The sequence below is a fragment of the Agelaius phoeniceus genome, chromosome 6, assembly GCF_051311805.1.
Source record: "Agelaius phoeniceus isolate bAgePho1 chromosome 6, bAgePho1.hap1, whole genome shotgun sequence".
Classification (NCBI taxonomy): Eukaryota; Metazoa; Chordata; class Aves; order Passeriformes; family Icteridae; genus Agelaius; species Agelaius phoeniceus.
The window spans coordinates 17,414,411-17,480,227 of NC_135270.1; the positions used below are offsets into that span (position 1 = coordinate 17,414,411).

The 65,817-nt window shown below is 53.6% G+C and overlaps 1 protein-coding gene across 5 annotated transcripts; it reads left to right on the plus strand.

Moving 5' to 3' along the window:
* Positions 1–3,159: 3,159 nt before the first annotated feature.
* Positions 3,160–49,758, plus strand: DUSP8 (dual specificity phosphatase 8). 5 transcript variants are annotated; one of them, XM_054635549.2, is made up of 7 exons: positions 3,160–3,363; positions 17,407–17,800; positions 24,308–24,446; positions 40,941–41,107; positions 42,224–42,383; positions 42,571–42,694; positions 43,081–49,758. In XM_054635549.2, the coding sequence occupies exons 2-7, from the start codon at positions 17,570–17,572 to the stop codon at positions 44,171–44,173; spliced, it is 1,914 nt and encodes a 637-aa protein (XP_054491524.1). In that variant the 5' UTR covers positions 3,160–3,363; positions 17,407–17,569; the 3' UTR covers positions 44,174–49,758. The 5 variants fall into 5 exon arrangements, with proteins under 5 accessions (XP_054491524.1, XP_077036044.1, XP_077036042.1 ...); XM_077179929.1 differs by lacking the exon at positions 3,160–3,363 and adding an exon at positions 3,458–3,531; XM_077179927.1 differs by lacking the exon at positions 3,160–3,363 and adding an exon at positions 3,715–3,824.
* The last annotated feature ends 16,059 nt before the right edge of the window (positions 49,759–65,817 follow it).

Below are 65,817 nucleotides of genomic sequence, written 5' to 3' on the forward strand. Positions count from 1 at the left end.
GAACAAGGGATACAAAGCCTGACAAGCCCCTTCCTCCAGCACCACATTGTGCCCCACTCCAGGATGACACAGCAAGGGTGACAGGCAAGCACGTGGTGGAACCCACCAAGGCTGGAAGAAGCAGAGCCATGCCAGCCCCAGGGCTGACTCTGGCCTCAGCTATCAGCACAGTTTTGAGGTGCCAATACCCCCTGCAATGGGAAAACAGTGTCTTGTGCCACAGCCAGCCCTGCTGAGCGAGGGTGATGGGATGCTGGCCCAGCCAGTGGTGCAAGCAACTGCATCTAAATAACTAGGATAGGTTAAAAAAATATTATTTGGCCATTTAAAGAAATTGCAAATTGACAAAAGTCTCTCTTTTTTGATGGATATGAAAGTTGGTTTGGCAGCAATTCCTTTTTCCTAGTTTTAGTTTCCTTCATGATCAGGTTCCAATTTTAATCCCTGCAGGATGCATGCAGAAGGCTCTGCTGCACTCTTCTGCACTTGGCCTGCCATGGCAATTAGGGGGCCTGGAAAACGTTTTAGCAAGAACTATTACGTGTACAAGCATAACTTACATTTGAAACACGTAGCTGGGATGCAATCCATCTTTGGATGTGCCTGAAATCTGGGAGAGAGGAAAAACCCGAGTGGGGTGAATTATTTTTTAAGTGCTTTACCTGAAACAGAGTGCTTTCCTTTCTCCATAAGCACCTTGCTGTGTAATTTTTGCTCAGCTCGAGATGGCTGTGACAGAGAGGGGGGTGTGATGGCCCTGGGGCTGAGACAATAGATTCACATCTGGTAGATGGAGCTTAGAGACGAGCCTGCTTTGTTCTGCCTGCCTGACCATTACAGCATTGCCCTGGCTCTCCCAGCTTAATTTCCCCTGGGGAAAACAGGGGTAATAGGGATGACCCGAGCCATCCAGAGCCGACCAGGTGTGCTCGCAGCGCTGCCCTCGCTCGGGCTGGCTGCCCACTTCCATGCAGCCATGGGTCCGCACCCAAACGCCAGAATATCAGGTTGAGCAGGACTGGGATCCAAATAGGGTTAGCTCCCAGCTTTGGGAGGCAGGTAGGTTTTGCAAGCCTCACTTAACGCCTGCTCCTGGCCCCTGTGATCCCGGGAGCAGTTTAGCAGCAGTGAATCATTTGTTTTGGTTTCTCCCCACCAGGCGCTTGGCGGCAGCGCCTCTCGCAGAAGCAGTGGGCGTGGGAGAGATGCAGGCTCGTGGGCTGGAGCCACTCCCGTGGCCGTGAGAACCCGTGTCCCACTGGTCCCCAGCCCCGCTGGAGCTGCTCCTCCTGTTTGCTGCCGGTGGGGATTTTGTGTGGGGCAAATCTCCTGTGTCCGCATCAGCCAGGGATGCAGCAGGGGCATCCATGGATTAGCTGAGGAGAGGTTGCCAGGGATGAAGGCTCAAGAGGGAGCTCAGCTTGGTCCCTTGCTGGAATGTACAGTTCAAGGGTGTCCCTCAGGACACTCCATCCTCTGCCTCATCCTCATCACCTCCCCATCCCTTGCCTGCTCCAAACTCGACATACTTCTTACATCTGCTTCCCACTCTCCTCCCCTGTGCCATACCACTGGACAGACAGGGAACAATCTTCCTGACAGCTCATCTGGGATGCTCATCTGTGATGTGCCAGGTCCAGTATTGGAAACATTGATTTTAACTGGAGCTTGGAAAAAAACTGTTTAAATCCTCTTCCTTCAGCAGGTTTTGTGAGCTCATGGCTCTCTGCCTAGATAACAGCTTTTATGAGGAAGCTTTGGGATTTTCAGACTCATTCCTTTCCCCCTCTTTCTTCCTGCTTTGCTCCAGAAAAGGGGTGTTGAGTAGGGGAGGAAACAGTCTGAAGCTGAGGTAAGAGAAGGTTTCCCCAGGTTTTCTCTGGTTTTCCCCATCTGGGTGCTTTGCATGGCCACAAGGAGGGATCTGGTCAGGAAAACCAGCAGGAAAGGCTTCGTTCCAGCCATGCCGGTCATGCTGCTGCTCCAGCTCCCACCAGGACCAAGTGTTCCCATGCCACTAAAGAAGTGAGTGCCTGTGCTACCCCAGCATCTTACCACTGATTATGATAACTGGGCTGAAACCCATGAGTTTAGGTAGAATATCCCTCATTTTGTAAAAGTTTCCCTGCTGACAGCTCTGGGTGAGCTGATTTTCTGTGCTTAGGAGAAGGACATGAACTCAGCATTGCTTATGCAATGGGGAGAGTGAGACTTTTTAGCATCCCCGGGTTTTATACCTCTGGTGCTTTATGAGAAATGACATTTCTGGGAAAGATTTTGCCGCCAGTTACTGTGGGAGCTCGACGTTCCTGAGCAAGCTGCCGGCCGCGTGTCTGGAGACATGAGAGTTAATTTTAAAACATCCGGCATCCGTATCGGCAGGGAGGAAGGTTCCCTTCATTTCCTAAGCACCAGCAAAACCTAAGCTTCTAAACCCTAATCCCTCTCTAAGCTGGAGCTGCCAGGCCAGGGCCAAGGGCAGAGAAAAGCCCCTGCCGTGTAACCAGGCCAGTTCTTTGGCGAACCCGCAGCAGGATGGGGAGCCCTAAACTCCAGGATGGAGATGGAGCCCATTCCATCCATCCAGAAGGCAACCCGTGGGTCAGACTCCTCCTGTTTTTTGAGCCAGCTTTTTAGTCACACTTCACCATGCCACCCTCCAAGACCGCACTGTCCCTACGCCTGTCCTTCTGCAGCTTGGGCACCCCAGAGAGAATGAGTCCCGTGGGGCGCCCCGCAGGTCCCCGCTGCTCCAGCTCAGCAGGCAGGGCTGACAGGCGGCAGGGGTGGCCCCAGCTGCGGGACAGCTCTCGGCTCAGCCTCGCAGCGCCAGGCAGCCCGGGAACCATCCCTGACCCAAAACCACAGGGCAGCGCGTTCTCTGCCCGGAGCGGCGCGGCTCGGGGGTGTCCCAGGCTGGCGGGTCACCCCGCTTAGTGCCCGGCCGCCCGGGCCGCTCTGCCGCGGCCCCCGAGCCCGCAGCGGCGCCGGCCCTGGGGCGCAGCGCCCGCTCCCTGCGCGCCGCTCCGCGCCCGCGGGGCTGACGTCACCCTGCCCTGCGCCGCCCGCGCTGATTGGCTGCGGGTGACGTCAACGCTGTCTCTTTTTTTTTCCTTCTTCTTTTTTTTTTTTTTTTTTTCCCCTTTCCCCCGTCGTCCCCCCCCCGCTCGCTCCCGAGGCATGACCTCATCGCCGGCGCATTCCCGGCGGCGCGCGGAGCGGCGCGGAGCAGCGCGGAGCAGCGCGGAGCGGGCCCCCCCCGCCCGCCCCTCAGGGCATGCGGGCCCTGCGGCGCCGGCAGCGGCCGCGCCAGCGGACAGCCCGCGGAGCGGAGCGGGGCGGCCGCCGAGCCCGCCGCGCCGGGTCAGTGCGCGTCCCGCCGCGTCCGCGCCGTGTCCGTGCGGGACGGGGCCGTGCGCCCCGGGGGAGGCGGGGAGGGGGCGCGGGGGGCGGTGCGGGGCGCCCTCACAGTGTGGGGAGCGGAGCCGGCATCGCGCCCTGAGGCGGCGGACAGCGCGACAGCATGTGCCGGTATATGTGCGTGTGTGTGCGTGTGTGTGCGCACTAGGAACAGCGCTCCGCGGCCGTGAGCGCTGGAACGGCTCCGGTGCGAGGCAGAATGATGCGTGTGAAGTGCCGGGGCTGGGGAGGGAGCAGCCCCACGGCGGGGATTGGGGAAAGAAGCGGGGGCTGGGGGCGGGGGGGGTGGGCTGGCGCTCCGCGGCCGCGCATGTCGGGGATGCTGCGCTTGTTTTCGGGCGGGGGGGCGGTGGAAATCCCACCCTGCCTTGGCGGTGTGCGCTTGCCGGGCGGCCGTGGTGCAGGTGAGGAGGGGGCTTGGGAAGCTCCGGGGAATCGCCGCTGTCCTGCCGGGCCGGGGGTCGCGGGTGCAGGGGTTTTCTGGCGGGGCTCAGGGCTGGTGTTTGGGGAAGCGGTGTTAACAGCGCTGTGGTTTTTCTGATGATGAAAGAGGTTGGAGTGTCGCCCTGTGTCCTTGGCGTTTAAACGAAGCCGGCATGTGTTCAGCAGCGGGGGTTTTCATGCAAGACTTCGTTGCTGCGGCTCCAAAGGCGCTGCTCGCGATTAATGAGTTAAGCTGCTCGTTTAAAAAAATCCTCTCCATCTCCCCTAATGTGCCTGGACCGATTGATCACCCCCCCACACACCCTCAATCATTATATAGTGGTAAATGTTGCTTTCTGTGCTGAGCGTTGTTTGTTTTTAAAGATTCCTGTTTATTTCCCTTATTGATAAATAAGTTCCTTCTCCTTCCTGCTCCCCCCTCCCTTTTCTCCTCCCCCAGAATTAAATTCCTGAGCAACAGCAAAAGCTGATGTCAGTGCTTCAGCTTGCATTGGGGGAGCTCTGTGCACAGGTCAGTAATTTGCGGTTTCGTTGGAAGGAAGAACGCGGTGCAGTGCTGTTCTGATAGGGATATTTGGATTTTTCTAGGCATGGATGCGTTTATCCCTCGTATTGCGGTAGTTATCCACAGCTCCCTGGTGGGAGCTGGGTGCTGCATAAGCATATGTAGGAGAGACCATCCCTGTCCCAAGCAGCTGGCGATGACGAATGCATTGGGAATGGTTGCCAGAGGTTCCATCTCCCTGTGATTTGGGGACTAAGGCAGACCCCTCTCCCGCAGGAAAGGGTGAGGATATCCGAGCAGGTAGCGCTGAGGATTGCACCTGGCAGTGCAGGGGCCATGATAACCTTGAGAGCAGCTTGCCCGTGGAGCGGTGTTTGACATTGGCTTGCATTGTCTCATCCCCCTGCGCTGAGGCAAAGGCTGGGTGCACGGCTGCCTGCGCCCAAAGGCGGCTGTGGAGAGCTTTGTTTTCGGGAGGAATCGGTGCTTTTGGGTCTGGCCTTGCCTCCGTGTGCCTCTGCTCGCGCTGTCGGAGGGCGGCTGTGCCGGGAGGACTCTCTTTGCATAAGAGGTTTGTTGGGGTTTGGGTCTGCATGGCGGTTCCTGCACTCGCTTTGATTTTGCTTGTAACAGCTCCCGAAACAAAATAAGCTGTAGCACCAAGAAAATCCTCCTGGCCATAGCGTATTTGGGATTTTAAAACACCCTCAAGGACTTTGCAGGTGTCTCGTCCCAAATTTTGCATGGCACAGCCATAGTGGCAGAGCCTGGATGTGCAGGATTGTCTAAATGGCTGGGAGAAGAGTAGACAGGCGAGAGTGTGAGCAGCCCAGGGATGCCCATATGCCTCTTTGCAATGGCAGCACACAGAAATTCCTGCCCTTGGTCTATTGGCAACACAATTGAGAGGCTCAAACCTGAGGCTGGAAGGTTTCCAAGCAGAGATGTCAGCAGCTCACACCAAAAGTCTTCTAACCCAACAGACTGTCCTCCTGTGGCTTTCAGTTGTCCTTGCTTAGACATAAGGTAAGGAGAACCTGGATCTAGCATTGTTCTTTAAAGTCTATCCTCAGCTAAGCTTGGGAGAGCTGAGCAAAGTGGCCAGAGTCCTAAGGAGCGTTCACTGGGGACTCTGCATGGAGATTATTCTTGCAAATACTGCACCATGTTTGTCTGCAGTGTGTTTTTGCTGGCTGCCAGGTACCTCACTGAGAAAGCCACTGAACCTTTGGAGAGCTTATATTCACCTAATATTAAATGCAACGTCACTTTTACTACAAAAACACCCCTGAGGGCTGGGTAGGACTAAGCAGTAGTGTCTGTCCCATGCTGCCAAATTGGATCTTAAGAGGTGGGAGAAAACTCTCTTCTCTCCTGTGCAACCCTGTCCTCCCCTAGGAAATCTCCACAGGCTGGAAACCCCCCAAAAGGCTGGAAACCCATTGTGCCTCTGGATTTGTGAAGTGACTTCTCTTGACATGAGTATGAGTGAGTCCCCATTCCATCCCTACCCCTTACCTCTGCACCAGCTGCTGTAATTTGCATGGGGGATGACGGTTTTTCCTCTTTGGATTTGCTTCCTTGCATTTAAACAAGGCTTTTCTTGGGGATCAGAGGTTAATTTCTGTGGTGCACAGCTCAGCTCCCAAAGCCCTGGCCACAGTCAGGTGCAGAGCATGTTCACACTATCAAGAATGGGAGGAGGAAAAGGAGGTGCTCCAGCATTTGGCAGCCCTGATTTATGGTGCAGGCTCATAGGACACTGCCATCATACTGAAACTGTGCCAGCAAACTGAATCTGGTAGAGAAGGAGGTGATGAAGAGAAGGAGCTTGTGGCTGCTGACCCCTCTCTCCCAGGAGGACAGCCAGGGAGAGTCTGTAGCCTGTTTTACCCTCTGCCATGTGTTTAATGTCAGTGTTAAGGGGGAGGTGGTTGCAGAAATTCCCAGGTGCTCACGGTCTCTGGGTCTCCCTGCACTCTTTTCCTTGCTGCTATGCAGAGAAACTCCTGCAGCCAGAGCGGCAATGCAGTCATACTGTGGGGAAAGCTTTGACACTCCTCTGCATCCCCATGCCCTCTGGGTTTTAAAACCTGTTTTTCAAGCCTTACATTTCTTCTCTGAAGATACACCTGTCCCGACTGATGCCAGTGGGAAGGAGCACCTGACGTAATTGGAAGGGAGATGAGTGGCCTGGGAGCATTCATCAGATAAGAAGCTAAACAAGCTCTGTGCTCAAGATTTTCTCAAGCTTGCTCAGGAAACCTGGGTGTACTTCTGTGTGCAGGATTATAAGACAGCCAGGGGAGTGTGAGGGAGGGTAAAAACTGACTGTGCCAGGATGCCATGCACCGCTGGCAGGCTGTCAGGGCTGCTGTCAAAGCCAGGCAGAGCTTGTGGGGTGATCAGTGGTAGTGCAGGTTCCTGCAGGGGCAGTGAGTGGTGTAGTGCACCCCAGTGATGACTTTGCCTGCTCATCTGATGGAGGGGGAGACCGTGACATGTGTCCCATCTGCATGGCACAGTTGTTTTGCCAGAAGTGGGCCAGCAGCTGAGACCATGGTGGAACATACCAAGCTCTGGTCATGGTCAGTGCCTTGGTCACCCTGTCTCCTCTTTAGCCTGAGGTCATGGAGAGGAAAACATCTCTTTCTCTTCCAAGAGATGTTTCTAGACTTTTTGCCCCAAACCTTTGGGTCCGCGCTGTCCAAGACACTCCTTTGGTTCTCAACAATCTCCCTTCAAGAAAGGAGATTAAGAGTAAGGTGGGCTACACTGGGGTACTGTGCACAGCACAGAGCCCTGCTCAGACTGTGCTGCAGACTGCCATGATTCCTGTAGGATGGCCGGCTCCACTTCTCTGCTATTTGGCTCTTCCTCTGAGGCTTTCTAGACCCAGCTGGCCAAGTTAATCTAGGCTGACGTGCAGGAGGCTTCTTTCCTTGCTTTGCCCAGGGCTTCTGTGGGGTTGGTTCTGGTGCTTTGGATCTCCAGTTTCCCAAAGCAATGGGTATTGTTTGCACGGTGTCATGGAAGGATCAGCATTTCAGAAAAAAGGTGAAGTGGTAGCACAGGCTGGGTTCAGAGGAGAACTTGGAGGTGCTCACTGGAAGCTGATCCAGTACATTGAGTCTCCTGTTGTAAACAGGGAGCAATAACAGGACAGAAATGCAGGGACTGTGTGCACTAAGCCTAAACTTAAGAGACTCCCAGCAACCTATCTGGGGCCGGAAATCCTTCTTTGATTTCCTCTTTTCTTCACACTCCTCTTATGCCTTTTTCCGTGTTGTTTTTTGTGTGTGGAAAATGCTCGTGATTCCCTAATATGTGCATATACCTCTTGTCTGCTTTTACTGTATTTTCTTTAAATAAAGCCTTTTCTTGGGTCAGAGACCTTGTGTTCTTCAGGAATTTCTCCAGAGTCCTTCAAGGTCCTCTAGCAGTTTGCAAAAGAGGCTCTCTGTGTAGGGTTTCTGCATGCTGAGTTATGGGGGACATTATTTCTGAGTCCACTGATGACTGGGAACAAGTCATTTGGCAACCAGAAGGGCAAGACAACCCGTTCTGGTGTTGATGCTCGTTCTCCTTTAAGGGAGAGAGGGGTTGGACCAGCTGAACCGCTGAGGTCCCTTTAAGCCTAAATTATTGCATGACTAGTCCATAAATACCCACCGCCCTGCTTCTCCCAGGCTTTTGTAGGATACCTGTTATTAGGCAGTGCTGGTGAGGGGACATGGATGAGGTGGACCAGTGCTTTGATCATGCATGGAGGTCCCAGTGACAGCATGACCCTAGCATGCTGTCCCCCACCACGTCCTCCAGCCCTGCTAATGATGCAGTGCGTCTTTCCGGTCCGTCTCTGTCAACCCACATTACTCATCCGGCACGGAGGTGCGCAGTGTGCCTGCATCCCGGCTTTTCAGCTCGCCTCTTTTCAGCTTTTTAATAGGGGATTTAGTTCTCTGAGGAGCTCTGCTGTCTACAGCTAACACATGGTAATTCAGCTGATGCAGCAGAAGCTCGGGGAGAAATTTCAGTCTATTAGGGCACTGCAGGTTTTTTGCATTGAGTAAGTCAAGCCCTTTTCACACGTTAAACCTGTGCCTGCGTGAATCACGCGTCTCCCATTGAAATCCAAACCCTCCAGACAAAGAGGGTCCCTCCGTCTCTGCTGAAAAGAAGCAACCAAGAAGTGTCTACAACATCTGATTGTTTTTGCGTTGCCTCTAACAACCCTCATTTCCAAGCTTGCAATGGCAGCCTGGTCCTCCTCGAGCCGTGGCTTGAGTGGAGTTATTCATGCCATCCTCACTGCCTTGGCCGGCAGCCCTGCGTGGGGAGCGGACGGGCGCAGCCGGAGCCTCGCTTGGCACTTGAGGCTGCTGAGTGGAGGGCTGGTGCAGAGAGGGTGCCAGCACTGCTGACTGGAGCCTGCCCATGAGAAGCCATGTTAACCACTTTGCTGCTGTCGGGCACCTCGCAGAGATGTCCCCAGCAGCTGTACTGGCTCAGCAGGGCTGACACCCAGAAGCCAAGGAAGCCTGGACCTGTCCTGTACACCTTACCTGCTGCTCACGTCAGGTTCAGGTCTTCTGGTGGAAAGTCAGAAGGATGCAGCAGGGCAGGAAGGTGACCCAGAGGGATGAGCCTCCAGCCAAAACTGAGCCAGGGCCCTCTGAATTGCTCTGTGGGGTGGTGAAGAGACAAAATGCATCCCACACATTGAGGGAAGTTGACTGCTGCAAAAAAAGCCCAATGCAAATCTCTGACTGGGCAGAATCTCCCCAGACACATCCTTTTGTAAAGCACTCTCATTGTACCATTAAAAATAGATTGACGCATTCTCCGCTTGCTTGCTGAATGCTGATGCCTGTTAATTCTGTGTCACCCTCACAATCCCTTCTGCTTTGAGCTTGGCTGCCTCTTTGTCTGGCACCTGAGCAAGGTTCATTCAGCAGTACCTGATGCAAAGACAAGGGTGAGCTCTGTTGGAGTCCAGCAGGACAGGTGGGTAGGTGAGGGTGTCTGAACTGGTCTTAGCTGGGGGCCAGCCAGCCCAAAAGGAGCAGGCCTTGGTGTGATCACCCCAGCTGTCACTTGCAGGCTCAGAAGCAGGGCTGAGTGAGACCTGCTGGCGTGGAGATGAGTTGGAGGATGTTTAATCTCTGGGTGGATGTCATGCTATATCTCTGGGGTTTTTTTGAAACTGGGGTTAAAGTGCACATATATGTCATGCTTAACACCTGCCTGGAGTTAGTGAGGGGAATACTGCTGCCTGTTTCCTCCAGAAATTGAATCCATGTAGTTTGCCACCCACAGCAGCAGTGATAATATGGATTCAGAGAGAATTACAAAGTGCTGCAATACCCAGCTCTCAGTCAGGAGGCCAGGCTGCAGGATTTATTTCATACATGAAGAGCTGTGGCATCTGACCAGCAAGCCATGGCTCAACGCAGTGGTGAGGATGGAGGAAGACCTGCAAATCACTTTGTTTCACCCCTGTGTCACCTCAGATTAAGAACAAAACCAGCTGGTAATGAATCATGGCCCCCAAGGGAAAAGGAGAAGAGCAGGGCAGGAGCATTATCTTGGGCTTTGCCTGTCTTGTGTGTTTTTTATTAGAGAAAGGTAATCCTCCAAAACTCAGGAGCTGGTACCTCCTTGTTAGGGCTGTGGTAGAAAGTAGAACCTGAGCTGGCACGTGCTAATTCATCCCAAAGCCATCAGCAATTTGGCTATTGTATGCATATAGAAAATTCAGCAAGCCATGAAGCCATGAAGGTCAGAAAACTCTTGTGAAATGTGTTTGCTGGCCTGGGGAATGTCTCATCCCATGGGCAACAACATAGCCCCTTGCATTTGCATTGAATTCTGGATCTTCTAGGGAGGTTCACAGTTTTGTGGGAATAACTGTGGGCATTGGCTTTTTCTGGCTGCAGACCTGTGCTGGGATGTGCACCTCAGTTTGCACTGGTACTCACCAGAAACTGCAGACAACCCGACAGAAAGGAACATCATTATTCTTCAGGGAGGCAGGGCTTCTATTTCTCACTTGAATATGGGGGCCCAGTGACACTGCACTGGCATTAGCCACTGTCATTAGTCACTGCACAGGATAGTGACTGCCCCTGTGTGTGCTGGGTGCTCGCTTTGGCCTCACCTGTGACTGTTCCCAGCACTCTGCTGAGATGGACAAGTTCCTGTCACTGGGGATTGTGCTTAAGAAGTGAAATGCTATATTTATCTGCAGCTTTGAAGAGCCACAGCTTAATCCTGTGCTTTCTTTCACTTGGTGTGTGGGTGTTGTGGGAAAATAGGACCCAGGTCCTGGAGACCCTTTCTCCAGGAGACTGCAAATGCACCCAGCAGGTATTTATGGTGTTTATTGCCTTGGGATGAGAGAGGCAGACCAGCCCTGCAGAACTATCTCACTGCATACCTTTCTGGGCTGTCTCTGTCTGCTCTTGTTGTAAAAGAAGCAAAGAAGCACCTTATCCCCAGGATAAACCTGCTGGGCTCAGGGGTCATGCAGCACATGATGGGATACCAGGCAGTGGGCAGCAAGGGCCCTTGAAGATCAGCAGGACTAGGTTTCTCTTCTCCATCATGACATGTCCTCTGTGATGTGTGCCAAGCTGCTCAAAGCAGGAGGTGCTTTTAGGTCTGAGAACGTGGCCAGCTCTCAGCTTGGCAGGGTGAGAATGGAAATGGGATAGCTTTGGTATTAGAAAGCAGTGTGCTTGGGAGCAATATCCTCAGCATGGGCAAAGGCGGTGATGAAATGGCTGGCTGGTCATGGATAACCTTTGGTCTTGCCTTTTGTAGGCTTTCAAATGAAAGCTTCTTTTTATACTAAAGGGGAAAACCATATAAATCATGTTAAAGGCGCAAGTCTAAGAGGAGGAGATACTGCCCTTGTCATCTAGACTCCAGCCAAATCCCTCTCCCTGCTGTCCCTGTTGGCTTTTCCTGACTGGATCTCCAGATTGACTACCATAACTGCAGTCAGAAATTTTTCTGGGAGTGGCCAGTCTATAAATCCTTAACTTCAATTTTTCGGTGGAAACAGGCTGGGAGGCAATTACATTTGCAGTCATAACCCATCCAAAGCTGCTGGCACAACATCAGGTGGTGAGAGAGGATGAAGGACCCCTTAACTGCAGCCAGGAGAGCCAATCTGCCTCGTGGGCTGAGGGTGCATGGGAACGACTCCCTGGCAGCTGGGTACAGCCTGTCCCCTTTTGTCCCTGAGTTGTCCCATGCCACCAGCCACATACCCAAGGCTGAGCACCACCACACCAGCACTGCCACGTGGCTGCACGCCATGTCCCTCGTCCAGTGTGACTGCACCATCTGGCGCTTTGCTGAAGGACATCCTGGCCCTTCAGCCACGTCCTCTGGTGGAAAACACCTTCTGGGCCGCAGGGTGCAGGTGGGGAGGGCAGTGGGAGATGCAGGGAGGCGAGTGGGTGCTGTTTAGTTGCATGCAGCTCCTTGCAGGGCTCCCTGACATGCTGCTTCCAGCCTACAGGAATTGAAAGGAGACTGCAGTGTAGAAAGGAGGAGAAAAAATTAAAGAAATCATGAGAAATCATGAGATCAGCGAGCTTGAAACGCTGGCAAAAGTGCAGTGGCTGCCTCCGGGTGCTATGCTGTGGGAAAAAGAGAATGCTGCCCTTTCCCTCCTTCCTGAAGTGCTCTCTGCATGGAGAGGCATGCGCAGGAGCTCTTGTCCCAGGAGGAATGTGCCTGGGGTGTTCAGGGATCCAAGATGGGGTTGTGAGATCAGTGTGGATGAGGCTGTGGGGGAGTCCTCTGTCTGCCATGTGGGTGGCAGGGGTTAGGAAAGAGCAGTGGATCTCAACTTGGCTTCACTGGCACCAGGAAAGTCACTGCCCATCTGCCGTACATCCTCATACTGCTGGGGCTTGGGAGATGTCGTTCATCCCAATCCTTGAGATTCACTAGGGAAAGGTGGACTAGCAAATTTTGTGTCTAAGTTAGTGGATGTGGTTAGTGGTGTTTCCCAGCCTCCTTTTAAAGAGCAAAGAAAAAAAAAAAAACCACCACTCCATTTTTCCATCGTCAAGCAGAGAAATCTTTTGTGCTGCCTCTTAAAGGGACCTCGAGTAACTGCTGAGAAATCGTCATCAGTTACATCACCTCTAAAACGGCTGCTGCAGGCACCTGACAGCTTTGTCCCACTGTTACTCTGGGGAATGATTATGCTCCAAATTCCTCGCCCTTGGAGAAAGCCTGCATGGCTCGCCGGGAGGGAGGAGCCACTGCGCAGTTTGTGATGCTGCGAGTGGCAGAACAGGATCGGGAAGAAGGGCTGAGGTTCCCAGCAGATAGGGTGGAGCAGGGGACACATCCTGGAGTTTTCTAACCTCATCCCATTGGCGAGGCTGGGTTCATCAACCCGTGCAGCATCTTTCTGGCAATGAGCTGAAGGCGCTGCAGTGGCATCGCCTCGGGCCGGAGAGCTGCCGTTGCCTGGCAGCTGCGGGTTTCCAGGGAAACCAGAGGTGCTAACTTGTTAATGAGCCTCGCGTCCCTGATTGCTGCTGCAAAATAATAATAATAATTAGTAATGGTCCTGTGATTTAGGAATCCCTCAAACAGCATGAGCCAGCCGAGGGGAGCTTGCTAAATGCTGAAGCACTTGAAAGAAATGAAGGGATGAGGATGGAAAAAGGGTGTGGGGCTTGGAAAAACTGCTGTGGTTTGCATCTTAGGATGTGTCTAGAGAGCTGGGATCCAGTGGGGTCCTGCCAGCATCCCAGCAGTGAGCCTGAGGCTGGTGCAGGGCTGACCTGGATGGATGGAGGAGCCCTGGCCAGGCTCACAAGGCACAGATATTTCCCCCAACCCCCAAGGCTGTGAGGGGAAAAGCCAAATCACTTGGGTCAGTGCCAGTGAGTCCTTGGTGGAGGTGGCAGTTCTTCAGGAGTGGCTGCTTTCAGATTACTGGGGACAAATAAACAAATGTTTGCCTGTGGTCCTCTTATCCCTTGGTAAACTCAAAGTGGAGACACCACCAGAGGAGTGTGCTCCTGGGATGAGCATCACATGGAGCTTGCTGTAGCTGCAGTCTCACAGGCATGGTGGGAATGTGTTCCTGCAGCAAGGCTGGCTTCCTGTGGCAGTAGGGGGAGCATCTCCTTGGTGGGGCTGCCTGTGGAGGGTAGAGCTCTCCAGGACACAACACCAGCTTGGTGCAAGGAGTGGACATGCTGGTTAGTGAGCTTTGGGGTTGCTGTAGAGACCTGCTGCCTGTCCTTCCAGCTGAAGTCTCCAGTAAAAGAGAAACCAGATCTGCACCCTTCCCATACCACATCTCTCAGCTGGGGCCTTGTGCAAGATGAGCGGTTGAGGGAAGTGGCCTCCATCTGGGTGATCTGTGTTGGGCCAGCACAGGGATGAGTTCCTGTGGTCTCTCATGCCACATGGACAGACTCAGGCTGAGGTGTATCCTGTGTTTTCTTGCTCTCTTGCCTGGCCTGCCCAGAAGGTCACAGCCAGGCTGAACACTTGTGCACTGTGTGCACCTCTGCCATGCTTGTGACTCGTGTGGCCAGCTCCCCTCACCTACACACACATTTGTGCAGGTGACACCAGGGACAGAGTCCAATTGAGTTGGCCCAGCCCTCTGCTAATCTCTGCCCATCTTTCTGTCCCTCAGCTGAAGTGTGGCCTCTCCTGCTGGCTGTCCCCATTCAGCTAAGCCATGTGCCCATCTCCTCATTACAGGCACTCCAGGGAGAGGTGGGATTAAAGGATTATGATAATGTTCTTCAGGAACACTCAAGAAGATTAAGATGGCTTTAATAAACTGATAAGAGGGGAGCACAGCTATGTTTCTGAAACCCTAATTTAGGTTCCAGGTTAACCTTTTCCCCTGGTCTCCTCTCACTGGGGTGAGAAGATCTCTTAGTTTAGCACTGCTCCATGGCTAAGCCTCTTCCCTCAGTTTTCCTTCTGACCCATCTGAGCAGAAGCAGAAAGACATCCTCCCTCCTCTGGTCTTCCCAGGTATGAGGACATTACAGCTGGTTCTTCTCAGAGACCATCTCATACACAGCCTGCAAGGTGCTGTGAAGGTGCTGTCAGAGAAGTAGCTTGTCTGCCTTTGACCTGGCTGAACCTACACAGAGAAGTCCTCGTGTCTTGGTTCTGATGCCAACGTTACAGCTCCCCATGACCACACTGAGCTGGCCAACTCCATCCCCTGTAAGGGGAAGAGGGGCAGAATGGACCAACCTTGCCCTGCCTTCTCCCACATCTTTTGGGTGGAGCTGGGAGTAGGACCTGTTTGATGTGTCACATGTGTCTGCAGAGGTTTATCTGGTTCTTCTGCATGAGGGGGGTTATTAGCTGACTTGGGAAACCTCCTTTGTCTTCTCCAGTGTCTTCCACCCAAGCTTCCGGTCATCTGCCAAACTTTGTGAAGGCCTCTTGTGCCTTGGTTTCTCTTAAGAGTTTTATGTTCATCAGGATCTGCTATCTTTCCTAGAACCCTCTGTGTTTGACACCCCAAAAGTTTAGCCCTTGCTCACAATCTCACTGGAGATTGGATACCATGTTATATGCGGAGGAGCTCTGCAATGTTGGATCACTCCTTCCTCCTGCTTCACTCATCCCTCTGCCACTGTATTATTCCAGGGTTTTTTTGTCTGTCAACTCTTTCTACTCCCTTTTTCTTTCTTCAATGTAATTGGAAGAGCCAAGAAACATTCACAGCCTGGTGTCCTGATGGGTAAGGGAGGCAGAAAGTGATTTGGGGAGTGGGGTGTGAAAGGAAGACTAAGGGGAAAAGCTGGCTAATTTGCATCCTTTCTGAGTGCCCTGGCTCTATAGCCAAGGGACAGCAGGGGGGCTTCTGGCAAGGCGGTAGCGACGTAATGAGGTGTGTCATATCCCAGCAGGAGCCAGCCTCGCTCCCCCTCAGACCCCCTAATTAGAACTGTTTCAATTTTTAAGCCCCCCTGAGGAGAGCTGGGGGGAGCGGGGTTCCTGCAGCGGGGGGACCGCCCGGTGCCCGCCGAGGGGGCTGCTCTAATTGGAATTGTGGCCCGGAGCTGCGGGGCGCTCCGTGGGGCCAGGCGCAGTGTGCCAGAGTGCCACGGGGCTGCCAAAGCGCTTTGTGCCAGGAGGGGCTGTCGCTATCTCAGCTTCTAGGGGATTTTTTTTCCCTCCCGTAATTTGTATTAACACGTTGGCAGAGGCAGCAGGGGTGTGATACAAGGGCAGAGAAGTACTGCACATCCTAATGTGGCCTCCTATTGGGAGCCTGGATCCTGGGACTGAAGCCTGAGACATCTACTCCTGCTTTGGGAGGCAGGTCTGGTAGCCCAGGAAAGTTTGGGCTGTTAGTGCTGGAGTCACGAGCCAGAGGAAATGCTGGAACCCCCATCCTCACATTCTGTGGCTTTCCATTCTTTTCCTACAAGCTGGCAGTGTCCTCCACGTTTGGTGGCTGGTAACTGAGGTCCCTGACATGTCACCAGTAGCCTGTCTGACTCAAGCATCTTTTTTGTATCTTGAGCTACCATTGCAGTAGGTGCCTGCAGGTGTAAGAGCTCATGGGACCTGCTGTCTTGCCCGGATCAGAGTGACTCGTAAGCCTTCTCTGGTCTGTGGACCAAATCCTGATCCTGCAGAGGTCAATGAAAATCTTTACGCTGGCCTTTTCAGGCATGTTATTCATAGGCCTCCTAATTCAGATGCATTAAAGCTTCCGTGAAGCAGCTTGTGGGTTCTCTCTAAAACACTGTCTGGCAAGAACAGGAGCAGCCGGGTAGTAGCCCAGGCTTATTTTCTGAATGACTGCAGTGGCTTTAAAACCTAATGCCATTAAAATATCCTTGCAGTGACGTGTTCCATTAAAACTTAAGAGGACACCCTCAGCTGAATGCTCCCTAGCCTGCCTGCTGTCCTTGCAGACCTCGTGGGCTGGACATGGAGGAATCTTGTTCTTCACCTCAGAGAGCACCAGGCTTGACCCCCCTCAGCTCCTAAGATGGAAACACAGGGTATTTGTATTCCGGGCACTCCTGTACGTGAAGCCCCTTTCTAAATCTGTGCAAGTTAGGTGCTGAAAAGCAGAGAGCTCTCTGGGGCCATCTCAGTCCAAGTACAACTTCCCAGACCTCTGCCTTGATGCCTGGCCTGTTTCTTGAAGACAGGAATAAAGGCCAACTTGATTTCTTGTCTTCTCTTGACTTACCAGGAGGCAAGCTGGCAAAAATACCCGTGAGCAGGCTCTGATAAACAGGCAGGTGAAATCCAGTGTGAAGTGATGAACATGAGTGAGCAAACCTGATTTGGTGGTATGTGTGATGGGCCCCGAACTAGCTTTTACCATGCAGCAGCAGAACCTTAGAGCTGAGCTAAGCTGCTTCTGTGAAACCATTAGCTCTGGGCTTGGCAGAGGTCAGAAAAAGCAAATTGAGTGTGAGGAGCTGTTGGACTGGAAACAGGGAAAGGAGGTGACATCTTGCCCTGTGCAGGTCCCTGATGTGCCTGGCTCTCAAACATGGCACATCGGGGCTGGCCAGCGTGGCAAAAGGTGTCTGTCTGTGTAACTGGTGGCTCTGTAGATGCTTTGATCTGAAAAGCTCCTTAAATTAGGTCTAAATGTGGTAAGAACTGTGGAGAAGATTAGGGAATAGGCACATGTGGTTTTCTGGTGAAGCAGTAAGGCTCACCCAGAGGAGCCATCAGTTAGCAGATTTGGAGCAAACCAGGGGAAGGACTTCTTCAGTGTAACTGGCAAGCCATTCTGCTGCTTGCCACTGGCCACTGTGCTGTTAAATTAAAAGCTGTCATGACTTCAAAAAGCAATTAGACAAATTTATGGAAGAAACTTCTGCTGAGGGCTATTAAATACAAAGAGAAAACCTCTTGCACGTGCCAGCAGGCTGGGAGAACACATCTCAAAAGTGTGGCTTGTTGCACCCTTAGGTTCTTCTGAAGACACCCAGAGATCATCCTGCCTAGCTGATGGGTTCTTGTCTCCTTTCTTCTCTTTCCAGGTTCAGCACAATGAGTTGGCACTCTGGGCATTAGCAGCGTGAGGAGAATAGGACGGGTGCTTCCCTGCCCACCCCTCGCCCCTCGCTCATTCCCCTTGGGGACACGGGTGCCCTGCCCTTCCACCCCTTGCTCCCCACTTGCCATAGAGGGGACTGGCCCGTTATGGCTGGGGACAGGCTCCCACGCAAGGTGATGGACCCCAAGAAGCTGGCCAGCCTCCTGAGGAACGGAGCCGAGGGCACCCTGGTCATCGACAGCCGCTCCTTCGTGGAGTACAACTCCTGGCACGTCCTCAGCTCCGTCAACATCTGCTGCTCCAAGCTTGTCAAGAGAAGGCTGCAGCAGGACAAGGTCTCCATCACGGAGCTCATCCAGCCTGCCTCCAAGATGAAGGTAAGGGGTCTGACCCTCACCTTTCCTGGTGGGTGCTCACACCCTCTTCTCTTGTGGGATGCACACTGGCCTAAGGGATCCTCCCTCTCCATCCCTCGACCCCGGTATCTGCCAGCATCTCTTTGACACCCTTTGGAGAGCTAAAGTGTGAGCTCATTTGGCCTCAGGGCTGTCCTCGGGGACCTGTTCATTGCCCTCACCCCACTGACGTGGCTCCCTGCTTCAGGAGCCGTCCCCGAGCAAGTCTAACAGGTATATCAGCTTTAGGACTTGTCTTATGACAGCAAACAACCCCCCAAAGCCTTCCTGGAGCTGTAAACTTAATCCCCTGCTAAAAACTCTTCCCCTCCCCTCTGTCATCTCTAACTCCATTCAGGGACATGTAATCCTCCTCCCCTGTGACGCCAGAAGCTCTTATCCGGTGTCATGGCATATTATCTCTCCCAGGCTTCTCTCTATCGCTCCTGGTTAAATAATAGAGGTGGCTCCGAGCCACGGAGCTGGGCTGGAGCGCCGGCCGGAGCAGTGCCGGGTGTCCCTGCAGGGCCGGGGGCTGGGTCGTGCCCTCCTGAGCTGCTGCCCGAGGGCTGCGCTGGTGGGTGCCGAGATGGTGCCCGGGGGCAGTGCCCGTGGGTACCGAGATGGTGCCCGGGGGCAGTGCCCGTGGGTGCCGAGATGCTGCCCGGGGGCAGTGCCCGTGGGTGCCGAGATGCTGCCCCAAGGCAGTGCCCGTGGGTGCCGAGATGGTGCCCGGGGGGCAGTGCCCGTGGGTGCCGAGATGCTGGCCCCGGGCTGCGCCGGTGGGTGCCGAGATGTTGCCCCAAGGCAGTGCCCGTGGGTGCCGAGATGGTGCCCGAGGTCAGTGCCCGTGGGTGCCGAGATGGTGCCCCAGGGCAGTGCCCGCGGATCCCGCAAAGGCCACGGGACGAGCCCGCGGACGGTTCACCATCCGAAGGGTGATTTGCCATCACAGCCCTGCCAGTTCTCTCCCACCGTTCCCCCACTGCCGCCTTGTAATTTTATGGCAAAGCGAGGGTAATTCAGGCGATTAATCAAATGCTGGGCCCAGCTGGAGCCATCTGCGTCGTGTGTCCCCCCCCGCCCCGCCGGCCCGAGGAGGCACCGCTGTCCGCATTGGCTGGCGGTGACATCAGCCCGCGGGATCAAGGGGACCGGCGGTGCGGGGGGGCCGGCCTCGCGCCAATCTGCTTCGGGGATGCTCTGGGCTGGGCGATTCGGAGGGGATTGCAGAGACTGATTCCTGAACGGCTTTAGCTGCTCTTAAATCCCCTGGAGAATAAAGCAGAATAATCAGTTTTTCGCAAGCTCCGAGGAGAGCGGAGCGGCCGCCCTCCTCCCGGCGAGGGTCACCTCTGCAGTGGCCGCTGTCACGTGGAGCGGCAGCAGCGGCAGAACAAGCGATGCGCAAGGGGGAGGAAGAAGAGGAGGATGATAGGGAAGGGGGAAGCGTGGAAGAGTTAACATCAGCTGATGCCATCCGCCTGCAAACCTGCAGCTCGCCAGCTGCAGCGGAGCAGTGGGCTCCCAAAGGAGCCGGCTGGTCCTTCCTGGCATTCCCTGCTCTGTCCCCATAGAAGGAGCGTAGAAGGATCGTTTTCTCCCGGCTCCTGGATCATTGCATAATGGTCCACGTACTGGCTGGGGATGTGATTGTAACCAGGGATGCTAGGAGAAGAGGAGAGAGGCGTTGCCATCGCCTTTAATTCCTTTTTGCTTTTCTTTTGGATGCGGCTGAAATCCCTCCTGCCACATCCACGGGCAGGAGGCTGCATGTCCCCACTGCTGCTGTTGCTCTGCACAGCCCCTGCCGTGCCCACGGCTTGCTGGCTCTCCCAACACACGCGGCTCAGGAATTAATTAAGCTTCAGGACACCCTTGAGAGGTTAAGCCACTTGTCCTGGGAAGCTGGAGTGGGATACTGGGAGGAGATCATTGCCCTATTCTCATCTGGCATAAAGCAGGGGGGTGGCGGTGGCTTGGGGTGTCCAGGCCTTTCTGTGCATGCACTTGTGTGGTTGCATTTTGGGCTGGTGAACTCTCTTCTCACCCTCTTTCCTTCTCCCTACCTCCCATTTCAATCAGACAGTATTTTGGGCCCCCGAGAAATCAATGTGAGCTGCTACCTCGAGGTGCACAGATCCTCAGAAGGGGATGCTGAAGGCTGATTTACGCCTCTGACACCCGGTGTCATTCCCCTGCCTCCTCTGCCTCCGCTGGTCAACATCCCCCAGCCCTGCTCTGCCCCTGGCTCCGCGGTGCTGGGGGCGGGGGGCACGGCTGGCCTGGGGAGCAGATGGCAGGAAGGGTGACATCAGTAGCGCGATTGTCCGGCCCCATTATTCCTCCTGACGGGCCTCCCGCCCTCCTCCTGTTTCCTGCTCCCGGCCGGCCGGGGCTGCCGAGACAAAGGCGGATGGCAGCGACGCGGCGCTGCCCGGGCAGCCACAGGGCAGCCCCGAGCCCTCGCCTCGTCCCACTCCTCCTCATCTCCAGCAAAGAGAGATGAACCTGCTCATCCCATCCCAGCGACTCTAAGCGAGCTGTTTGCCTCCTGGGGAAGGACACGGGCTGATACAGGGCAGAGCATTTGAGCAAACCCCACCTGGCCGCCAACGCCGCTCCCCCTGCCTGCGTGCTGGCGGGGGGGTGGGCGGGAGAATTTGTCTAATTTGCTTTTCCCAGTGCTTACTCTCTCCTTTTCCGTGTTGCAGTTAAGGAAGGGTACCATTAGCAATGCTTCTGTGGGCTGCAGTTTGGAGTGATGCTGTGGGATAGCAGCAGCTCCTGGCTTTTTTTGGAGCAAAGAGAGGAAAGGACCATTTGGGAGGAAAGAACAAGTGGAGACATTTAAAATCCCTTTATTTTTTCAATGAATTATGCCTATGATCCTATGATTGTGGCAGCTGCCATAGCCACTGCTCCCCAAGCCCTCATGTGGACCATCTTCCCATGGTGCCCAATCTGGGAAAAGCTGCAGCAGCAATTCCTCTTGCAGTCATTTCCCTCCACACAGAAATGGTACCAACATAACTTGTTATGGTTGGTTTTCAACCCTTCTCCCAGTGCTGACAATAATAAACTCTCACAGTAAAAAATTCCGATAACAACTGGAATAATTCAGCTCCTCCGTGCAGTTTGGAGAGCAGAGGTTATGGGAAATTCCTGCTTGGGTTTTTCACTAGCACTTCTTTAGGGAAATGTTGAAAATTTTACTTCTTCAAGATCCCCCTGGAAAGTCCACCTCTCAACCATTTCTTACTTCCTGAAATGGAGCAATCTCCAGAGCAACTACAGCCATGCTTTGAGGCAAGACAAGGGTCTCTTCAGGTGATGGGAATATTTATTTATTTGCATTAGGGGCTTGGTTCTGCAAGCAGCTGTTTTGCTTGAGGGAAAGCTGGGGCTTATTTTTGAGCCTTGTGCCTGGCTGCTCTTTATGTTGATGGAAGCCCTGTTGTTTCAGTGAGGTGATTCACTGTGTTTTGAAACAATACGTGACTGAGATGTCAGTAGTAATTGGGATAATAATAATAGCTCACTCTTATCTTAGCCTGGATCACCTGTAGAGCATCATTATCCCTGCTTGGCAGCTGGGGAGAGACAGAGCTGGGACCCAAGCTGTGTTAACCACACAGTGCTGGGGACTGATGTCCATGTGGGAGTTACCTCCAGCCAATGTGGGGACAGTGATGGGAGGCACAGGGCTTGGCACAAAGGCAATGAATTGATGCTCTCAGCTGGGGTTTGGTTGGAGCTGTTGGTCCTGGCTCCTGGTTGGTCATATCCCTCCAGCCAGGATTTTAGCAGGGACAAGGTTTGTTCTTGGGGAGCTGCTCTGGGGCACCTCCAGCACTGGAGTGGGCCAGCAGCTTTTCAAAGGCATGCATGGGTTTGCAAGCCCCACTCAACATCTATCTGGAGCCAAAAGACTTGCTTCATCTTGGCCCTCCTGTCCCTTGCTACATGGATGTGGGGACCCTGTCTGGAGGGTGATGCCTGGGGTTACTTCAGCAGTTTTGGGGTGACAGCAACCCCCATGAAAGTGTTGCTTTTCAGAAGAATACCTCTGTTTTCAGCTATGTCTCTGTCCTATGCCAGCACCTGGCAGAAGCAGGAATCTAGTATGGAGCATCTCTTCAGCTTTACCCTCCTCTGCCCAGTTAGCTTTTAGCCTCCCTATGTTTAAAGCCAGAGATGGGGCGTTTCAGGAGGGCATGAGATTAATGGGAGACCCATGTGCTTGATTAAACGTCTGTGTCTTATTTCCCTTTGTGGTGAGGAGCTGGGATGCCAGTGCATCCTTGTATGCTCCATGAGGGCTCCTCAGGACCTTTCTGCAGGTATCCTCACCCCAGCAAGCCAGGTATTTATTTTCTGCAGCCAGGCCATGTGAGGCCAACACTCGTTTGGCATTTACATTGAGTGAAACCTTATAACTTTAATAAGATGTAAACTGTGTTGCACATCTCTGCCGTTGCGCAGCAACCCTGCAGTAATGGCCCAAACAAAGCCTTCCCGTGTGGAGGAAACACTAAATCCTATTGTGGGATAATGCTGCTCAGCCAGAGCTGGTATCTCTCCTGCAGCCTCCTCAGCCTGGACTGTGCAGCTGGGATGAGCCCCTGCCCCACTGCAGAGTGGTTCCCGCCTCACTGTGCTTTTGGTGAAAGATGTTTTTGCTGGTATGGGACTTCAGGTTGAGAATTGGGTCTTTGGGATGTGCTAGGGAGCCTTGAAGGGCTAGGCAGCTGCTGAAGACTGGTAGGTTCCCCGTTCTGAACCAGCTTGACAGCCAGCGTGTTTCCCTCCAGCTGTGTTTGGATGACCTCCCACAAAAGTCCTGCGTCAGGATTGGCTGAGGAAAAGATGCTGGAGTAGATCCTCATCTGGCTTATCTCAGGTGGCTCCAGTCATTTTTCAGTGTCTTATTTTAGAATTCCCATGTCCTTTTCTCTTCCCTCTTATGCTCTCCTTTCATGCCTCCTGTCATGCTGCTGATCCATGGGGCCGGTTTAGCTTTGCAGTCCGTGGTGCCAGGCTGGGGACAGGTGTGTCCTGTGAGCCCCCTCCTGGAGCACAGCTGTGCGTGGTGCCCCGCCGGGGATTCCTGTCGGTGCGGGGCTGTCCTTCCGCTGCGGCGCAGAGATTTGATGAGCTCAGCCAAATCAGTGCTCCCTGCAGCTTTATTTGGATGGTGCTCACGTTGCTGAGCAGGGAAGCACCTGCAGCAGGGTGTGAAAGCAGCAGTAATAATAACAGCAACCCTGAGCGAATCTGCTCTAGTGGTGAGATAGGGCTTGGCAGTGAGACAGCAAAACGAGGCAGGTGTCCATGAGTGGTACCTTGTTCAAGTGGTCTCCTAAAGACATTTTGGAGAGGGCTTGGCACAGGGTGGCCAATGGGCAGCTCCAGCACTAGCTGCTGAGAAGAGAGCAGCTTGCACACATTCCCTCCTTCCCTGCTTGCTGCTGCCTCCTCCTCCTCCCATGATGTGATGGATGTGCCTTACCCCGCTGGCTGGAAGGGCAGGTGCTCTCAGGGCAGGTGTGTGCCATATACCCAGCTCTTCAGCAGATGAGCTGAGCTATGCCTCTGTGAGGATTTTTATCTCCTTTTGGTGCATGGACCTTCAAGGAGGTGTGGGAGTATCTGTTTGTGCCTTGAGTGCTCTCATTGCAATCCAGTCATCACCAGGCGTGGGGGGACTCCTGCCTGCAGGTTATCCCACCTGCCCCAGTTTATCCCTGCAGTTTGTGGTATGTAAAATCACGTGGGAGCAGCCCAGGAGCTCCTTCTGCTCTTCCCAGTTTATCCCTGCAGTGCGCAGGCCCCAGCACACATTACAAAAGGAAGAAAGCGCATCACCTGGAACATCCACTAAGTAATATAAGAGATTTTCCCTTTCCTTCAGCCCTTAGGGGTGATCTGCAGGTTTGGGGTGACATGTAGTGGCAAGGTGTCCCCAGGCTGAGCCCTGAAGAGTTGTTGATCCAGCCCCCACTGACTCCAGCCACAGCACTAGGGCTGTGCTGGGAGCACCCCTGCCTGCAGAACCACTCCCAAATCCCTGTGTTCCTGTTCCTGTGACACCAAGCTGAGGAGGAGTATCTGAGGGCAAAAGTTGGCTGGGGAGGAAGTGGTGGAAGAAGTTGTGGTGATTTCTGGGATGCAGTTAAGTAACAGCAAGATGAGGGTGGGTGATGGGGAGGAGTGACCCTCTTTTGGGTACGATGCTCAAAAGCACTTGTAGTTGGTGAGAGTGTGGCAATGGGCACCTCTACTGACACGTTCACCTGCAGCCATGGAGCAGAGTCCCAGCCTGGCTGGATACTCCATTTGGTGGTCAAAACCAGCTTGTGGAAATTGTGTGGAGCTGGAATTTCCTGCTTGTGTGACCACTAAATTCAGCTTTGCTTCCCACGGTGCTGTGGAATCCTCAGTGCTCAGCCCATTTCTCTGATGCCCATTTTTTGCCACTCCCTGCAGGTGGAGGCGGAGGACCACCAGGATGTGGTGGTCTACGACCAGAGCACGCGGGACGTCACCGGCTTGGCTGCTGACAGCTTCCTCTCCATCCTCCTGGGCAAGCTGGACAGCTGTTTCCACAGCGTCTCCATCCTCACAGGTAGGAGCCCTGGGTTACCACTGCATCTCTAGGGGCACTCATGCCCTTAGCCTGGAGCGATGGAGCTGTGTCCATGTGCACCCGCTGCCCTGGCCACCAGTGGCTGTGGGGGAGGAAGGCAGCCCTGCACGCAGGCTGAGGAGGCTCAGCCCACACTGGCATCACTGGGTCTTCCCCATGCCTTCGTTCCTTGCACTGTCCATCTCACCACCAGCCAGGGTGAATGAAAGAGGAGAGTACAGAGGAGCTGTGGTGGCATGGATCCAGCCATCCAAAGCTGCCCTTTGTTCTCCCATCCCTGTGTTGCTTCATCCCTGGTCAGTGTGCCAAGGAACAGACCCGGTTCAGGCACTCTGCTCCCTCTTGCTGCTGTTAAAGGGAGGGCAGGAGAAGAAATCCATGGATGTACTGGAAAGGAGAAGGATGGCAGGGGCAGAGGGTCATCACTGAGTGAGTCAGGGTCTGCTGGGGATGATGCTCTCCGGACACAAATGTGCAGGCAGGAGGAGGCACGTGCTGCCCTAATTACAGCCCTTCTGCTGTGAGGCAGGTGACTGATGAATGAAAAGCTCCAGAGAAGAGAGAGGCAGGGAACTCTCTGAGAGAGAGCTGAAGATGCCTTTGATTCCCCTTGGCTGGGACAGCCAGGCATCTGCCCTGATGGCTGCCTGCCTTTGAGCTTTCTGCCCATGGATGGGTGGGCAGGCACTGCCCGTGCAGCCCCTCAGTCCCACTGAGCTCAGCCATGCTCCTAAACAGTGCCAGAAGCACAGAGATGGGAATCACCTCTGTCCCTCAAGCCTGTCCTCATCCTGTGGGCATTGGATACTGCTTTGGGGCTGAGGCAGAGGGTATCTCTGTGCCCTGCCATACCCACAGAGTGACAGATGCTGGGGAAGGGTAATTGTGGGGGGAAGGTAGCACGGGCAAGTGGCATTCAGGGAGCCCTGCCCATGCAAGGCAGGGGTAAGTGCTGTTGAATTAGAGCAGCTGCATTGTGATGGGGGGGAGAACAGAGCGGAGAAACAGCAGGATTAAACCCCCTGGCCCCAGGTTCTACCAACAAAACCAAGCAGAGACTACACAAAATCATGGTCAAACTAATTATTGTGGCCTGGGTTGCAGGAGCTCTGCTGAGGCCAGTGCTGGAGGATGCCTTCCTGAGCTGGCTATGGCAGTCCCTGGCCTGCCTCAGTAGCTGTGCCTGCGGTTCCAAGGTCACTGTGGCATAAACTAGGGCACAGCTTGGCATGTGGTGCAGGAGAAGGAAGTGGTAGATTCAGTTGCATCTGGGAAGGAACCTGCTTAGTCATGGGGATGGGTCAGGAAATAGCCTTGGTGGTGTCACCTGGCACCCCCTTTCCCAGGGCTGGGTGAGGAGCAGAGCTGGGTGCTGGCTGCAAACCCCTGCCCTGCCCCACCAAGTCCTCCTGGAGCTGGACAGGGCTGAGTGAGATGTCCCTGAAAACCCCAGAGCCTTTTCCTGCCTTATGGCAAGTGGAGGGAGCCCTGTATTGCCAGTGCCCCCCAGCTGCATGCACAGCACGCTCCAGCAGCGTGCCACCCCCTCAGCCATCAGCACACCACCAGCAAACCCCTGCCAGCAAACCTGCTGTCCCCAACTTGGGCACACGCCTCCTCCATCATCAGGACAGCCATCTCCATCCTCCTGGACTGCAGGAGCCCCAAGCAGGAGTGTGGGTCTGCTAGGCACCAAGCAAAGCTCAAGCCTCCCAAATTAAAAGCGCAGCAGGGCCTCAGCCACATGTGGAACACGGGCCACCAGCAGGGGGAAAAGCTGGAGCTGAAATGTGGAACACTGGGTCATGGCGGCAGTGTTTCACATGGAAATCATGACTGGAATGGCTGTGCAGAGCATCCAGCAGAGGCTGGGCATGCTTGCTGACAGGCACAGCTTCCTCCTGCCTGCGCTGTGGGCAGCAGTGGGCTGGTGTAGAGACAGCTCTGGAGTGCTTGGGGGCTCTGGGGCAGGATGTGTGAGTGGGCCTGATTCTGAACCCTTGCCCTTGTGGGGTTTAACCCCTCGGTCTGTCCACTCCAGCCTCAAGCACCTTGTCCTGCCCCAACCCATTTGGTGTCTCAGAAGAAGTGCCTGAGTTCTCCTTGGAGGTGCTTTGTGATCCCAGTGAGTTGGCTATCCCAAAATTGGGAAAAGTTCAGCCTGTCCCTCAGTGGGTGCCATTACCTCAGGGAAGCTGTCCTGAGGGTCCCCAGTTCAGTGTGGCAGCCCTGCAGAGCCCCTCTGTGCTGCCCAGCTCTCTCAGCCCAGCAGATGCAGGGATCTGTGCCTCCGTGTCCCCATCTCATGCAAACACCAGGCTTGGCTGTTCCTGCTCACCTCTAGGCCAGCAACCTTCTGACCCTTGAAGCAGCTGATGGAGGCTGATGGGTGAGGACAGGGGAGCTGGGGGTGGCAGGACTGGTGCCAGGGACTCCTCAAGGGTTAACAGCCCAGAAGCAGTGATTCCAGTGGCTGGCAGGGAAGAATCTGAGTCAATTATTCCCAGTCTTGGAAATCATCAGCTTCTCTTCTTTTTTCTTTTTTTTTTTTTTTTAATTGTGTAAGTATAAATAGTGCTGCTTGCTGCCCTCCATCCATGGGAGCAGAAAGACTGTTGATTTATATGGTTTTCCTGACATCACATGAAGTGGTGGAAAACTGAATGGAGCCAACATTTTTCCTGCATTACGTAATGCCCCCTCCCTCCCAGCCCAGCTCTGCTATTCCTGCAGGAGCCTGACTGTTCTTTAACCTTTGTTTACTTCAGCACAAACCCTTGCTTTTTTGCTTTTTTTTCTGCTTTTTTTTCCTTTTTTTTTTTTTTATTTTGCTATCTTTGTCCTCCCTTATTCTTCCCCTTTGTAATCACCCGCTTGGTTTTTATTAAGAGGCATTATCTGCTTATGAAGCAGCAGCAGCCGCAGCAGCAGCAGTCTGGCTTCATTGCTCCCTGAGAGCTCCCATGTGCCAGCTCTGGTATGGGAGCCTGTCCAGAGTCCTGTGTGGTGCTGTGGTGTGGGTGCTGAGCTTCACCAGCTCCTCTCCATTTGTCCAGCTGCAGTGGGCAGTGTGGAGATTTTCTTCTACTCCTATTCAGTGGCTAAAAGCAACAGCAGAGGGCTTGGGATGCTGGTCCAGGTGATGCTCAGTCACCCATCCTGTCCCTGCTCCTGGTCCTTAGCTGAGCACTGGGCTCCTCTCTCCCACGCTGGAAGCCGTGTGCCAGCTGGAGATAAAACCAGGATGGCAGAGTGGCCAGCAGTGGCGGCCCGACAGCCTGGGCTGCAGGGCTTGGACAGAGGCTCTTTTTGCTCAGTTCCATGTGCTGGGGGAGCTTCTCTGCTGTGATATCGCCTCCGACCTGAAACAGGCCCCTCAACTGCGTTCTGAGCTCCAGTCATGAGCTTTTCATCTGGCTCGGGAGCGCCTGTGAGATCATCTTCAGCGCCCCCCCTCCCCCCGCTTTTGTACCAATTCTTCAAGGAATGTTTAAATTTTCCAGTCCTGTTCTTTCTAAAATTGGACCGTCTGTTTACTCCCAGGATTCGGAAAGAATGTAACAATATCATCAGCGACAAATCCCTCCCAGGCCTTCACTCGCCATCCTCCTCAGCCAGCAGGCTGGCCGTGACCCAGGGCTCTCCAGCCCGGCCGTGCCGTGGCCCTCCAGCACGGCTGCACAGAGTTGTAATTGCATGGCTGCGGTCATCTGGGTGGGGGCTGAGATTTTGGGGATTTTGGGGAATCTACCAAAGACAGGTGACTTTGCCGCAGGCAAAAAGAAGTAGTGAGAAAGGAAAGGGGATTTCCATTGCAGGAGCTGGCTTGGGCTGTCCAGGCATGAGTGGGTTTAGCACTGAAGCACTGGCTGGAATTATTTTAGACACAAGGGCTCAGAGATATATTATTTTAATTTTTAAAAAGGGGAAAAAAATGAAAGAAGGAAAGGAAAAACACTTATCTTTTTTCTTTTTTGTTTTTATTTTTCTTTTTTTTTCTGTGTAGGGACATCACTAAAAAGAGGTTAAACATCAGGGTGACTGAACATGGCTTTGCTCATCCTTGGCTGAAAATTCTGTAATGCTTTTTCGTGTCATGTTGGTGAGAAGCCACATGCCAGCTACACATTCCCTCACTGCCTGCTCCTCTTGAAACATACTGGGCTGGAGCTATTCTAGAGGAAAAGAGAAGATGAATGAAAAAAGCCAAGCTAGGCAGGTGTGAAAGCAGGGCAGAGGCAGGGCAGAGCAGAGGGGGCTTGCCTTCAATCTGAGTCTCAGAGGCTGGAGTGGAAGCATGTGTGTCCAAAATACGCTGAAGATAAAAGCTTAGCAGGATCCAGAACCAGGATTGAGGTATCTTTATAAACTCAATGTAAGGAAAAAGAATAAACCAAAACCTAAGGAAGAAAATACCCCAAATACCCACACATTGGTCACAGAATCACAAAATATTCTGAGTTGGAAGGGACCCACAAGTATCAAGTCCAACTCTAAGTGAATGACCCATACAGGAATCAAACCCTCAAACCCATGGGTGTCACTAGCACAATGCTCTAACCAGGTTAGCAAATCTCAGGGTTTATCAGTCACAAGCTGTCTGATGGGAGTGGGGAGGCAGGACCTGGTGATTTGATGGTCCGTTCCTCATCACCCGCTCTGCACAGCGTCACGATTTCACCTGTTGAGTTTGGGCTGTCAGTGTGTCTGCTGGAGACACAGCATGTGCAGAATACTCTGCTCAGTACATGGGCCTGAAGGTGCCCTTGGAGGTCAAGCATTAGGCTATTTCAGGTACCCTCAGACTGTAATGTCTAAGAGCACTTGGGGGCTTACTGGCATGAATCCATCAGATGTACCTACAAGATTTTCCTTTAAGTCTGATTACTGTCTCTGAACCTCCTTGCAAGCACCTCTGTCCACCTGTGGCCATCTCCATCCCATAGCATACTGTGATGAACCCAAAGAAGCAGATGCTCAGCTGGCAGGAGTGTGGGTATGAATAAGGAGGGTATGGAAGTGGGATGGGACAGGAAAAAGAACTCCCACAGGACTCTCAATTTCTTGCTTTTCCCATACTTGGGAGTTTTGAAGAACCAGCTTTGTAAATAATGTGAATGGGGATTCTGGTTGTTCTTCATGTAAAATTGCCCACATGATGGTCAGGAATGGAAGAAGGGCAAGAAGGGCTGTGCAGGGGCTTACATCCAGCTTTTCTTCAGGCTGTAGGTGGTGAGGTGCATGGAGATTACCTGTGGTGATGTTTTTCTTATCCCTGTTCAGAGGACTGGTGGTAGTACGCTGATACCAGCCTAGAGGGAAAGGCATTTTTTAAAAAATCTAATGGGAATACCAGGGTTTTACAATTTTTTTACAATCCTGGAGGTTTAGGTAACTCTCTGAACCTCCCTTCCTCTCATGCAAAACATCCCTGGAGGAGTTGCTTCCTTTCCTACAGCAAAGCCATCTGGGACCACTTTAGCCAGGGCAGGACTGTGTGTTCTTGCCCTCTAGCCCCTCTTCAGTGGGTGCTGGCATCCTGCTTCAGACACCCACCCTGGTGAGTGCCCTGGGGAGTGCTCCCAATCTCCTCAGTCCAAGGCACAGAGGCAGAGTAAGGTGCCCCCTTCTCACCCTGGGCCACGAGCAGGAGATGTCTGGGAGGCTTTGGGCCCGGCGGGAGCAGTGACTGCCTCCCTGGGAGGGGTTAAGCCAGGTCACGTATGTGCTGGGCTGATTGTATTCCAGACCTATGCTCTAAACCTCCCTGTTTAGCAACGCTGTCGTCAGACAACTTGTTTTCCCGATTCTAAAATTACCCTGAGGAGCTTCCCCTCCCCCTCTGGCCGTGTTTTTTAACCATTGGACCCAGAAAAGGCAAGCAAAAGGGTCAAAGGCAGAGTGGGACAGAGGAGAAGGGGTGTAGGGAAGAGCAGCCCTCTGATTGCTCTGCCTTAGAAAACTGCTGTGTAATTTCATTTCTCATTTCTGGAAGGTCAAGGGGAGGAAGGCAACTTCCCCAGTGAGAGATCCTGATGGGCAGGGGCCACTGCCCAGTTACAGTTTCCTTCCTTTTGAGAAATCTGCCTCCCCTTATCCGCCTCCCCCTTCTCCCTGGGCCTGTGCTGCATGCTTGCAAAAGGTCGTCACTGGCAATTATTACCAGGTCCCAGTGCTGGGTGGAGAGAGGAACCACTGGCCCTGCCCAGTTGGGCTTGTGCCAGGCTATAGGCACTGTCCTGACAGGGTATGTAGGTGCTGGACAGGGACTCATCCTGCTCCCTGGTCTTGCAGGAGGATTACATGAGTCTCTGCAACCCATTGCAGCAGATGTTTTTCCAGTGAGTGCTGTGGCAATGAGAGTGAAGTGGGGCTGACTAGGCTGGGCATCTCTCCCTGGGTGATGCACCTTTTGTCTTATAAATAGGGGCTGGAGGCAGGATGGGTGACATCCTGGCCAGGAGGAACACCTGGGAAAAAGGGACAAGGAGCAGCAGCTGATAGATGGAATGTATTTTTGCACTATGGATGTTGCCTTTTATCCTTATGCTTGCCAGCTGCCCCCTGCCCCAGGTGACAACCGCCATACTGGTTTTGGTAAAATATGCAGAAAATGGGGAGAAAGCAGAGAGGAGGATGCTGCCTGGGGAATGGTGGCTGCAGGTGGCATCTCCATGTGGCTGGGCTTCACACTGGTGGAGGAAAGGGGCTGCTGGCTATATGTTCTTGCTTGTCTTTTGCTGAGGATCAGAGGGGTGTGGGACACTGGTAAGCCTCCTGCATTGAGGTCTACTTGGTGGTGTCATGCCCAGCCTCCCACCTGGTGCTCCCAGGAGCTCTGAACTGAACTATCAGTCCAAACACATCATGAAGGACACTGGCATTACCAAAAACACTTGTGCCCAGGGCTCTTGGAGACCTGAGGGAGATGGACAACCAGAGGGGCAGTGAGAAAGGCAAATTTTGTTTGTGCATCTCTGGGTCAGGGGCAGGTTGAGTATTGCACCCTTTAATTCACTACATGCTTCCTGCAGCATCCCCCTTGCTCACCGCCACTGACCCAGTGACCCCAGGAGAGTGACTAGGTGCCCCCAGTAGACCCCCAGCCACAGCCACTGGAGCACGTCACTGCTGGATCACCCACCAACACGGGCAGAGCTCTGCTGGGGCAGGGGCAGTGGGACACAGAGGGATCTCCATCCCTGGCAGGCGTTGGCACTGGCCACCAGCATCATGCGCCCTCCCTTGTAGTGACAGTGGTGGCAAATGTGGGGGACCACAGATCCCCCTGGGGATGTGCTGTGGTCGTCACTTCCCGAGCACGGCTTGTGGGGGAAGGCTGCTTCTCTCTTCCAGCCTAGTTGGAGCACGCTTTGAATTTTATCCAACCTCTGACCCACATCTGATAATAATCAAACCATATTTGTTACAACAACAAGGCTCGTTAGGAGGCTGGCTCCGCTCGGGGTGGGGGGGAGGAGACAGCACTTAGTTAATGCCAATGACCTCATCTCATGTGATGTCATTCAAAGGAAAAACACTGAAGTCACTCACATATGGCTCAGCCTGGGGTTTTTCAGCCCATAAAGCTTCAGATTTTCAAAGGCACAATACATGCCCCCCCTTCTCTCCCCCGCTTACTATAATCCTGAGTGATTTTCTGGAGGCCTGGGCTCAGAGCAATAAACTCGTAAGGAGCTGTGTGGAGATGTATTAAGGAGTTCTGCGGGTGGGAAGCAGGGGACAAGTAATTTTCTCCCACAGAACAAATGCAAAGAAGAAAATACATCACTCCCCACCTGCTTCAGAAGCCCCTAGATATGGCTAGACCCCCAGTGAGGCCAGGAAAGGCTATTCCCACATGTCCCTTCTTGCTAGAGTTTTGCACGTGAGGAGGCTTTAGCAAAGGGTACATCTCCTCCAGAGCATGGTCCTGCTTTGCTGGGACCGGGCAGATAACTCCATCTGACATGGCCACGCACAGGTGTGAGCAGCCCAGTGCCAGCAGCCCCTTTTCCTGCCAGCTGTTGGGACCCATTCATCATCAGCTGTTTGGGACCGCTCCAGGATGAGCATCCTCCTGGGTGATGCTCTCAGTGGAGACATTAAGGGACAAGATGAGCTCGTCATTAGGGACCTGCTGTCTCGTCCCCAGCTCTGCCCTGCACCAAAGAGCCCCGGAGAAGTTATTTAATCTTTTGTGACTCAGTTTCCCTCTTGGGAAACTGAGATCATGGCATTGCCCTTCCTAGTGCTGGGGTTCAGAGTTAAACCTCGCCCAGGGGATGCACGTTGGTCCTGCCAGGAGCCGCTGTGAGGAGGGGGTGCAGCCGTGTGGTGCCTTCCCGGTACGAGGAGCAGCACGGAGCCGGGATGGAGTGCGGTGCTGCATCCCCCCTTCTTTGTGGGGGTTTGATCGCACACCGCCCCGGCAGGTGCTAAAATGAGGTGTGGGCATGAGCTTCCTCCCACCACGTTCCCGTCCCCATATGAGCTGCGCGGGGCCAGAGCCGGCGCGGTGCAGCGATCCATCCATCTCCCGCCGCGGCCGCTCGCTGCGGGGGGCTTTGGGCAGGCGAGAAAATCGCGGTTGCGCCTTTAAGCGGGGAGCGAAGCATATGTCAGCCCGGCGTTGTGCTGCGTGTCTGTGTGCTGAGTAAGGAATGCGGCCGCATGCCTGACCCGTTAGCTATGAGCGCGGTACGGGCGCGCAGCGAGCGCGGCGGCGGATGGGGCGGCTGCTCCCGGGCTGAGCTCACTCGGGCTGGAGCGGGCGGAGAAGAGGGGGGCGGCCGGGGAAAGGGGGCTACGCCGAGCCCCCCTACCCGGCTCGGCTTTTTTTTAATGGTTTTTATTTTTTCAGCCTGAAGGCTGGAGCCGGGGGGAGGCTGGCATTGCTCTGCTGCAGGGGCGCTTTTTTGGTTTTTTTAGTATTTTGTTTGCTCGCCAGCTGTTGTTTGGCGACGGTGAGAGGTGCCCCCGCGAGCCGCAGCCCAGCTGCCTGGATGCCCGTGGATGTAATGATTGCTCCCTCCGAGGACCACTTCTGGACAGACATGCGCGAGGGGCAGATGAAGCTGAAAATAAGGGTGCGGAGGATGAAGGAGAGCAGGGACAAGAGAGGTTTGTCAGCCGGCCCGGCGCCTTTCCTTCCGATGGGGACGGAGCGGGAAGAGGGGGCTGCGCCGCCGGAGCCCTGCTTTGCCCGGGGGCCGGAGATCGCCTTTGCCGAGCGGCCGGCGGGGAGCGGAGCGCGGTGCTGGCCATACAAAGAGCGCAGGCAGCTGGCGAGCGGGGAGATGGAAGCGAGCGGGGAGCGTGCGGAGGGGAGCGGAGCGGAGCGATGGCCGGTCCCCAGCTAGGGGCGATGTGCGCAGCGCCGGCGGAGGCGGCCGCGCTGGCTCGGGAGCTGCACGGAGAGGGCAGCCCCTTCAGGCAGGTGAGCGGCTGCCTGCAGCGGGCAGAAGCATCTGCAGCGGCCCCGGCGCTAGGCAGCCCTCCCACCCGAACGGGGGCCGGTGAGACTGCCTGGCCGCGGGGACCGCTCCGGGCTCCCCGGAACCCTTCGCCGTCCAGACGAGCTTGGCGAGGGCGAGGGCGCGGACGGAGCGGAGAAGGGAAGGAGGAAAGCTGCGGGAGCCAGGAGGATCTGCCGCCAGCATCTCTGCGCCCTCGGGCGCCGGGTTGCGGGTTGCGGGGGGGCACCGGGCAGAGGAGAGGGCACGGGGCAAGGACGGGCGAGGACGGCGCGGAGAACAAGGGACCATCGGCTCAGAGCGCTGAGCTGCTGCCCGCACACAGGCACTGCCCGCCGGAGCCATTTCGCTTCACCAGCGCTGCCCTGCCTGCCCATCTTGGGTGGTTTCTTTCAGAAAGGGATTTTGCAGTGCTTACACCCCCCAGTGACAGGGCGAAGGGCACGCGGAGGAAGGGGATATTAACTGGAGCAGCTTAAAAATATGCCGATCCTGGGATGACCTAGATTACCGAAGGGTTGAATCAAGCAACTTCCCCTCCATCACCACTTAAAATGGGAGGCTGCTAAAAGTGCCTGACAGGTTTTTGTGGCATGAAGCACATAACCCAGTGATGGTGTCATTAGTAATAAGTCACTCCTGGAAATGACACATTTTTCTTTACTTAGAACGAGTAATGCTGGTCCAAAGCAGGCACAGTCACCAGAGGAAAATCAAGCTCAGCAGCTCGAGGAGTATGTCCGTGGTTGTGTAGGCGGAGGGCTTCCTTTCTGCTGCTTTTCCTTTTTTAAAGATGTTTTCTGTTTCTTTGGGAGAATGGGAGCAGGTTCTGGGTCCAGCCTGCAAGGCATGGGGGGCTGGCACATGTTGGGAGGCAGCAGGGCACTGTAGCAGCAGATGGACAGAGGCTGTTCGGGGTGACCGTTGGGGAAACAGGGAATGCACATGAATCCATAATAGGGCTGATTCATCGGCTTTCTCATCCCCACTGCCTGGGAGAAAAAAAAAAAAAAAAAAAAAACAAAAAACCCAAAAAAACCAAAAACGAGTCAACAGTGGGGTGATGAAATTTTCTGCCAAATGAGGGGATGGTAAAACCTGGGCAGGGGACTGGGGGAGTGGAAAAAGAGACTGGTTGAAAACTGGACATGTCTCTCCAATGCACTGAGATGGGGGGACACGAAAGAGCATCGGCCAGGAGAGGGCAAGCTGGGCAGGCTGCGGAGCACCAGGATTTCACCAGGCTTGTGGGAAGGATGCTCAAGCAAACGGGCTGTGTCCACATCAGGCATTGCTGGGAGAGATGGGCTGAATCGAAGGGGACTACAGTACTCGGGGAAACAGTGAGGATGGAGGCAGGGGGGAAATTCAGACACGTCCCAGGCAGCAGGAAATGCTGACAAAGCCCCGGAGCTCCCTGGAGCACAGTGAGTAAGGGTGGCAGTAAGCAGTGTTTCATCATCCCGCCCGGCTTAGCTGCCGGCTCCAACAGGCTCCCACCCAGCACGAGAGCCAGGGAGATGGCGTTTGCAAAGAGGGATTTTCCCAGCGGCTCTGGGGGTTGATGTGCAGCCTGCCAGGCTCCTCCATTTTCTGTCCTTCAATTCAACCTGCGGCAGAGATGCTCGGCCGAGCACTAAGGCTCATTGTCATAAGCAGGCTGAGCATAATGCAGGTGAGGGCTGGGGGTTTGCAAGTCCCCCCAGCTCTCGTCATCTCCTGCTGTACCTCAGTTCAGCGAGGTGCTTTAACACTTGGGGATGGATGGGTCAGAGTGCTGGGAGCAGCATGTCCCCCGAGGGGCCGGGCTGATGGAGAGGGGGTATCCAGGCACCACCCTGGCCGCCAAGACAACGCAGCAGCGAGGGAGCCATGCCGGCGTGGCGGCTGCTCCAGCAGCAAGCCGAGGCGCGTGCTCGCTTGCATGCCCCGCTGCTCCTTGCCACGTGCCGCCCTGGCAGCAGCTCCCAGCCACCACAGGCATTTTAATGAGAGCTGGGCAGAGCCTGGCCTCTCTCAGCCCCCTCAGCTGCCAGGAGCTTTAGCAGGGCAGAGGGTCTCCAGCACAGGCACAGGCGCGAAACTCCTCGGTGAGGCTGCGGGCTGCCGCAAAACCTCTGGCAGCTGCTTGGGGAGCCGCTCTCTGAACAGCTCCGGCTGCTGCTCTCCAACTCTCATTATTGCAGCCATGATGGGGGGCTGTAAAACACATCTTTAATACCCCTGCAGGTCTCCTTCTAGCTTCCGGTGTGACAGCTGGAGGTGAGGAGTGGGGTATGGCAGCTGCTGGCCCAGGGAGGATTTCCAGCTCTGGATCCCCTCCTCCTTGCTGCCACAAACTGATGGCACAGCAGTTGTGACATGTCACCTCTTCCCTGTTTCTTGGTGGGGACCTTTGAGCCTGCAGTGCATAGGAGAGACTGTTGAATAGGACATGCTGCTTGGTGTGTCTCCAGGAGAACTTCTATGAGACTCATGGGGCTGGGGGTGTTCGAGAGGCATGTGGCTCTCCTAAAGAGCAGTTTTGGGGTGAGGCAGGTACCTTGGGCAGCCCTTTTGCAGCTTTTTGCTGTCAGCGGGGCACAGCACTAAGGCCAGAGCTGTTGGGTTTTTTCAGAGGCCTCTGAAGGAGGTGGTGAGTCCATAGGGCTGGAGATGAATGTGCAGAGTGCAGCCATCAGAGCAAGGTGTGAGAGTTTTCTCAAGCCCCAGCTCCACTCTACACCTCCAGCCTAAAAAGATGGCCTCAGTGCAGGGAGGGACACAGGGAACAACAGAGAGCTGGGATGTCCATGCTTCATGTGTCCCACACCTTCCTTTTATCCTCAGCAGTGTCTCTTAACATCTCATGCAGCTTAATGGATTGTAAATCCCTAAAGCTAAAGCTTACCACCAGAAGAAAATAATGCCACACCACCACATCCCTGTCCCTAGCCAGGACTTTGTCACCCTCTATGTCACCTTCTCTTCACCACCACTGCTGCCCAGCCTTGGCAGAGAAGGGCACAGTGTAACTCACAGGTGACAGATTTTGCCTGCGATGTTGTCAGTGACCCAGCTATGACTAGGATGTCCCCAGAAACCACCTGAAGATGACAGCCAGGGCAGTGGAGGGTTCCCCAGCTGTGTCAGGGTCCCAGCTCAGGAGTGCAGCATCTCTGTCTTTACATCTTGTAATCTACTTCCATGTCTGTTTTTGTTCCCTTTGGTTGCAGCTGTAGGCAGGCACTGGTGCAAGATCTGGCAGAGGGCAGAGAGCCTCCTTCCTCCCTGTGCACTTTGCTGCTGGAGGGGAGGAGTCACACAGCTCCCAGCAGTGCAGGTACCACAGGAGCCTGCTCAAAGATGCTGCTGGCATCTTCCCCCAGCCTGATGGACAGGCTCGGGGAAATCGCCAGGCTCTTTGCCTTCCCTCTGCAGCATCTGTTCTCACAGTAAATCCAGTTTCACTGGTGCTTATCATAGATGTTCAGCTGGAAAATGTGCAGAGGGGAGGGCCTGGCCTGGCAGAGATGGGGATAGGGGAGAAGTTGTGGTGTTTTCCCCTCTCCTCTGTTTGACAGAAGGGCCATGCAGAGCAGGGCTGGGGGCTGGCCCAGAGGGGTCTCTGCAGGACACAGCAGGAGGTGGAAGGGTGGTCAGCACCCTGGGAGTGAAACCTTGTGTGATACAGGGTCCCCATTGTTGCACTCTTCTGGCACTAAGTTGCTGCAACACCCTGTGCCTCAGTGTGATTTTCACTTGCAGGAGGATGATTTTCACTTCCTAGGCCTCCTAGAACCTGTCTGATGCTGGTTCTTGGCTCCTCTTTCCTCCATTTTCAGCAGCAGCAGTGAAAGCATCCCTGCTTTTGTTCTGATTCCCTTCCCTTCCAGTTCCCACTTCTCTTCCTGGGCATCATTTCTGCCTCAGGTAATTGCAGTAGGCCGGCAGGCAGTGTTTTTTCCAGAGAATGGTTTTGAGAGCCCTCCATGCTGGAGCCAGGAGCAGCTCACTGGGCTGTGCCACACAGGGACCAGCTCCTCCCCAACAAGCCCTCACCAGGGTAGGGCAGCATCCAAAAGAAACCAGACATCCCCAAACACCCACTCCATGACAGGTACAAATCCTTCCTAGGCTTGATTCCACACGTGCCAAGAGAAATGGTGCTCCTGGCCTGAGCATTGTGAATAAAAGAAGAAAGGCTAGAACTGATGCTACCCTGGCTCCTCACCTCATTGTGCTCTGCTGCTGTCTCCCAGCAAACCTGGGATCCATGGCCTGGGGCATAGAGGGGAGGAAAGCCCAAGTATCAGTTGGAGCCCAGCCAGGGACATTCACTGCCTTTGGGATTGTTTGAAGAGCTGCTTCACTTTCTAAAAATGAAAGGCACGCGGGAGCAGCCGCTGCAGGGCTGCAGGGTGGGGTGAGCGTCGCTTCCATGTTGGGATGGTGTCAAGTACCTGGCCCCATTTCTAGGGTTTCCCCCAAGCCCAGACTGCCCTCAGCAGCTGCAAGTATGGGGGAGATGAGGACAGGGGGACTGGGAGCATGCCTGGACTCCCAGACACTGGGCTGAGGCTTTGCTTAGGACAAGTGAGCACTTTGCTTAGAGCAAGTGAGCACATCATTTCAGGTGCCAGCATCCTCCAGTTGTGGCAGCCTGCCCAGGTAGGCACTGCAGCTGAGGGTGCTGCTGCCACTCTCCAGACATCCCTGCCTGCTTTACAGCCCCCTTAGCTCCTGCCTGGATTTCCCCAGGCAGAGGATCTGCTGCCAGCTGAGTGTGGTGGGCACAGGCAATGGGCAGAGAGCAGCATGCCCTGACCTGCTTGAACTATAAGATCAACTTAAAGAGCCATACAAACCCATCCACTGCTCTGGGCAGCTCCTGATGGATGTGAGTGAGTGCAAGAGGCTGGGCACCTGTGGAACAGAGCGGGCACTGATCCCTGGGGCTGCATTTGTGTGCGCCCTGCTCCCCAAAAACGTGTTGTGTTCCTTCAAGAAAAATTCCCATGTTGTTTCACACAAGCCCGGGGTCTGATCTGTGCCCCACTCAAGCTCAAGTGCTGCAGGCTTCTCTAGGGGCAGCTGAAGGAAACACTTCCCAAGGGTTTCTGCCCCAGCATCCCCCAGGCATCAGCACGGGGCAAAGCAGGCAGGTCACATGTGTCCATGCAGAGCTCTGGCTAGCGATGGACAGCCCTTGGCAATGGGGCCACAGTGCAGGGATGAGCAGTAACCAGAGCTATGCTGCACCTGTGCTGGGCCTCCTGCTTTTGCTCTGATTTAATGTCCCAGTTGAGGGGTGATGTCATTTCGGAGGGAGCAAGAGAAAAAGAAGTGCTGGAAAAGATAAGGTGCTTTAACTCTACCCCTCCTGTCTTGACTGGGTTTTAAAGCTGGGAGGTGTGTTAGCTGCCAGACAAGAAAACAGAGGGGAGGAAAGAGGTGTTTGTTGAAGGACACCTTTTCCTTAGGCCAGTGGGAGCTGACACCAGGAAGTGCTGAGATGGAGTGTGATGGAGGACTTTGGATGTTCCCAAGTGGTGTGAGCATGATTTTGTGCACTGCTTTGGCTTCTCCATCACCTTCATCTCACAAACATGTCAGATGAGTTGTCTGCAGCACCAGTCATGCCTCTTTAGAGTGTGGGTGCCACACCAGCAGCCAGAAGGGTGCTCCAGGAGGATCAGCAGAAATGTTGCCAAAATGCTGGAGAAGGTAAATTGAGAGTATGTCAAGGCTGCCCTGCTTCCAAAGGGTAGAAGGACTGGCTTGTTAAAAGGTCTTGTTAAGCTGTGGAGATGGGCCAGGGATTCTCAGGATGCTCAGTCCAGAGACTTGGGCTTTCAGAAGGATCTCGTGGGAGCATACTGGTCCCTTTGACAGTCAAAGGCACTCAAGCCCCCAAGTCCTCTCTGCCCTTTGGGTGATGTCAAGCTGCATCTGCTCATTCACATAACTGGGAAAACCTCAAGGGAGACTTGAGGCAGATATGACTCAAGCTCTTCTCCATTGCATGAACTGCCACCCAGATGTCCTCAGCTGGAGGGGAGTGGAATTAGGCCATTGCCAGCCAGACCTGGCTCTATCCTGGAGTACAGGATCAGCAAGTGAGAGCAAATCAGGATCAGTGGTCTTATGCAACTGTGCAGGACATGCAAGAGCAGTGGGAGTTTTCCAGCTCTCCTTGCTGCCTGCTGTGCAAGCAGGGCAAGGCTTGCAGCCCTGCTCAAGCTTTCAGGACTGGCTCTCAGGCTTTTGACCATGCCAGACACTGTGACAATACCTCTGGCTGTCACATGCCAGCTACTGCAACCTCAGCTGGGGGTTTTCTTTCAACACTGGGTTTCAATTGCTCAAGTTGAGTGTGACTGCCCAGCAGCCTGGACACTGCTTGCTGCCACATTCAGCAAGGTCAGAGCATGAGAAACAGCAGTGGCCTGCAAGTACCATTATGGCACCATGGTGTGTCAAAAATCATGGGCTTGGCAGGGCTGGACAGAGGGGGTGTCTCTCAGAAATCACAATGTGTAAGTGTAGCCAGTGCAGAAAGGTTTGGGCTGACCTCCCAGACCCCAGGAGCTTTGTGTCTCAGTGGGTTGGCTTGTCGTCATCCTGCCCTGATGGATTTTGGTATCAAAAGGTGATCCTGTCCTCAGAATAGTAGGGAGCCAAGAAAAGGACTGTCTCTTCCTATTATTTGTCTGAATGAAGTTGAGAAGAGCCAACTTCATTGGAGAGGGTGTGGGATGCCTCACATGTGCATTAATATCCAGCTGTGACAGGGAGAAGTCAGAGCTGGTTCTCCATTCCTTTCTGTGTGTGTGACATGGCCATCACAATGTATGTGCTCTGGTTGGTGGTGGCTGGTGGCTTCTTGCTCCTGGAGGCTCTGTTCTCCGGGCTGCAGGGTTATTACCACTTTGTCCCCAGCCCGGGCCTCGGGATGCCAGCTACTGATGACCTCAGCTGTGCTGCTCCAAGCTCAATGTCCCCATTTTCTCCACAGGAGGCTTTGCCACCTTTTCCTCCTGCTTCCCAGGGCTCTGTGAGGGGAAGCCAGCTGCCATCCTGCCGATGAGCATCTCCCAGCCGTGCTTGCCTGTGGCCAACGTTGGCCCCACGCGCATCCTGCCACATCTCTACCTGGGCTCCCAGAAGGATGTCCTGAACAAGGTACAGCCCTGTGGAGGGTTCACATCTGCCCTGTCCCACTGGGGACCCCTGTCATGCAGAGGGGTGAAGGTATTAAGGATTCCTCTCCTTCCCAGTGGGAAGACCGCATAGTGCCCTTTAAAAGATGCCAGAAAGGCTGTGCTGTGATGTCACACCAGGGAAGGAATTTTGTTTAAAGGAAAAGTAATGATGAGAAGAAAGAAAGAGGAATTATAGTTAAAGTGCTGCCAAGCATCTGCCTACTGCAGCCATGAAGGAGCCAGCCAGGCGTCCTCATCCATGGCAGGCAAGGAGGGAGAGGGACCATGACACCAGACTGGAGTTGGAGACAGAAAGGAGGGAGAGAGAAATTATGTACAGGGAGTAAAAGGAAATGAAAGAACAAAATGACAAGAATGTGAGCCTGGGAGCTAGACTGGCTCCATCAAGCCTGCTGGAAGGGCAGGAATGGGCCACTGGAGACCCAGGGCTGAAATCTTGGGGCCAAAATCTTGAAGAGCCAATGCCAGGCAGGGAAATCGATGGTTTCCTTCCCTCACCACCTCCGTGGAGGGTTTTGTTTGTGTTTTGGAACTGTGTTTTCTGCCATCCCCACAATGTGGCCACATGCTGGAGAAGAGAAGCATTGCCCGAGCAAGGCATCACAGCTGCCTATGGATAGAGCATCTTCTGGCCACACTGGTTAATGTAGGGTGCTACCAGTGACTCACTCCACCCTGTTGGTGAGATGTCTCATTTCTCCCTCAGCTGATACTTTCACAGTGTTCAGACAGTTTTTGCTAATTTTTTTTCTTGTATTGCCTATTCCTCTCATACTGAGGTTGTTGGGTTTTTCCCTCTGGAACCCCTTTCCAGGTGTCTTTGGCTTTGCCCACTTTACTTGGACCAAAATAAACATCTGATGAGGTTGAAACCTGTGTCATCTAAATTGACAGATACAACCTTTTCAGCTGGTCTCTGTTGTATTATCGTCAGCTAGGCCAAGGCAGCACTAGGAGACCCACAGGAGAAAATGCTGGGATGGGAAAAGGCAGGGAGTATGCATGGCAAGACAGACCTTCAGTACATGGTGAGGGCTGAACTCAGCTGATCATTTGATGGCTTCTTTCCCACCAGGACCTGATGACACAGAATGGGATAAGCTATGTCCTAAATGCCAGCAACTCGTGTCCCAAGCCAGACTTCATCTGTGATAGTCACTTCATGCGCATTCCTGTCAATGACAACTACTGTGAGAAGCTGCTTCCCTGGCTGGACAAGTCCATTGAATTCATTGGTGAGCTTTTCCTATGGTTGCAGACCCTCCAATTCTCAGCCTTCACAACCTGAACTCTTCTGTCCTCCCTGGTCTTGTTCGCTGTAACTGTTGTCCTTTCACACAAAGGGGCTGGGGACTGGGGAGGGAGGCTAGAACCATTTTGCTCACCATCATTGTTCTCCCTGTTTCCTCTGCCATGCTCCAGACAAAGCTAAGGTGTCCAGCTGCCAGGTGATTGTGCACTGCTTGGCTGGGATCTCCCGGTCAGCCACCATTGCCATCGCCTACATCATGAAGACCATGGGTATGTCATCAGATGATGCTTACAGGTGAGTTTTCCCCTGAGGGTACTGGGGATGTTATGCCAGTATACTTCACTCCAGGGAAGGAAAGCAGGCTAAGCCCAGAAGGAGAGGGTCAGGGCTCCTTGAAGCTCTGTCTTGCCTTTGTTGGGTCCCAGTAAAACCAAACCAAACCTCCCATCATAAAATGCATGCAACAAGGAATGGTTGGGAGTGGTAAAAGGGAGTGGGGAGGCAGTCCCAGCTCTAATCCTCAGGCATCTCAAGGCCCCGTGGTTCCCCAAGATCCTTTTCTTTGGAGGGTCTCGTCAGAAGGTTGTTGATGATGCCTCTTCTCCCTAAAGAGGCTGAGAGAGGAGGGGTGGCCCGCTGAAGGACCAAGCACCAATGGGGCTGTCTGTGCCTCTTGGCAGGTTTGTTAAGGACCGTCGCCCATCTATTTCGCCCAACTTCAACTTCCTGGGCCAGCTCCTGGAGTACGAGAGGAGCCTGAAGCTCCTCAAGGCCCTGAAGTCCAAGGGCGACTGGAGCGAGGGGGACGCGCAGCAGGACCCGGCAGAGGTGGCTGAGAGCAGCCGGCATCCCCCAACACCTACCTCAGAGAAGGCCGAGGATGTGCCGAGGAGCACCGGCTCGGCGTCCCCCACCAGTGACCCCGAGCGGCAGGGCGGGACCCCAAAGGTCCTGTCACCCACCACCCTCCAGCAGGGGCTCAATGGCCTGCACCTCTCCTCCGAGCGCATCCAGGACACCAACCGCCTGAAGCGCTCCTTCTCCCTGGACATCAAGTCTGCCTACTCCCCCGGCCTGCGGCAGGACCCCCCCGGGCCCCCTGGACCTGGGGAAGCCCCCAAACTCTGCAAGCTGGACAGCCCCTCGGGCTCGGGCAGCCTGAGCCCCTTCTCCCCAGGGGCGGACAGCCCTGACCGGCCCACGGGGCCCGAGCTGCTGCTGGAGGCCAAGGTGAGGCAGCGGCGGAAGCACCGGCACGCAGCGGGCTCGCCGGCCCACGGGCTCAGCCTCAACGTTGGCGGGACCTGCGCCACGCGCAAGAGCCCCGGCGCCGAGGACGGGCTGCCGCCACGGCTCAGCCAGCCGGCCTCCGCGCCCGGCGGCGCCACCAATGCCTGGAGCGGGGTGCACCTGGAGTCCCCCAGCGCTGCCTCGGGCGAGGCTGGCTGGTACTTCGGCAAGGACTCCGGCAGCGCTGGCGGCAGCACAGGCGGGGGCCTGTTTGCCAGCGCCGGCCCGTACCCGCCGCCATTCGGTTGCGGCGCAGCGGCGGCCGGGTGCGAGATCAGACTGAGGGACAAGGCGCGGGCCGAGCCACGGGACGGGCGGCACAGCTGGCATGAGGAGGCCGGCGCCGAGAAGCAATTCAAGCGAAGGAGCTGCCAGATGGAATTCGAGGAGACCATGTCCGAGGGCAGGGCTCGGGAAGAGCTGGGCAAAATCAGCAAACAGTCCAGCTTTTCGGGCAGCATGGAGATCATCGAGGTGTCCTGACACTCATCCGGGGTGCCTGGAGACCTGGGACGGGGCTGGGGAGGGGGGATATTTAAGCCGGGGGGAGCGGGAAGGGGGGCGGTGGGGTCGGGGGGTGTATTTATACTTGCGCCTGCATTTTCGGGAGCGCAAGCGCTGAAACCGAAGCGAAGGTGGACGAGTCTTTCCAGAGTCGGGAAACATAGTGGCGGATGCTTAGTGTCCCTCCTGCACTCACCCTGGTCCTTCCCCGCCCATCCCCAGGGCGCCCCAGCCCTCAGAGACCCCACACTCACAATTTGGGCCTAAAACTCATATGGGAAGAGTTGGGGAAGTGGCAGGGATTGCAATTTTGGCTGTGGTGATGGGGCACAGCACCTGGAGGGGGGACCACAGCTGCCCCTTCCCTGCACCCTGGTGCACTAAGCATGCTCCGCTGTGTTTCTCTGGCTAAGTATCCTAAAAATGCTGCACTGGAGCAGCCCTATACATATATAAATATATATTATATATAATATAAAGAAAAAAACCCGAAAACACACACACAAAAGAAAAGGTAAATGGTTTTACTGCAATTTTTATTGAGACGTAAATAATATTTCAATTTTTTTGTTTTGTTTTTAATTTATTGAAGCTGTTCATTCTGGCAATGATTTGCAGACAATGTGGGGCGGTACTTTCAGCTCTATTTTTACTGTGTATGGTATTTAAATCTGAAATACGAGTTTCTAAGCAATATCTGAGGCCTGTGGCTCCTTCTATAGTTAATGTCCACAACATAGATTTCCCCCCTTCTCTCTGGGCATACCAACAAGGGGACAGGAGACTCTTCTGGGTACTTTTTCTAGAAATGAACAAGTAAACGAGCAAACCATAAAACCTTCTTATGACACAAACTGAGCCAGAAAACTCTTCTGGAAGCTGCTGCCTCTTCTTCCCACCTTGGTCTCTGTTTGTTTCTCCTCATCTCCATCCCAGCCATCACCACCGTCCCAGCCATCATCCCGTCCTAGGCATTGTCCCCACCCTGGCTGTCACCCAATCCCAGTCATACCCCCTCTCCTCCCCTCCCCTCCTTTTGGCTGCCCATCCTTGCTGGAGGGGGAGAGGTGGGAGTCACCTGAAGCGGATGGAAGGCTGCAGGATGTCACCTCCAGCTGCATGGGGAAGGTGTCGGAAGCTGCCACAGCAGAGGGAGGGATGGGAGGCTGGTGGTAGTTGGGATTTCTTGTTGGGAGGTGTCTTGCCTGCCTGCCCCAGCCCTTCAGCTCCCCCTCACCTCAGCTACCTTGCTTGGGAAGTATGGGCACCACTCTCCCTTTGGGGGCGGTAGTTCTTCTGGCTTCCCACATCCTTTGTTTCACACCTGAGAAACTCAGGGGCAGCGCGTTTGCAGGTGCTGGGACTCTCCCGGTCCTGTTGCCCTCCAGGCCAGCTCCCCTCCATCCAGCGGATGATAAGCTGTCCAGACATGAACCTCTGCAAGCACATGGAGGGGCACAAGTGACTTATTTTTGGAGATGGTTATCTGCTTCCTCCCATCTGGTGGGAAGCCAAGCTCTTGCCCCCAAACCCCAATGTCAGGATTGCTGAGAAGCTGCTTTCTGAAGCTGGAGGCACTGAGCTGCCTCCACTGCAAAGCACATCTCTCCCTGCAGCTCTCTTCGCTTTCTCCTTTGTCTCGCACTAGTTTGCAAAGCTGATACCTCAGGGGTCTGTGTTCGTGCATGTCTGTGTCCTGTGTCATCCTTGGAGTGTTGTTTTCTTTTTCTTTTCTGGGTCCACATGGTTTCTCTCCCTTTCCCTTGTTCCTCCTCTTGTCATTCGTTTCTATCTTTAAATCAAACTACCCGTGACAAAAGCAAATGATCTCAGGTTTAAAACTGAACATAAAGCAGAGGCGTGAGGAGCTGCAATCACACGAGGAGGGGCTGCTCGCTTCAGCTCGTTGCTTCCTCAGCCACCTCTGTGTTTGCAGTTGAGGCAAGTCTCCCTGGAGACTCCTTGCTCTCTTCCGGCTTTAGTTTTTCTGGTTTTCCATGGAGCTCTTTGGTGAGATGCTGGGGACCCCCACATGCTCCTGGGTGGTTCCCCACAGTGTGGCAGGGAGGGATGGGGGTGGATGGAGAGCCAGGGACCGCCTGCTCCTCTCCCCACATCACTTTTGATGAGAGTGAGAGATCTCAGAGTCAGTCCTGAAAAGCCTACCACCACCCATCATTGCCTCCAGCAACCACCTCAAACCTGCTCAGTGTTGCCAACCTGAACATTGCTCTCTTCTCATCATGAAGCAGTGATGACACTATTTTCTAGGCTCCCTTTCTAGACTCCAGAAGGCATTTAGGTCCACCCCATGAGCCAGGCAGCTATTTCAGGAGCTCCACTTGCAGCTGTCCTAAGTAGGCATCAATGTCAAGTCCAAGGAGGGAGAAGAAAAAGGCTTCATCCTTCCTCTGGTGCCTCCTCACTGGGCATAGTGTTAGTGTCACCTGCCTCCTGTCCAAGGAGTCTGGTCCTCCTTCCCCTTCTCTGGCCTCAGTGGTGGCGTCTCTTCCCAGGCATGCCAGTGGTGATTGTCTGCTGATCTCTGCCCCGTAGCACTCGGTCCCTGCCCATCCCATGGTCCTCCAGGGTTGGTGCCAGCATGGACTTACTGAGCTCAGGTCAGGCAAGTTGCTGGCAGGAGCTGGTGTAGCTTTGAGCAATGGAGAGAGGGTTAAATGGCTTCCCAAGGGATGTAATAGAAAGGACAACAGGTGGCCAAAACTAGGTGGGGAGATGAGACAAAGCACTAGCAAGCTCCCATCTAATTCCTCCTGTTAAGTGACACAGTGTGTTGCAAGCACAAAAAAGCAGATGGAGCTGCTGACCTGAAGTCAGGAAGGAGAGGACACATTTTGCAAATGAGATCCCAAATGTCTGCAAAGAGGCAGTGGTTTGCTTTTTGTCATCTACACTCTGCCATGGCGTGGATGCTTACGAGACTTGTTTGAGGTTTTACACACTGTGGACTCCTCTCTTCTCTGAAACCAGAACAAAGATAAGTATATTTTAAGATTTGTAGATCATAGATATTCATAACCCACCTCTGCAGCCTTTGCACTCATCCCTCTCCTTTACATTGGGCATGTGTATCAGAAACCCTCATATATACAGTATTTTAAGTCTATATCCAGAACGTAAGCCTTGATGGAGCAGCCCTGCCCATGTGTCTCCTGCCCATCCTGATCCAAAGCCATCAGGGTCACCAAGTGGCATGCAATTAACTTAATTTTTTTTTTAATTGAACTCTGTCCAGCGAACCACTTTGTCCATGAGTCAGAGAGCTGTGAATTGTCATGAGGACGGATGTGCTGGTGGTAATCCTCCATGTCATCTGTCAGCCAGGTCTTTTTTGTGGGCTCTCACAGCCAGCTGACCCATCCCAAAGCCTCACTGGAACCAAAAATCACCTTTCCATGCTGATCTGATGAGGGTGCATTCATTTGTAGAGACCTACAGAGGTGGAAGTGTGAGCAGAGGAGAGGAAAGGTCTCTTCTTTCAAGGGAGGAACCAACAAAGCTGCTGAGTATCCAATGGCAATGCCTGCACTTACCACCACATGAAGGACTGAGCAAATCACAGCTCTGCTTCAGACTAGGAAGGACATTTTACTCCTTTCCCTCCAGCCTCTGCCTGTCCTCACGGCTGAGCCTCCCGGCCACCTCTGTCCCAGCTGAGCAAAGCTGATAGGAGGGCAGTGATCAGGTTGGCAACACTGAGCCAGAGGCGTGGGTCAGAGCAGGCTCGTCCCTGGCCTCAGCAGCAGCACCCCCAGCCCCTGCTGCTTTCCCAGCCCTTCTCTTTGTCTGCTTGTTTCTTTGGATGTCCATCCCCGTTACATCTGCCCCTTAGGAGACAATGCCCCTCAGAAACCCCTCCTGCTGTCCCCTTTCCCCTCCCATTCTTAATACTAATGATAATAAGCTATCAGTGTTGTCATTGCAATCTATGAATGATAGATTTGAGTATTTATGATTATTATGATTATTATGGTTATGATTCTGTACTTTTTTGCTTCTTACTCTTTGTATGTTGCTCTTTGTTTCTCTGTTGTGAATAAAAGCAAGGCCCCATCTCACCTTCTCTCTGCTCCCCGCAGCCCGGCTGTGGCTGACTCCCGGCTGCCCCAAGCCTCAGGAGGCAAACCCTTGTCAGAGGAGCTGGAGGGAGGTGCTTCCTAAGGATATAAAGGCACCCAAACCCGGGGCAGATCCATTCTCTAACTCTTCCCTTCCCTTCCTGCCTCTCCTCTCCCTCATACAGCTTCCTGCTCATCTTTACAAGAGGCAGGAACCCACTGGCACCAACAATAGAGGATTAAATGGCAAAAGCTTAAAGCTTCAAGGAGCATTGGCCAGGCATCCAGTTCATGGAATCAGCTCCCTCCAGGTCATGGTCCTCTCACCTTCAGCTGGCTGCAGCTGCAGGCTTCATCTTCACCCACAGGGGCTTCTTGCTCTGGCATCGCAGCTGCTTTGCAAAGCTGTCCTGCTCAGCTGAGCCCGGGACATTGGCTGCTGCTTTAGCCACGTGCCCTGGGCTTGAGTGTCCTCCCTCATGCTGGTGGTTCCCCTGCCCAGGAGCAGCACAGCCTGGGGAAGACACACGGACACTGCTAGAGCAAGCCCAGTGGCAGAGCCACAGGGAGACATGTGAGAGGCCTCTGGTACATGGAGGGATTTAGACAGGCTGGGAATACCTCCCAGCATGGGCCTTGGTGTGGTCTTTATTAAACGCTGATAAATCCTGGTGTCATGAGCAGACAGACACTGGTGCTGTTTTTTGCACCCATTGCCTGTGCTCCTTGTACAACCTGGAGCTTTCCAGATGACTGTAAGGTGTAGGAGGAGACATTAGGGGAAGGGAAGAGGACCCCATCTGCACTGTGGTACAAAACACTCCCTGTACTGCGCCAGCCCCATGAAGAGTCATTTTAATTTGCGAGGTTTAACACTGCCCTTCTCCAAGTGGCCCAGGCACAGTTTCTTGTCTCTGTCATGACTTCGCTTTGTCATGGGTCGGGGTCCTTCTCATCATGCTGTGCTGAACACATTTCCAACGTTGCTCTGAGACCACACTGGAGAGGAGAGAGCTCAGGTCTCACCCCTCTCTTGGGGGACCCTGGTAGATCTCTGTTGGGTCCCGGTCCAGCATCACCCTTCCTACCTCACCTGCCTTTGGAGCAGCCGTGGACAGGGAGGGAGCAGGCAGGCTCCGACCATGCCGGGACTGGCCCTCTTCTCCCTTCCTCATCCCTGTAGGATCAGACCCTTCCTCAGCAAGCACAACACAGAGAGGGGGTCTGTACCCGCCCTGGTGTACCTGGGGACTCCCAAGCATGGAAGAGAGGGTCTGGCCTCCAGCCCCACCACACTCCCTTCCTCGCTGTCCATTTGGCCAGCGCCGGCGTCGGACCCGGGGAGACACCCTGCCCCTGCCTCGTCTTTATTTATTTATTACCAGAGGCTGTAAACAGCAGTGCTTTTCTACCCTCTACTTTCTTTTCCTTTCTTTTGTATTTTGGAACAACGTGTTGTAATAAATACCCGAATAGGTGTTTTAACAGCTGGTGTCAGCCTTGGTTTTTGAGGGTCAGACCTTCTCAGGATGGGGCTCTTTGGGAGTCTGGGGAGGGCAGTGGACCTTTGGTTGCAGTGATGGGGCCTAGAGCTGGTGAACAGCTGGATATAGAGGCAGACCTGGACACAGACAGACCAGGATGCACAGCTAGACTGGTGTCTATATACAGGGCCCAGCAGCTGAGAGCTTCAGCTGGACTAATTCAGAGCAGAAGTAAGGCTTGTGGCTGAGAGAGTAGTGGCATAAAAATTAATGGGGGCATTCATGGGCACTCATACTGCAAACTGCCACTCTCTGAAGCTGTAGTCAGGTGTCTAAGCATCCCCTTTCTAATGGAAAGGACTGTCCCAGTCCTGCTCCAGATGGGGACACATGTGTAGGTAATGGTACAGATCGCCAGGCTGAAGAGCACAAAGATATGCACTGTTTGCATTGAAATATACTATTGTTGGTTTTATTATTATTATTACTATCATTATTATTATTTTGCTTCCCAGCTGTGCTCTGCTCCCACCTTGCTCCTGACATAATAGCAACATGTAGCCACACGCTTGCTGTGCACTACAGCAAAACCCTATGAACATTCCCTGCTCACCCATGGCCAACTGAGCCATGCTGTGCTCAGGGGGCAGCTGGCAGGAGCCAAGCAACAGCCCCATTTTGACTGGACTGTGCCCAAGTGGAAGCTGGTGGAGGCATTTCCCTGCTCTCCCCTGCAGCAGGTTTGCTTTGGAGGGAGGAGAAGGCGTGAGCAGGCTCCCTGCAGCTCTGGCTCCAGAAAGCCTCAGCACTTACTGACGTGTATGCAGAAGGGACATCCATCCTCACAGCTGCTTTCCACAAGCTGGGCTAAACCCCTGTGTCTTTTATAAATGCATTCCCCTTATCCAGCTGCAACTGCTGGGTGTTTTGTAAAGCTTCACAAAACTACTGCCATCACCTGCTGTTGGGGTAGAAGCTCAGTGTGAAGGCTTTGGCCTCCTGTGCATCTGACACCACTAGCAGCTCCAGAGAGACTGTTTGTCCTCCTCTCTCAACCATGTGTGACATGGGAAGGGACAATTATTTAATAGAGAAACATGAACACTGCTCCCATCTCCCTCCCAATTTACCTGCCTCTGGTTTAGTTTTTCCAAACTCACTACCCAGGGGAAGAGTAGTGCTGCAGTAGAGTCCCCAGAGTTGACATCTTGTGTCACTATCTCCACAGGCACAATTAAATCCTCTCATGTTTCACAGAGACATTCCCTCTGTGCCAGGAGACTGGCAGCAGCACCCAGGTGGGAGGAAACCCAGGTGAAGCTGCTCTTAGCTGGGGCTGGGGCTGTAAGTGTGTGGAGGCTCTGTCCCCTGGCAGAGGCACCCATGGGTGTGCAGCCAGCACAGCTTCCTCCCCTCTCCTCTTGTTCCTCATGGTTTGCACGGCAGAAACCATTACTGCAACGAGAAACCCAGGAACGTCCTTTTTCCAGCTCTCTGGCTTTTATTGACTCAGAAAGGCTGCCAAGCCTATAAATAAATGTTCCTTGAGCTAAATATAGCAGCCACTGAAATAGGCTGCTGGCTATTTATTTAGCTTGTGGCCTCTTTGAAAGCTTGCCAGTCTATACTGCCTTTACCTTCACGCCGTCCCACCCGGGGCTGTGGCCACCCACCACGGGGGCATGGCTGAGTCAGCACGGGCAGAAGGGGTCACAAAAAGTCAGCCCCAGCTCTGCAGGGCAGGAGAGCCAGGGTGACAGGGTCTGGCAGCTGGAGGAGCTTCAGCACCCTGTATCCCTGCCCAGAGAGCTGGGGGTCCCCAGGAGGGACATTTGCTGGAGCAGTCAGGCAGGGCTGAACCAGTCACAAGCCAGTTTCCTCTCCTATGAGGACTTGGTGTCTTTTTCCAGCACCAGAGCCTGGAAAAGAGAATCTATCTGTCATATCCCCCAGGCTTTCCAGCATTAGGTGGTGTGCATTGCTTTTCCACACTTAGCAGGAACATAATAAATACTCCTGGTGCACAGAGCTGCTGTGTGTTAGGACACTTAGTCAGCCAGGGGCATGAATTGACCCCCATCCTTGCACCCCTACTTGAGCCAGGACACTCAAACTCGTAAGCTGTGCTGTGGCTCCGACCTGGTCTCTGGCCTCAGCTGCTGGGTGGTCTTCAGGCAGTGCTGCAACCACGTGCCCTCCAGGGGCTATCCCACCTCGTGGTGTGTCTGGGACCAGCCTGGGAGATGCCCTTTCCCACACTGGTGAGATGAGCCCTTATTAGGGCCCCACACTCCGAGAGGCTCCGTGGGATGCGTGTTCCTCCAGGGTACTGCTGGTTGTGCATTGATGCAAAAGGGGATGGGCTTCACCTCTCAAGGGCTGATGGAAAACAAGGTGAGTACTGCTCTGTGCTGTAGACACTCTTCTACACCCTGAGCCTTACAGGAATGGGATGCTGCTTTCCTTGGGCTGTGAGGAATTCACTGCAGCTGCGTGCCAGCCAAGGGAAAAACCCCGTCACTCCCTGGAAAGCCACATTTGCTCCTGGAGCAATCCAAGAACATTAATAATGTTTAGCACTTACAGAGGGTTTTGCTAAACATGAGCTAATCCTTACAACACCCATGGGAAGGAGAAAAGTAATTATTGTTATTGGACTTAATTTTTCCTTTTCCATGTACCCCTGCAGATGGGGGTCCAGAGAGCTCTGGAAATCAGAGAAGAATCCCACTCATCCCAGCTTGTACAAATAGGAAACCTGGAGCCAGGATGGTTATTTGCCAAAGGCCACCCAGGAAGGCAGAGTTGGAGCCTCTGTGGAGTGAAGGGGGGGCTGGGGGGAATCCTTGCTCCTAGTCTTTCTCCTACACACCAGAATATAATTCCACAACTGACAGGGTAATTCTGGTCCCCTTCAGGTCCTCACCTGCAGGATACCCATGGGATGCAGATGTTCTGTATTGCTGCTTACCTTCCTGTCCACAATGTCACTTCTCAAGGTGGTTAGAGAGATACCCTGCCCTCCATGGCAGTAGGTGCTGACAAGGCTGATGAGCATATTGATTTGGAGCACGACTGCAGCAAGTCACAAAATTCCCACATGTGACCTCCCCTCCTGGAATAACAGCCCCAGACCTGCTGCCAGGTGTGGTAGATCCCACCAGCCCCCAGCCATTGGGTGAGTGGCCTCCACAGCTGTGGCCAGAGCACCCTAGAGTGGGAAAGGAGCTGATGGGATGGCTGTTGGGCTTGTCTCAGCCATGTGGCATTGGGACAACGCTGGCTTAGAGGGCTGAGATGCTGCTGGGGTCCCTCCAGGGGCACAGAGGATCTGCACTAGGATGCCCCAGGTGAAAGTGGAGACCAAAATGAGGGTCAGCTGCTTCCCTGGGTCTTTTGCAGTGAGGAAGGGCAGTTTTAGGGGGTTCCATAAAGCCACCAATGCTCCCTGGCCACACTCCTCAGCTGAAACCCAGGCACTGGGTGTCTGAGTGGAAATATTGTCTGTCGGCAGTACCCAGATGATGTCATTTAGTTTTCCAGGCTTCTGGGCTGAGCCAGCAGCTCGAGCCAGTATGACTGGAGATTCTTTATTTAGAAGGAGCCCAAGTGCAACTGAGTCCAGGTCTTTGCAGCACCCCTCTGCCACCTCCCTTCCCTGCTGATGCAATCCCATTGGCAGCAGGGACGTCAGGATGCCTGAGAAGAGGTGGTTCAAAATGGGACCTTGCCAGGCAGGTGGGAAAGGGAGATGCTGTTAGGGGCAGGTGAGGGTGATGCTTAGTCTGTGCTACCAGATGTTCCCCAGGCAGAGGAATCTCCAGCTCCCTCTGGGCAATGCACTTGTCCCTCCAGGTGTCCTTTTACCTCCCTTCAACTCCCTGAGAAATTTGTCCTGCGCTCCCCAGCATGGCAGTGGTCACCCTCCTCATCCTCACTCTTGTCATCTTCAGTCTGGGTTACTGCAACTGAGCCTCAGGCTGGCTTTTGAGGGCTTTCTAGTTGGAAATCAAATCTTTTCCCCCTCTGACACCCCTTAACCTGCCTCCTCTCCCTCAGCAGCATCTCCTGACAAGCGAGTGCTAAGAATAGCCCTGCCTCTGGCTCCAGGCTGGTGCTGTTTGCTCAGTGACTCAGAGCTGGCCAGGCAGGCACTTACTCAAAGGGCCCCATTACTCATCTGTCTGCATTGCCCCAAGGATGGGGTTTGTGTCTCTACTTCGCCTCTCCTTTAAAGATACTTCATTTATTTCTATTTAATAAAGCCACCATGCACAAGGAGAGGCAGTTTTCCTGCTGTAGATTTACCTCTAAATACGTGTGCCCTGACCCAAAATGCTGCAACCCCTATAGATCACACTGGCAGCTCAGCATTGCTCCTTCTCACTGCCTTGCCAGGAAGGAGCTGTGCCGGCAGGAACTGGGCAAATGATAATGCCTCCCAAAATTGCATTTTGTGGCACCAGAGTAACAATGAAAACAAAAATTCTCTCCTGCAGGAACCATCTGTGTTGAATACCAGTGTGGATGTGACCGTGCCCAAATCCAGCTGGCCTCTCAGATGCCCACGGCATGACCCAGCTGCTCCCATCTTGCCCACAGCCCACACTAATTGCAATCCTCCTTCCTCTCCACAGAGTGTGTCACTGCCCAGTGGGCAAAGCACCTCAGCAAATTAAAAAAGGCCTCAATTTTAAAAAAAGTGGTTTCATTTCCAAACAACAAAAAGGCAGCATCTTCCTCATCTGGTTTGGTCCCCTGAGGCATCCTGTGAGTCACAGCCAGCCGTGCTGGAAGGAGAGCTGCATCCTGAGCAGTGCACATCTGTGTCTGCAAGGCGCTGCCTCACCAGCACTGCCAGGGAGGACACAGGCATGGTTGCTTGGGATCAGAAAAGCATGGCATTAGCAGAGGAATTGGAGGTTTGTAGGAATGGCATTTTGTTCTCTTTCTGCTGCTTCAGCCCCATAGTTTCCCTTTTTTGCCATTCTTCAGGTTTTTCTTCCAGTTTTTCCAATCCTGCTCTTTCATGGCATCACTCTTCAACCCTGCTGTCATCAGGGATCCCAGCACTCTGCTCCAAGATGCTTCATGAAGCCTCAACAGCACCTAGAGGGCATCCTGAGAGCAGGCACAACCTCCATGAGAGGCACACCTGAGTATCCCAAGCCAGGTGTGCTTTGTGTCTTGGAGAGATGTGTGTTGGGTGTAAATGGATCCACCTTGCATGGAAGTGGGCAGCCGGTCTGGATTTGGGCTGTGCTGTGGCACTTGTCACCACCGTGCCCTGGGTCTCCACATAACACATGCTGAGGTTATGTCCTGCACTGCTAACCCCAAGGGAGCCTTTCCATCCATCCAGGATGAGTGGGCTCCCAGTGCCTCTCCCCAAAGCCCAGCACAGGAGAGCTGGGGGCTTGTTCTTCAGAGGACATCATGTCTCCAGCTCAGTCAAGGCTGGCAGCAGCCAGGGATGCAGGAAGAAGGAAGAAGGAGCCTGAACATCCACCATGGGCTGGAAATGGGCTCCTGCATGTCCTGGCAAACACATATTTGTGTGCTCCCTCCATCCCAGTGACCTCCCCTCGATAACAACCCCTGGGGCCATCTGGGGGCGCGGTGTTGTAGGAGAGCAGGACCGACCTGCCCAGTTTGGTCCTTTCTTACAGACCCCATGGCAGCCCCCAGCATCCATCCCTGCCGAGGGCTGCTTCCAACCCCGGGAGCTGAGCCACAGCAAAGCCAGGCCGTATCAGAGGAGGCAACGGGGGCCAGCTCAAAGCAAGCTTTGTGGGACACCTGTCCCTGGCACCTGAGCCGCGCTCAGGAGGGGAGGGCAGTCCCTCCTGAGCTGTGCCATCGCAGGGACCGGCCCTGCAGCGAGGCGAGCGAGCAGCCTCTGCTGGCCTCTGCTGGGAGCCTTCACACCACCGCAGCTCCGTCTGTGCAACAGCACCAGCGAAAGGTTACCCTCGTTTCATGTCCTTCAGGAGAACTCAGGGGTGACACTGGGTGCCTGGTGCTGAAGCACTGCTGCAAGTGTTGGTACAAAGAGGAGGAGGAGGAGAGGAAAGAGGGACAAAGGCAAACAGCTGCTCACACATCCTGTTGGAGCGATGCAGGACAGAAGTCTGGAGAGTGAAGATGTCTGCAAGGCCACAGCCCACGATGGGCCAGGAGCCCCCAGCCTGGCTGTGACTTGAGGAAGGGCTGGTGCCACTCTGCACTTCAGCTTTGAAATCTCTTGCACCCTACAGGAGCAAACTAGGAGCATTAAGAGCAAGGCTGGGGAGGTTCAGTGCCCCTGCAAGCAACCTGCCCTTCATCAGCATGGCTGGGAAGAATATGACAACCCTAATGTTTGCACTATCCAGCTCCCATCTCATCTCCAGGCCACATAAGGTACTGGAGAAGGGCAGGGCTCCATGTGCTCCTAAGAGCCACATGTGTCCTGATCCATTCCCTTGAACCATGTGGTTCAAGTCTTTTACATCTCTGAACCGACTGAGGACCAGATTTGGTTGCAGCACTGATAAACTCAAGACACCAATTGTTGGGCTGTGGACAGATGGCTGTAAAAGATGCTACAGTTCACTTCTAGGAGACCCTCCTCTGCATCCCCAAATCTCTTTTTTTATTGACATCCCAGCCTGTCTCCTTCACTAGAGAGGTCAGTGACAAGTGACCACTGCCTTGCAGATTGCACGTGCCAGCTGTGACACACATGTGCAGTCCCCTCCAACCTCAGGAGGTAAGAAATGCCCAGCAGCAATCCTCTCTGGCTCAGCACAGCACTCTGGGATGGGCAGGAACGCTGCTGCCTTCAGCCTGTCTCAGGGCTTGCCTTTGGCTTTGCCCTGACATCCCTGAGCACAGAGCTGTGACGAAGCGTCTGCGTTTGGGAACCCCCACCCGGCCCCTGTCCAGCAGACTTGGTGGTGCCCGAGCGAGGGCCAGACTGCCTTGTCTCCAGCCAGGCAGCATTAACCTTCCCCCAGCAGAGACATTCCTCAGACCTTGCTTGTACTTGCAAAAGTACATCACGAAGCCAGAGCGCTGCCAGGGCTGCCTCTCCCTGCTCTGCTTTCCCTGTTAATGGCTGACTAGAGCATCCATTAGGGAGCAACAGCCAGGATGTGCAGAAGATGCTCCCCACAGGCACCTGGCATGCTTGCCTCTCACTTGCTACAAACCTCTGGGGCAGACTGGCACAGATGACCAGGATATTTCTGTTGTGCAGCCCCTGAGGAAACACCCAGGCACTCAGGGTTTTGTGGTGCCTACCCCTGCAGCAGACAGCTTTGGGTTCAGCCCTGGGCACCATGCTGAGGGCAGGGCACAGAGGGTATGGAGAAGTGGGAGCCAGAAGAAGTGCAATTTCCATCAGGATGAAGGCACTGGCTGGCTAAGTGGTGCCTGTGAGGGCTGTAGCTGAGGCTGTAATGTCACTGAGACAGCACAGCAGGATGGCATTCTGATGGTTGAACTTTCTGCCCTCTCCTCTTCCCCCTTGGCCCCATAATTAGTCCTCTGGGTCACTCAGGGCTCCCAAAGTGCTTTCATCCCTGAGGAATTTGTTTAGCTGTGGAAACCTAAGGAAAGAAAAGAAAGGAAAATTCAGTATTCCTCTGAAAATCCTATCACCCACATTACCCTGATTCTCCATGCTGCAGCACCGGGTGCAAGGCTGGCACAGGGGAGGTAAACGCTGCCAGGCAAAGCAGGAGCAGGCAGTAAACAGAAATGATGAAGCCTAGGTGCCTTCTGCACCAGGCCCTGGACTCCTGATGGTAACTGGTTTCACCCCAGTTCCACAAGTGTGCACCTTGAACTCCTTCAAAGCCGGGCAATCTGGTGCCTGGCAGAGCAGCACTGGCAGTATGGAGATCTCTTAGGAAGGGAAATGATTTCCCTGTGCAGGGCAATCATCCTTCCTTGGGGTATTCTTATATCAGGGTGGATTAAAGGGAATACAAGCAGCAAGATAACTCAGATCACGGCAGGGAATAATCTAGTCCAGATAACCTCTGTGGTTTTGCCAGTTCTACTCTTCTTTTGATAGCACCCAGTCAAAGACCAAGGCTTGATATCTCCCCTCACCAAAAAAAAGGATCCATGTACAGAGAAGTAATGAAAAAGGATCCTCCTGCTTCCTCCTGCACCAGGCAGTGCTGCTGACAGAGGCACAGAGACAGCATCAAGGCTTTCTCCAGAGCAGACAGGCTGCCCTTGGCTCTCTCACCCACCAAAGCCATTAGCAATGAGCTCAGCCCACTATTATTGCTGATCCAGGGAGCCTGGAGGCTCTCAGAAGTGCAGCTATTGATCCATGCCTCTTACATGTCCCCCTCAGGCCTTTGGTTTCAGGAAACCTCTTTGCCTGTCCTCTCCTTGTTTCTTCTCTGCAACCTCCAGGAATGCTTTGCTGAGGGACCTTGAAGCTGAGAGTGAAGGGAAAAGTAACAGGAGCTGCAGTGAGAGGGCCAGGGATTTAGCCTGGCCAGAACTGCCTGTTTGCTTTGGCTGGCTGTGTGTGGCTTTATTAATCATCTCCATCTTCCTCAGTGGAGGAAGGGGAGGACATTTTCCCCTTGGTTAGAGCTGCAGATCAGGGGAGGGAGAGCTTGGTGCCTTTCATGGAAATGCAACCTGCATGCTCTCTGTTCATCCATGGCATGGACTTCCTGAAGGGGCTGTGTCCATGGAGGTGCCCCCTCCACCCTCTCCCTATTTCAGGGCTGCCAGCATGACTTGCACCAGCTGGTTAACAGGTGACTGCATCTCTGTGCAGGCTCACAGTGATGGCACAAGCAGACAGGTCTGTGAGTCTGCTGGGGAAATTACTTATGGTAAACATCAGCTCAGTGGCATCCTGCTGCTCCTGAAGGACAATCCTACACCCCTCGGGCTGCTTCTCCCATCCCTTCAGGCTCACCTTGCCCAAGCAATCAGGTGGTAGGGTGAGGAACCATGCTGGGCAGCTGGGGCATCAAAAAAACCTGGTGGAGCTACAGCCAGAAACCACCTCTCTGCTCTGGGCTGATTTCCTAGGTATGATGCAAACAACTTGCTGCCCAGCCCCTTACAAAGTGTGTTGCCTAACTCTCCCCACATCCCCAGGAAGACTTTCAGGTGCCTTGGTGCACTCTAGAAATGACTAATGAGCCATCTAAAGCATTAGCACTGGTGCTGGCTGCCAGCAGCAGATTGAGATCAAGCCTTCCCGTGCATCCATCAGCTCCACCCAGGAAGCAGACTTCCCTTTGACAACAGCCAGATTAGGCAACAGGCAGACAACAACTGCCCCGTGCTGGACCAGGCAGGCCCAGGCAGGCAGTGTGTGGGAAGGAGTGACCCATTGCAGAGGGAGGAAAGCTCACATCATCTTGCTACAGCCCCCACTGCAGACCTGGCAGGGATTTGGTTGTGGCCATGTTTTTCCCTGCAGATGGATTAGGACTAGCAGGGAGTAGTCATTAATTTCTGGGTAAGTTTGTGGACAACAGAGCCTGTGGATGCTGTGAGGAAACCTCCACACTCAGCCAGATCCCCAGCATGCCCAACACAGGAGTTTTCATGTCTTCCTTTAAAAGCTGCTCATGTGGCCCCAGTTTGCACATGAGACACACAGGCCTGATCCCATGAAGAGACCAATGGATGTACTTCCATATTCCCACAAAGATAAACTCCAGGGAGTTGTTTCAGCTGGTTCCACATACACAAATCATGCTGAGGAAGCAAATGGTGGTATCTGTTTTAAGTGATGACTCATTCATGGCAGCATTGTACCCCAACAAATCTGAGGAAGTTGGCCTGGGCAAAGCTTCCTTACCTGTCACCCTGTCCTTACCTGTCACCCTGTCCTCCTGGATTTCATGTAATAGCAGATTACTGTGAGCAGGGGGCAAAATTTAGCTGACTCCTTGCACTTACTGCCCTTGCAGTCATCAAAGAGGACAGGTCACCTTCCACTGCTAACGCTGCAAAGCAGACATGGAATAAACCTGACCTTCCTTTACAGCCTTTGCTGGAGAAATCAACACTTCCTATACATAGAAAAATCAATGGAGGGCACTTACCCAACAAATCCCCATTGGTCTGAACCACCTGCACCAACAGAGCCTTACATGGCCATCTATGCACCCCAAACCCTCTCCAGCAGCTCCAGCTCAGCTTTCCCCTGTCCAGGCTGCTGTGGCAGGGTTTTTTCTTTGTTTCTACTAGCACACCAGTCTAGCACAGTGCACTCTGCTCTGTGCTGATTTGGGGGAGCCTCAGCAGCATCCTACATTTTTGTGATTGTGCCCTACAAGCTCACTGCCACCTATTTTTCACAAATCTACTCCAGAGGTGCTGCTGCTTCCCCTGTGTCAGCCCTGAAGGAGCCAAGTGAGGAAGATGGTAGCGTTCCCCCCATGCAGGCCAAACTCTCCCACCTCTCAACGCTCCTGGATCGCTCCCAAAGCCTCCTTGAAAGACCACTAACCCACCTGCACCGAGCTACAAACCTTGTTACTGACTGGGAATAACTTTGAATGGAGTATTCATGAATATGAGTATTTCCTCTCAACCATCAGATGGTGCCATTGAGTCTCCTTAGGATGTGGAGCCCCGAGGACAGCAGGCTGCCACCAGGGATCACGCTGGCTTCTTGCTCCACCTCAAAGGCAGGGAATAGCACTTTATTTCTCAGTTACAGGTACAGAAATATTCTAGTGTTCTCAAATAAATTAACAAGGATATGTCACTGTTTTGTCTGGTTGTTTGTTTGTTTGTTTGTTTTGCACAAGTTTTGCAAGACTGACTATCTTGGAGCTGGACTCCAGTGATACCAGTGCAGGAACAAGCAGAGCAGTATAGGAGCACTTCAATTTCTGCTCCAAGAAAAAGATGCGTGTTTGCATCTTTTGCAAAGATTTAGAGAGGATGAACTACTTTCAGGCAGCAAGGCTATAAATTAAAGAGGGAGCAGCATTAGCAAAAGCTCCTTTCCCCTCCACAACAGCGATACATGGAACACAGGACTTGCCCTCCTTGGAAAGTTAGACAGCAGGCAGGAGGCTGCCCGATGCCTGGGGGTGACTGTCTCATTTCTACCTCTCCCTGCCTCTTCCCTCTACCTTTTTAATTTAATTATTTTTTTTTTTAAGCACAGAGTGTGCTGTAAAAAGAAGAGGCATCAAGGCACATTGCCCACAATATGCTCATTGCATCTGACATCTCCCCTCCGCATGTGGGGCCGGGACTTCCAGGGCTTTGGTACTTATAATTCCCTGTGGATTTTGCAATGACCAGAGCCTGGCACGGAGAGCCCTGCTGTCCAGCTGAGGCCTCTACCTGGCATTGCAAATATGCAGGAATAACAACTGATTAGTGCTTTTCCTGGGTTGGTTTTCATATTTAATTGTGCAAGATGAAAGAGGAGAAAAATGCTAGTAACGTGAGGAAGGAGGGAAAGGAGAAATCATTACAAGTGCATTTAGTCAGTGATAAGAATGGCTGCTGAGCTGGGCTGGGTGGTTTCCAAGCACAGTGGGAGCCAGCTTCAATTTCACAGCATAATATTTCTGCACCCTTAAAATAACTTCTCCCTGCCCCCAGGGTGTCAGAGGAGCTGGAGAGCAATGTGTGCCCCCTCCCTGTGCAGCCCCAGGCCGCTGGGTGCTCAGTTATCACCCAGGGGCTGTTTTGAGAGCAGTCCCATCACCGGTGTCGTGCCAAGGCACCGAGACCCGGCCAAGAGGGCTGGGGCAGAACAGAGGGGATGCTCCGCAGACCCAGAGCCGTGGTCTCCCAGGGAAGGCAGCAGGTGGGGGATTGCTGTTTGAGCCCTCTTCGGTGCCGGTGAAGAGCAGCTTCCCCGAACAGCTCAGCAGAGATGGGACCTCTTTATTGTCGGGGCTAATTGCTCATGTGAGATGTATTTACAGAGGCGACTGTTTGTGCAGAGCGCAGCAGACAAACAGACTCCTGTTCTGCCAGGCACCCTTTGTAATCGGTGGGGGCTGGGAACACTTTAATGCAGCCATCATTTGGAGGCCTCATTTGCACTGCAGGCAGCAGCCCCGGCGGGCTGGACGCTGCCCGCGGGATGCGAGCCCCGGCAGGGCGGGCAGAGGGCAGCGGGCTGCGCCCAGGCACTGCTCGTCTCACCCACCTCCTTCTGAGCGCTCGCTGCTCGCTCCGAGCCGGGCACAGGACCCACAGAGCAACCCCTTGGGTGTGATCCTGGCACAGTCTGACCATTCCTCCCGTGGCTTGCAAAGGCAGCTGCTCCCATTTGGGCGTTTGGCTGCATCTCTGCCCTGCACGGGATGAGCCCTGTGTGTGCGCAGGTGAGCTGCCCGTCTCCTCGGTCTGCAGGAGATGTGACTGTCATGCAGGGTCTGAGGTGCTTCAAAGGTTATTTGGTGAACTGCTTTCCATGCAGTTGTACCAGAGGACAAGACGTGCCAGACAGCTGTTCCTTGCCTTTGTAAATAATGTCAAGGAGTGGTTAAAAGCAGCCAGGACTCTAAAAAAAAAAAAAAAAACAGCGTTGCAGGCTTTTTGCAGCCTGCTGGGTTTTTTTCAAGGAGGAGGCCTAGAGGGAGTTTTGCCATCTGTGAGAGGGATGTAGCATTAGGAAAATAATCCAAACAATTTCCAGCAGTCTCCATCTTCCTTCCAAAACCAGTGGGGATGGACAAGCCCTGGCTTCCAGTTACATGGTTACATGCAACACCTTTTGCTTTGGGTAGCCTACATCCCAACCCCACAGTGAACATCCCTCTCCAAACTTGAAAATATATGTCCCGCTTCTCATCCTGTGCCCTTTTCTCCAGTAGATTAAGACATGTTCAGGGAAGAGCTTATCAGTAAGGAGGAACAGCACCACAGAGCTGGGGTGTGTCTTCTGCTTCCCCTTTCCAAGGGGCCGCTCAGATGGGCTGGTACTGGTCAGGCGTGCTGGGAGCGTCCCTTTGGTTACAGCCTGTCCACAATGACGCAGAACTGCCAGCACTGGGACAAAGGGAAACCCACGCTCATCCCCTTACAGGGCTCTCTGACACATGCAGACCAACCCAGGCATGCTGACCCCACGAGTGGCATTTCCCAAGCTTCCCAGCTGAAACTAAAACTCCCTCTTCTTTAAAATGAGTTAAATTCATTTTAGCATAATTTTTGTATTCCACACTTGAAGGAACAGAGAGATCCACCTAATTTTTAGCGCTCCTAAGCACTGGAGGTTTCTGAGCATTTACACATCATCTCTCACAAGACTTGATGCAGAAGAAGTGGGATTTTTTTCATTTTCCAGATACAGAAGCTGAGGCAAAAGGCAGACGCTGCACAGTAATACCTAATTAGTGGGGGGAAAATTAAGTGCCAGTCACCACCAGTCTCATGTTTTGACAACCACTAAGTTGTCTGAAAGAGGAAATACCTAATAATTCTGTTCTTCTGTGACTTGGAGAGAGCAACTGAACCCTGGTCAACGTCCCTAGAAATGCAGACCCCCAAGGGCAGATTTTGCAGCCCTCTTCCCTGAAGTTTTACCCCTCTCTCAGACTTCAGAATAAAAGCCATATTTCCCAGACAGTTTAGGACCCAAAATGCCATTTATTGTTTCCAATCTGATCCTCAGCCAGATTGATTGTCTTGTTGCAAGACTATATGTGAAAGGTCCTACTATTACTGGCAGCAATCAATATTTATAACCACTCACAGTGTTTATTTATAAAAAAAAAAAAAATCAAACGTTCCAACCAAGAAGAGATGCTTTTATTAATATCTAGCATGATTAATAACCATATTCAGAGTTGCAGGCAGGCCCACGCTGTCAGACTCATGCACTTTTCTTTTTCTAATGGCTCTGCAGGAATTTGAACCGTAATATGTTTCACGCTCAGGGACAAAGAGGTTTTGTCTCAGGGAAGGAGTGTGTGGATGTTTTTGACTTAAAGAGCCAGCGCCACATTCAGGGCTTCACAAATAGAACCATTTTGAACCCAAGCCCATCAGCCTGCCACATCTCCTGGAGATACACTGCACAGGGTGGATCTCCTCTGTTGCTGAAGACCCAGATGGGAGCTGCAGATTTGCAGCTCGCTGAAAAATGTCACACCCCCTCTGTGTCAGGGCAGCCATCACCTGCTCTGCTTCCCTGCCACCCACTGGAAATGCCTCAGCTCGGCAAATGGGTTCACATCTCTGCCTGTTGAGGCCTCTCAGCTGTCCAGGGTAAGATGAGCTCCATGGGAATGACACTGCTTCAGATCAAGGAAGGAAAACTCATAGAGCCCTAACCATTGCTCCATTCCTATAGAGCAGGGAGACAAGAGGGAACATGCGAGGCTGATGTCGAGGTGTCAGGTCTGAGGCTGCTCAGCCCCACACCAGCACGGGGTGGTGAAGGAGGGACAGGTGTTTCTGGTGCAATAAGCCAATAAAGGAGCAAAGTTCACTCCCACTCCTTAGTGCTGGCTCTGCACGGTGGTGTTTGCCCACCTGCACGCTGCACTTTTCCCACTGCATGAGGTAGTGACAATTAAATCAGAGGCAGTAAAGGGACAGTTGCAAAGAAACTGGTGCCTTGATTACTTCCTCATAGCCACTCACCCTCCACGGTACCACTTTATTATCAGACAGGCAGAGCAAGCTGACTAAAAGGGAACATGAAAATCAGGTAGATAAGACAGCTGTTGTCTGGAATGGTTATAAAACCTCTTGTTTCACACAGGTCTAGTCATGAGAACTGTGGGACAAAATAAAGGAAGTAAATGTTCACACTTGCTATTTCAAGGCAGCTCTCAGCCAGCGTTGAGTCACTTTTGGGACTGCCATGTCTTTCTTCAGGGTTATAGGACATAACAGAGCCTTCTGACAGACAGGGACAGCCCTCAGGTCCATGCTATCCTGTACTTTGGCTTTTATACTGAGCCCTGCAGAGCTTTACACAACTGCCAAATCCTCAGGTGAGATGTCTGTTGGCCCCAACTCCCATGCTCTGGGCTGCATGGGGTCCCCTCCAGCCTCCCATCAGTTTCTGAAAAGCACTGGTGCTGCTGAGGAACATCTGGAAACAAAGCCACACTATGCCTGGAGGTCAGGGGGAGCAGGGAATGCACTTTTTTGGTTCCTGTTACGCCAGCCAGGCCAGGGGATACGAGTGGCAGAACAAGGAGGAGAGCAGCAGGTGAATGCAGTATTTCTTGCTATGTGCCACAGGCCCAAAGCCCTACAGTGCAGGTCCCACAAGCCCACGGGGCACGCGTTCTGCCCAGACTGCCTGTCAATAATCTCACATTTTAAATCCTGTTAGACACGAGTAAGCTGTGGAACAGTAATCCAGGGAAGATGCAAACCCCTGCAACGTCAAGCACTATAAACCTCCAGATCCTCCGCGCTCCCCACCACATCTGTGTGCGGGCAGCAGCGCTTGTTGAGCACCTCATCCTCATGTCCTACAGGGCCTGCTCTCAACAAGCCCTGAGCAGGGAGCGCCCTTTCTTTGTCCATGTGCACAGGGCTTAGCACAAAGGAGCCCTGCAGCCTCCCAGGCTCGCTGCTGCCAAACAAATAATTGCTGTGATGCATTTTATGGAGGGCTTGAAGGGGAGCTGCAGGACAGCCACCGGGCACTGCTCTGGGGTTGGCACATCCTCTGCCCTCCAGAGCTGCTCACGGAGGGGCCTGACTGAACTGGGATGAATGGGAATTGCTCAGTCTCCTGGAGGGATTTCTGTGGTTTCCAGTGGCTGAAGGAAGAAGGAAAAAAAAAAAGACAAAAAAACCCCAAACAAAACAGTAATGTCAATGGAAGTGTAATGCCAAGGAGAAAAAAAACCATTGTAAAATAATCACCTTGGGTGAGATGTAGATAAAAGACTTGTGCCCTTGGAAGGTAGGATACAAAAGATAAATGAAATAGATGTTCCTTGTCTGATTTTTTTTTTTTACACCAGTAGCTCCAGTGCCAGTTGCTGTATATTTTCCTTGATACAATCAGGAGGAAAACAGCTAATCTGACATGACAAACTCATTGTATCAGAAGTCATCTTAAAACATGTGTCATATG

Excerpts from the sequence above, each read along its gene's own strand:
- DUSP8 (XM_054635549.2), top strand. The coding sequence starts at position 17,570 with ATGGCTGGGGACAGGCTCCCACGCAAGGTGATGGACCCCAAGAAGCTG. Across the intron at positions 17,801-24,307 it reads AGCCTGCCTCCAAGATGAAG|GTGGAGGCGGAGGACCACCA; the intron begins GTAAGGGGTCTG and ends CACTCCCTGCAG. Across the intron at positions 42,695-43,080 it reads TCATCAGATGATGCTTACAG|GTTTGTTAAGGACCGTCGCC; the intron begins GTGAGTTTTCCC and ends GCCTCTTGGCAG.